The 72,089-nt window shown below is 34.2% G+C and overlaps 2 protein-coding genes, 1 long non-coding RNA gene and 2 other non-coding genes across 5 annotated transcripts; 1 reads left to right on the top strand and 4 right to left on the bottom strand.

Annotated features, from left to right (window-relative positions):
- Nucleotides 1-12,961: 12,961 nt before the first annotated feature.
- Nucleotides 12,962-14,544, bottom strand: LOC120115314 (putative receptor-like protein kinase At1g72540). Its single transcript, XM_039136046.1, has 3 exons — nt 14,392-14,544; nt 13,238-13,328; nt 12,962-13,119 (listed from the first exon to the last, which is right to left on the bottom strand). Exons 1-3 carry the CDS (start codon nt 14,542-14,544, stop codon nt 12,962-12,964), a joined length of 402 nt encoding a protein of 133 aa, XP_038991977.1.
- Nucleotides 14,545-16,683: 2,139 nt separating this feature from the next.
- On the top strand, nt 16,684-17,488 carry LOC120115302. The gene is made up of 3 exons (XR_005515467.1): nt 16,684-16,872; nt 17,083-17,222; nt 17,381-17,488. It is a non-coding gene; the product is annotated as an uncharacterized LOC120115302 (long non-coding RNA).
- A 2,615-nt stretch (nt 17,489-20,103) lies between these two features.
- On the bottom strand, nt 20,104-20,188 carry LOC120115370. The gene has a single exon (XR_005515472.1). It is a non-coding gene; the product is annotated as a small nucleolar RNA snoR53Y (small nucleolar RNA).
- A 160-nt stretch (nt 20,189-20,348) lies between these two features.
- Nucleotides 20,349-20,450, bottom strand: LOC120115369. The gene has a single exon (XR_005515471.1). It is a non-coding gene; the product is annotated as a small nucleolar RNA snoR69Y (small nucleolar RNA).
- Nucleotides 20,451-42,384: 21,934 nt separating this feature from the next.
- Nucleotides 42,385-44,212, bottom strand: LOC120115343 (probable ribosomal protein S11, mitochondrial). Its single transcript, XM_039136070.1, has 2 exons — nt 44,050-44,212; nt 42,385-43,256 (listed from the first exon to the last, which is right to left on the bottom strand). The coding sequence occupies exons 1-2, from the start codon at nt 44,165-44,167 to the stop codon at nt 42,439-42,441; spliced, it is 936 nt and encodes a 311-aa protein (XP_038992001.1). The 5' UTR covers nt 44,168-44,212; the 3' UTR covers nt 42,385-42,438.
- Nucleotides 44,213-72,089: the final 27,877 nt, after the last annotated feature.

Below are 72,089 nucleotides of genomic sequence, written 5' to 3' on the forward strand. Positions count from 1 at the left end.
GAATCTTAGGACTAATTAGTGACACTTAGTTCTAGTTATAGCAAACATAAAAAATTCCCATCAATCCCTATGGAGACGATTACTCACTTACTACTATATTACTTTCATTGATTGTGTACATTTGCACAAATTTTCTTGCCATAGCGCACATATTTACAAGCGATCAATCATCCTCAATTGTATCGTAGTGTTGCGGGCGGATTATTATATCTTAGTCGCACTTGACCTGATATTTCTTTTAGTGTGGGGTGTGTTGCTCAATACATTCATTAATCGTGTAAGTTACATTGGTTAGCTGTCAAACAAATTTCATGTTATTTGAGCGGCACTATTGATTATGGGCTGTTGTTTCGTGCTTCTGGAGGCAATTTTTTTATTCTTGTTTTCAGATGCGGATTGGGCGAGTAATTCAGATGATCGTCGATCCATTTTGGGTTATTATGTGTATATTGGTGACAATTTTGTTTCTTGGTGTTCAAAGAAACAAAGATTGGTATCTCTCTTGTCGACAAAGGTTGAATATCGAGGAATAGTTGATGTTGTGTCTTAAATCTTGTGTTTGCAAGCCCTCCTTGGCAATATGGGTATTAAGTCCAATGTCGTATCGGTTGTGTGGAGTGATAGTACAAGTGTTGTGGCAATGAGCGCTAATCCATTTTTTCATGCGAGGTCCAAGCATGTAGAGCTTGACGTCCATTTTATTCGAGAGAAGGTTGCCAATGGTTTGATTTGTATCAACTATGTTCCTGGACAATTTCAATTAGTAGATGGGTTTACCAAATCTCTTACAAGTTCATATTTCGTCGATCGAGTTGACTATGGTAAGTTTAATTTGTTTTATTTCATTTTAGTTTTAACAAAATTATAGTATTAATAATAATTATTTATGTAATTGTATTAAATAATTTATTTTCAAATTGTAGCGATAAGAACAAATCATTTGTCACCGAGGAATGACGAATGAAGAGCCAAATGAGTGGATGGTGATATATCTTTCACAATCCGGATTATATGGAACGACGTTTCTTTGCAGATTTAAGGTGATGATGGCACTGATATTGGCGTTGATTGAGCGTTGGAGGCCCGAAACGCATACGATTCATTTACCTTGTGGTGAAGTGACGATAACTTTGGAAGATATCACGTATCAACTTGGCATTTCGATTAATGATATGTTATTGGTGCTTCGCAACACTTATATGGTAAATAATATTATTTCAAATTTTTTAGGAAATGAGGCTCCAACCGATGTTATTTCAAAATTATACTCGTTGGAACTCGTCACACCGACGTGACGAGTTCCATGGCCATTAAAATATTATTTTTTAAAATTTTCTTTTAAAAAAATCGAAATAAAAAAAATATTTTTTATTGGGATTCGTCACGCCGGAGTGACGAGTCCCTCAAGAAATATTTTTTATTCCTACTGTTGGGCCCACTTGACACGACCCATTAAAAATTTATATCTCATTCGTGACGAATTCTATGGGGACTGTTCAATTTGCCGTAAATTTCAAATTAAATGTTTAGGTGCCCTAATGGGCCAAATTATTTTTCCGGTGCCCTAATGGGCCAATTTGGCCGTCAAGGGCAGCTTTTCCATAATAATAATAATAATAAAGAGAATATAAAAGTCAAACAATAAGAGATTTTACGATGCATTCCGAGAATTCTATTGATAATTTCTTACAACTTTGTTCAACTTCTTTGGACATTTACTTGATTCCTAGGAGTGGATACGTATTTTTTAATGTTAAATTGTAAACGTATGACTTGAAACCTTTGAATCACAGTCAATACTTGCTATTACAGAGGGCTTTTTATTTCCAAAAATCATCATACCTTATATAAGAAAGGTATCGTAGTATGTTTTTCTAGGTATTACGTTAATTTTGATGTTGAGCGTCGTATTTTGAAAGGGGGAAAACCCTCTACGATTGAAGTCATTTATGACTTGAGTATGTAGTTGTTTCACGAGGATGTGAGAGAAATATGAAATATTATTTACCATGAAATTATTAATGCATATAAGGGAGAAGCGAAAAGATTTTATGCATAGTTAAACCATGACTGTGTATATACTATTATCAAGATTCTACGAGTTTCATATCTCATAAAGATTTAATAAGCGTATTGCTCATGCCGTGAAATTTTTCCTTTATAAGAATAAGGACCTCATTAAAACCCCTATAACTTATAACTAAGAAAAACTTAGTAATAAATTAGAGGAAGGAGGAAAAGAGTGTTCATCAAATTTATATATAGATTCGATAAGAAAAATACAAGCCTGAAAGTAGCAAAAGTTACCAGACAGAGTACAAACCACCACTAAAGGCCAAAGGTTACCAGGCAGAGACCAAATAAAAGCTAGACCAGAAATAATTATAGAAAGGATAAAACACCGGGGAAATTTTACAGCCCAGTTCACAGCAGACAAGACATGTCAGCCTAGCCAATTCCTGCTTTTGCCAAAGTGTTAGCTTCAATGTTGAACGCACGAGACATGAAAAAAACGAGGAAGTTATAGGACTTGATTCTATAACAGATTTCGGTGATTAAACTAGCTAGAATAACATAGAGGAGAGTGTTGACAATTGTTGCATGATTTCTAGATGGCCGGTTGATCAAATTGGACGGTAATTTTTTTTCAAAGTGGGCAGCCAATATTGTTGAAATTGGCAAATGGATAATTACAAAATTGAGTCATTGTACTTTAGGGTATTTATAAGATTAGTCCTTAAGCTTCAATTATAAATACCCTAGCTCATTTAGCTTCAAAATCATCCCAAATCATTTCTTTTTCCCAATACTAAAGAGTTTAGAGAGTTCTCTTGTAAGTAGTGAGTGTTTTGTAAACATCTGTAAATTTTCTCTCTTTAATAAAATATTTGCAGTAGTTCGGAGACGTAGGCAAATTGGCTGAACTCCATTATCAATTTCGGGTATTATTTTTCCGCTTCTATTTCGCATTCTCACTAATCTGGTTATAGAGAAATTACTCGTTACTCGGTTATTTCCCAACAATTGGTAATCAGAGCTTTTAGTTGTGAATTTTGTCAATTTTTTGTGAGGTTACTATTCATTACTATTCACATGAATAGTAAAATTCGTGAATAGTAAAAATTTTGTTGGCGATACGAATTTGTCGACGGAAGTGTTCTAATACACGGTGGTTCGCAAGAATTGTCAAAAACGATCCAAACAAAGCCAGATTCAAGTGGGAGCGATGGCTACAGACGAAGGGAATGTGAAAATTGAAAAGTTCAATGGTGGGGACTTTGGCTTCTGGAAGATACAGATTGAAGATTTTCTGTACCAGAAAAATCTATATCAACCTCTCTCCGGAAAGCAACCAGAGGGCATGAAGAATGAAGATTGAGCTCTTCTTGACATACAAGCCCTCGGAGTTATCCGACTAACGTTATCCCTCAATGTTGCTTTCAACATAGCAAATGAAAAGACCACGGCGGGTCTTATGATGGCTCTCTCCAATATGTATGAGAAGCTATCGGCTTCAAACAAAGTTAATTTGATGAGGCGATTATTCAATTTGCGGATGGCGGAAGGAGCATTAGTGGCTCAACACCTAAATGAACTCAACACAATCACAGCCCAGTTGAGTTCCGTGGAAATTGAATTCGATGATGAAGTTCGTGCTTTAATTCTCTTATCATCTCTACCAGACAGTTTGAATGCTATTGTTACAGCAGTCAGCAGCTCGTCGGAAAATAGCAAATTAAAATTCGATGATGTTCGAGATCTGGTATTGAGTGCAGAAATTAGACGGAGAGAAACGGATAAAGCATCAAGCTTCTCAGCCTTGCACACGGAGTCTAGAGGGAGAACTTTAGAAAGAAATTCAAATCATGACAGTTTGAAATCCAAAAGGGGAAAATCAAGAACGGGGAAGAAAATTTTACATGTTATAATTGTTGCAAGAAGGGTGACTTTAAAAGAGATTACCGAGCACTGAAGAAAGATACCGGTGCACAAGAATCTGCCAACATGACAGAGGAGACAGTTGATGTCATGATTCTAAGCGTCAACAGTCCGATTGAATCATGGATCTTGGATTCAGGGGCATATTTCCACTCTACCCCATGCCAAGAAATCATGGAGAACTATGTCAGTGGTGATTTTGGGAAGGTTCATCTACTGATGATGAAACCTTGAAGATCGTCGGAAAAGGAGACATCCGATTAAAGTTTCCAAAACAGACCACCTGGAAGCTGACAGGAGTGAGACATATTCCTGGCCTCAAAAGAAATTTTATTTCTGTAGGACAGATTGATGGAGAAGGTTATAGTACAACCTTTTCAGGCTGTGAATGGAAGATTACCAAAGGAGCACTCGTCATTGCTCGTGGTAAGAAGATTGGTACTCTCTATGTAACCTCAAATTTAGAGAATATCATTATAGTAGCAGATGCTGATGGAAAATAAAACCTATGGCACCAAAGGCTTGGCCATATGAGCGAGAAAGGGATGAAGACACTTTTGTCAAAAGGGAAGTTGTCGGATCTAAAGAATGTAGATGTCGCACTATGCGAGGATTGCATCTTTGGCAAACAAAAGAAAGTCAGTTTTGCAAAGATTGACAAGACACCCAAGGCAGAAAAGTTAGAGTTGGTTCATATTGATATATGGGGACCATCTCCAATTCCATCTCTTGCAGGCTCACTATATTATGTCACCTTCATCGATGATTCTACAAGGAAGGTGTGGATTTATTTTCTGAAGAAGAAATCAGAAGTCTTTGATACATTCAGAAAATGGAAGGCCATGGTGGAAAATGAGACTAGTTTGAAAGCCAAGCGATTGAGGTCTAATAATGAATGAGAGTACAAAAATAATAGATTCAGAGATTTTTGCGCAAACAATGGGATCAAGATGGAGACAACAATTCCCATGGCACCGCAACATAATGGCGTAGCAGGGCGCATGAACATAACTCTGAATGAATATGCCAGAAGCATGAGGATACATGATGGATGGCCCAAATTGCTATTGGCTGAAGCTATCAACACTACAACTTACCTGATCAACCGTGGGCCCTCAGTTCCTTTGGATGGTGGAATACCAGAGGAAGTTTGGAGCAAGAAAGAAATAAACCTTTCACAGTTAAGAGTGTTTGGTTATATTTCTTATGTACACATAAATTCTGCTGAAAGAAGCAAACTTGATGTCAAGTCCAACAAATGAATCTTTGTTGGTTATGGTGGTGATGAGTTCGGTTACTGGTTTTAGGACTACAAAAATCGGAAGATCATCAGAAGCATAGATATCCTTTTCAATGAAAATGTGATGTACAAAGACATGTCAACCATAGAATCAAGTAGCTCCAATACCGAAGCTGAAACAAAGAAATTTGCTGAGTTTGAGGAGATTTCTGGAAATGATGTTCAGATCAGTCTTGAAGTAGTTCAAGAAGAACCAGGCACACCAGAACTGAGACGCTCCTCCATAATTCCTAAATCAACCCAACGTTATTCGCCTTCTATGCACTACTTGTTGTTGACTGACAATTGTGAACCAGAGTACTATGATGAAGCAATGCAGGTGGAGGATTCAGTCAAGTGGGAGTCTTCCATGAAAGATGAGATGGACTCGCTTATGTCAAATCAGACGTGAGAATTAGCTGAATTACCACCAGGCAAGAAAGCACTCCATAACAAGTGGATTTACAGGATCAAAGAAGAGCACGATGGGAGCAAACTCTACAAAGCAAGATTGGTTGTCAAAGGCTTTCAACAAAAAAATGTATTGACTACAATGAAATTTTCTCTCCAGTCATGAAACTGTATACAATTAGATTGGTGTTGAAAATTGTAGCTGCAAAGAATTTACATCTCGAGCAGTTAGATGTAAAGACAGATTTCCTTCATGGTGATTTGGAGGAAGAAATCTATATGAGGCAGCCAGAAGGCTTCATAAAGGCAGGCAATAAAAACCTGGTATGCAGGTTGAAGAAGAGCTTGTATGGTTTAAAACAAGCCCCTAGACAGTGGTACAAGAAGTTTGATAGCTTCATGGGTAGCAATAGTTTTACCAGATGCCAAGCATATCATTGTTGCTATATCAAGAAGTTCGATAACAACTTCATTATTTTATTGTTGTATGTTGATGACATGCTTGTTGCATGTTCAGACATGCAAGAGATTATAAACTTGAAGCAAAAATTGTCGAATTAGTTTGCAATGAAAGATCTGGGTGTTGCAAAGCAGATTCTTGGGATGAGGGTCAAGAGAGACACAAAGTCGGGGACTTTGATATTATCACATGCTGAGTACATCAACAAAGTACTCTCTAGGTTCAACATGCAAGATGTTAAACCAGTAAGTACACCTTTAGGTGTTCATTTTAGACTCTCCAAAGAACAGTCACCAAAGACGGAGGAAGAACGTGTACACATGGTGAAGGTGTCGTATGCCTCAGCAATTGAAAGTCTGATGTATGCCATGGTTTGTACTAGACCAGATATTGCTCAACCAATGAGAGCTGTTAGCATGTACATGAATAATCTGGGAAAGGTACACTAGGAAGCAGTCAAATGGATCCTCAGATATTTTCGGGGTACTACAAACAAAGCACTTTGTTTCAAAGGTAGAGGTACGATACTGACAGGCTATGTTGATGCTGACTTAGCCAGAAATGTTGACATAAAAAGGAGCACTACAAGGTATGGCTATACTCTAGGAGGAACCGCAGTGAGTTGGGTTTCTCAACTACAGAAGATAGTTACTCTCTCCACAACTGAAGAAGAATATGTCGCTGTTACATAAGCCATCAAGGAGATGGTTTGGCTCCAAAGTTTCTTGGAAGAGTTGGGCAAGAAACAAGAAAACAATGTCTTGTATTGTGACAGTCAAAGTGTTATCCATCTAGCAAATAATCCGTCTTTTCATTCCAGGACGAAGCACATACAATTGCGATATCATTTTATCCGGTCTCTTTTGGAAGATGAGATTTTGAAACTTGAAAAGATTAGTGGAGCTCAAAATCCGGCAGACATGTTGACAAAGACGGTGACCACGGAAAAACTGAAGTTGTGTTCAGCTTCAGTTGGCATGCTAGAGTAACAAGACTAGAAAAACTGTTGCATTGATCGAGGTGTGAAGACAAATTAAAATCAGTCTTCAAGTGGGAGATTGTTGACAATTGTTGCATGATTCTAGATGGTCGGCTGATCAAATTGGACGGCAATTTTTTTTCAAAGTGGGCAGCCAATATTGTTGAAATTGTCAAAGGGATAATTACAAAATTGAGTCATTGTACTTTAGGGTATTTATAAGATTAGTCCTTAAGCTTCAACTATAAATACCCTAGCTCATTTAGCTTCAAAATCATCCTAAATCATTTCTTTCTCCTAATACTAAAGAGTTTAGAGAGTTCTCTTGTGAGTAGTGAGTATTTTATAAACACCTGTAAATTTTCTCTCTTTAGTAAAAGATCTGCAGCAGTCCGGAGACGTAGGTAAATTGGCTAAACTCCATTATCAATTTTGGATATTATTTTTCCGTTTCTATTTCACATTCTTACTAATATGATTATAGGGAAATTACTCGTTACTCGGTTATTTCCCAACAGAGAGGAAGCTGAAATTCACAACAGACAAATTATCGCATTCAGTGATTAGTCTATAGTGACCAAACCACGAGGAATTAACAAACATAGACACAACATAATAGCGAAAGTGATAAGGGACCAAATAGAGACGGATGAACCATGTTGATGAGAATATTGCCAAGAGAGAAATGACGATTTAGGATCTTGAGATAATATAGTGGAGATGCCCCAAAAAGCATACATTCGTGCCCATAATTTCCATTAAAAGAAGCAGGAGAAGAAGTGGTCCACTAATTTCGGAACTTGAAGACACAGTGGACAAAGAGAGCAAGCAAGGTCTGGCACTTCCTTTTAGGAGTTCAATTCTGATTGGAATACGCTTCTGGAGAACAAGCCACACAAAAATTTCGACTTCTGGTGGGGCAAAAGCCAACCACATAAAATTCTTCCAACAAAACTCAGTATCCGGAGTATCCAAACACAAAGAAATAAGCGAACTAGTAGAAAGTACCCCATTAGGAAAAAAATTTCAAAGAAGCCAATCCTTGTTATTTAAGTTGCATTTAAACCTATGAAGTAGAGACCAAAGAGATCAGTCCACTGAGATAACTCCCAATCGAATAGGTTTCTTCTAAGGGGTATATTCCAGGATCATACATTATCAATCTTAGAGCCGAAATCAGCGACTTTACCTTCCTTGACAGTGGAGAGGGAAAAGATACGAGGGAAGCAGACTTTCAAGGGGACGTCACATAACCATATGTCCCCTAAAAGGAGATGAAAGCACCACCACCAACTTGTATCGAGAAATTTTGACGCAAACAGGAGCCAAGAGGATCGATCGAGAGACAGACTTGGAGATATTATTCCAAATCTATGAGCAAGATCTAAATCTTGGAGGAGGCAAGAGAACCCTACTGTCAGACTGAAGTTTTTTAACCATAACTTGCTTCCATAAGCTGTCATGCTCATTACCAAAACGCCAAAACTATTTACCAATGAGCACTCTATTTTTTTAATTCTACATCAATGACACCAAGGCCACTGTTTTGAACAGGAGAACAAATTTTAAGGTTAGTGAATTTTCTTAGAGTCCAAAAAGTTGCCCCAGAAAAAATTTGACATTAAACTGTTAAGAACACGATGGACAGAAGCCGGGATCCGAAAAAGTGATGGGAAGTAAACAAGTAAACTGGTCAGAACAGATTTAATCAATCTCCCACCCATAGATAAGATTTTGGATTTCCAACTTGTTAACCTTGAAGAAAATTTACTAATTACTGGCTCCCACAAAGCTTTGGAGTTCCTCATAGGATCGAGAAGAAGACCTACGTAGTCTGAAGGAAAAGAGCCAATGGAGCAACCTAAAGATGAAGTCCAACTAGAGAGTAGAACTACTTCGACATTAATACCAAATAGCCTGCATTCTTTTAGATTAAGGTTGAGCCCCGAGGCCAGTTCAAATATTCGTAGAACTCTCTTAATATTGGGAACTTGGCTATGGGAGGCATCGCAGAAAATGATCAAGTCGTCGGTGAATTGTAGGTGAGAGGTACAAAGAGAGAATGTGCCGTAACCAATCGAAAATCCAGAGAAAACGCCATTTTGAGCCGCTTTGTTTAACATCAAATTTAAAGCCTCACCAATAATATTAAAGAGGAGGGGCAGCCTTGGTGAAGCTCGTTCGAAATTTTGAAACTTGTTGTAGGACTCCTAATTACCATAACTAATATGGATGCTAATGTAAGGCAATTGTGAATTCACTGGCACGATTGCCGAAACCCATTTTCTTAAGAACCAAGATAAGGAACTCCCAGTTTACGGAGTCGAAAACCTTCCCGAAGTCAATCTTAAAGATAATCCCACTATGACCCTGTTTGAAGATGAAATTAATAGCTTCATTAGTTATTAACGAACAATCAAGGATCTGCCTCCCAAGAATAAATACAAACTGTGATTTACTGATGATGATATCCGCACATAAACGATGTTGGTTTGTAAGTACCTTGGCTAGAATATTATAAACCCCGCCCATCAAACTAATAGGGCGATAATCCTCAATAGCCGACGATCCTAGTTTTTTTGGAACAAGGGTGATGAAAGAGTGGAATAAACCTTCATCTAATTTATGGCAGAGATAGGAATCATCAAAGAAAATTAAGATGTCATTTTTCAGTTGGGGTCAGAATTTTTTTAAAGAAATCGATGTTGAATCCATCAGGACCTGGGGCTCGACTGCTGTCGTAGGAACAGATTGCCGACCAAACTTTCTCCTCACAGAATTTACTTTCAAGAGCAAGGTTCCTAGCAATTAGAGGTGGGTATACGGGCTACCCGCTCATTTAGTCCGCGGGTTTTGACGATGCGGGTTTAAACGGAGCAGGCTAAAAAGTCCACATTCATAAACGGTTTTGAATTTTAAGGCCTATGGCCCGTCCATTTAACCTGCGGGCTAAACAGGTTTACCCGCGGCCCGTTTAATAAAAATAATTTTAAATGTTTTAAATGTAATAAAAAATAATGTTTTAACTTACTACACCTTTAAAAATAATCGAACAACTTGAAAATGAATGTAGCACCGTCAAAATAATAAATAATTTTTAATTTTTATTTTAAATAGCCGGAAATGATTATAAAATAATATTTTTTTTAAAATTTTTAATCATTAATACATATATATATATAATGATATAATTACTTAAACTCAAATTAAAAAAAAACAATATTCACTTATATCACCAAATTGAAAAACAAATAAAACAATAACCACATTACACTTTTATAAAACAAGATTATTCAAGGCTATAATATGAAGACACAGAAGTGTCTGAATTCTGAAAGCATAAATTTAAACATAAAAATTCAACAAAGTCAAACATTATACAAATCTAACAAGAAAGTTGTCAAGTGGTCCTAATAATTGTATTTTATGGATACTTTAGAGAAAGACTAAAATATAATATGAAAATATATAAAATACTTACAGTATAAGAGTAAATTTGAAAGATACAGTTATACTAAAATTGATAAAATATAAGTCATTAATTTGTTAAAATATATTTATTTTGTAAAAGTCTTTAAAAGTTGAAAAGTATATTTTCAATTTTTTCTTTTACTTTTCTTTCTTATCTTTAATCCAAATATTACGTGTCATATGATATATTATTAGAATATCACGTGACTTTTTATAATTAAAGAACAAAATGGATAACATACTTTATGAAAAAAAATAAAGGTTAAAATTAAATAAAATAAATCTTTAAATACCAAAATGATAATGATGTATATTTAAATGAAAAAAATATCAAGCATCGGTAAAATTATGACTAACGCCCTAATAAATTTAAGAACTACAATAGTTATAAGTAACATCATATTTATAGGTAATTTATTTTTTTTCTATAAAATTCTTTAAGTTTATTTTATCTAAAATTTTATGAATTTTAAATTAAGCGGGTTTTAGCGGGTTTCGCGGGTAGCCCGCGGTTATACCCATTAAACTCGCGGGTTTAACGGTCCGGGCTAAAAAGCCCGCAATTTAAACGGTCTTCAATTTTTTAGGCTCGAAGCCCGCACGGATCGCGGGTTAAACGGTAGCCCGCGGGCCTTAACCCGTATACCCAGCTCTACTAGCAACATTAATCTTGGAGAAATTTAGAGAAAGATCAGCAACACTAATGGCAGAGGGGTTGTTATAAGAGTTCTTGAAGAAGTCAAACACAGGCTTTAATGAGGGAAGGATCTGAAATAACCATGCCGTCATTAGTAAGAGTAGTTATCGAGTTGAATTTTCTTCTAGCCAGAGTTGAGATAATATTTATTTCTATCCCCTTTATGGAACCAACGTAATTTGGATTTTTGAAGCCAAACCCTCTCCTCATTCCTATAATGACTCCAAAGAGATGCTTTGAGGGATTTTAATTCGAGTACAAGAGAAGGATTACAGTCTCCATTTATAATCATAGCTTCAACTTCACCAATCTTGCCTTCTAGGAACGAGATAGAGCTCCTAAAATCATGCTCTGTCTTTGTAGAACAATCCTTAATAGTCAACTTGGACCCTTTAAGTAATCTACCAATTTCAATCCTGGGATTTCCTTGCTTTAGATGATGAACCAAGGCCGACTTAACCGTGTCATCAAAGGTTGGATCATCATACCAGTAATCAAAACACTTAAAGGGCTTTGGACCCCAATTTAAGTTATCCTTCACGAGTATAATCACATTATGATCAGATAGGTACTTAGCAAGTAATTTCTGGAGAACAAGGGGAAAGCCTCTAAGAAACCGACGAATATAAGAAAACAATCAAGACGCACAAAATTAGGGGGAGACCTGTTACTACTCCAAGTGAAAATTCCCCTTTACATTCCAAGCAAGGAGTGGCTAAAGTTGACCAGCCTGTTTCTTGAAAAAACACCACCTTTGGATTATAAAAATGAGTCAGATTTTGGGTTGCTCTAGCTTCTTCTAACCTACCAAACCCTCTTACATTCCAAGAAATAATAGAAAGATTCATTGATCGAAGAAAAACTTAATACCAAGGAAAACCCGAAAAAAAATTCAGACCTTTGTGGAATACCTCTTCAAGTTCACAAACTTTTTGCAAAACCACACCCTTCCCCTTTTAAAGGAGACCTCAAGAATTTTGATGACTTCCCATACAACAATCGCCTCCTCCATAGAGTCAGAATGAGGGGAATGGAGTTCGAAGTGTGAGCTGGATTTACCTCATCGAAATTAAGGGAGAGAGCAAGATTTTTCTCAAGCTGATCCTTGACAAGTCTCCTAAGTAACAACACGCCTTTGAGAAGCTTGAGAGGACCTAGAGTAGTAATTGGGAAAGCGAAAGAGGAGTTTATGTGGTTGAAGTTCAACATGCAAATTAGTACTAGGGAAAATGATACCAGCACCGGACTTAGGAACATTATTAGAGAAGACATCGATATTTTCCAGAGAGTCTTGGAAAAAAATCGATTAAAAGGCCAGCTTGGGAACTATTGGCCACATTAGTAAAAGAATCCTGGACAACTAAAACATCTGAGCCACCCACAGAACGAATGCTATCAGCTAAGACGGGCTGCACTTGTGGAGATCCAGGGGGAGACAAGTTATCAGACCCATTAGAATTCATAACCAACGGACATATTGAAATCAAAGAATCCTTTGACACCTCAGCATCCTCAGAAGGGGAAATAATAAGATTGGTAGATTGACCACTTAAAAGAAGTAGAGACGAGTTGACGGCAAACCGATCCATAGCATTTAATGAACATGAATATCCCCAAGTGTCATAATGTAATGGATTTCATTATTAGTCCATCTGATCAATTATATTATGATTACTAATATTTGAGTAAATTTTGGTTTTTCCTACTGAATTGTATTCTCCCGAATTACATCAATCCCCAATTGCCATCCTTAGGACCAAAAGTTCGTCCTTCGAAATCCCGATATATGACTAGCTTTTCTTCTTCACGGAGGAAAGCTAGGCTTTTTGCAGTTCCAATAACAATTTTCTGTCTACTTAGCCAAGACAATGGTGGACCATATCCTGCATTAAAGGCAAGAATTATAAAGTTATCAGTTCTGAGAACAAGATTATATTGATTCAAATGTTAAAAAAGGTGAAGAACATAACTAAATTTTAAATAGTTGATGTTCCAAGCTACCACATTCCATGTATTCATATTCCAGAAGCCTGTGTCCATCCTCGTAGCAATATCCAATTAAGTTCACCAAGTAGGGTGCTTCAACTTCAGACTGTGAAAAAAAAATATCAGAATTAGTAATCATATTTTACTATATTCAACACGAATTCACCAAGAATAGGATGGAAATGGTAACATATAAATGCTCATCAACAGCTATTCCCTTTGTCCGTGTGCCATCCAAATTAAGGACCTTCACAGCAACAGATCGAGCCTTCAAACCAGGTATGAGATTGTCATCGATGAAGCTTTGTAAACATGTCCAAATCCACCCTCACCCCAGAGATTGCTTTTGGAGAACTAATGAGTTACCAGTTCGAGCTCCTTTTGGTTATGAATCAGAGTGTGAATGGACATAAACCAGACCAATTTCGATAACGAATGAGGCCCAATTTTCTGTTTCTTTGTTATTCAAGTAGTGCTGCTTTGAGTTTTTTTCAAATAAAATTTAATCAAATCCCTTCTCTTAGTATTGCTTTAGGGTTTTTTTTACTACTTTAATTTCGATGCACTCTAATTTGTTCGTTATTCTTTTATTTTTTTCAAACTATTTAAACTTTAATGCATCAATGGAGGAGATTGTGGTTTTTTTCGTTTTTGCTCTTTAAAAAGAAACATAGACACAGTCTTTCTAGATTTACTTCTTGTTGACATTCATATTTCCTCGGCATGGTTATTCTTAAGTTCTCGAGCTTCTTTTTTTTTTTCCGGATTGGTTGCCTTTTTCTTTTCTCTATCTTAGGTGAAAGCTGACCGGTAAACGAATTCTTGGGTAAATTTTTTTTCTTTCTTCGGCATGGTATTCTTTGCTCATTGAAGTGGAAGAACACGTCAAATTTGATTGCACTGTCAATATCTTGGGTTTCAGTGTACGAGTATGCTTGTGAAGTGTATTTGAAAGTCAGATTGACCGGAGACGGGATGATGAACAACCTATTGACGGGGGCGTGCGACGCTGATGAAGGAATGCTATGGTTTAGACAAAATGCGGCAAAATTTTCTAGATAATGGTATTGGGAAAAAGAATTTGTGAAATAATGGTTCGAAAGAATTATTTCGTGAAATGGGGATGATACTACAGTACAAGTGGTGTCGCCATCCCTTCCATGCGATACCAAAGGGTGTCGCCAAGCTTTCCAGCTGACTCCCAACGGTGTCGCCAGCCGTTCCAAGCGACTCCCAACGATGTCGCCAACACTTCCAGGCGAATCCCTCTCGTGAATGGCCAGCACGTGATTAGCTCCCTGCTGCAGGCATCTTGAATGCATGGTGAAGCATGCATGCATGCAAAAGCTGAAAAACAATTGCTGCAAAGCTTTATGGAGAGAATAAAAGAAGCTAGAGAAGGGAAAACAAAGGAGTTGGAGTTGGAGTTGGGGAAAGGGGATGGTGTTATGGTGAGGTTGGCGGAAGAGAGAAGCGACTTAAGTGGCGACATGCACAGGTCGTTCAATTTGCATGGCGACCTACATAGGTCGTTTGGACCACCTAGCGACCAAGCAGATTACTGTAGTAATAACTCATTTTAGCAAATAATTCTTCGACAGCAATATCTAAAGAATTTTTATTTCAATACATTATCTGAGGATTTTTGCCGACAAAAAATGCATTGAAGAAAAACATATTAAAAAAAGAATAAATTGAAAATTTATCCCTAAACGTTTTTAAATTTATAAAAAACTAAAATTTAATATTTTATTTGAATTTCAGGGTTAAAAGAAAATTCAATCTTTTTATTGACATGACACTTCATCAACTTAACAACATTCAACGTCTCAATGATCAAAACTAATAAAATGATAACATAAGTGACTAGAACTTAATGTTTCTTAATTTGGTGAGCAAAAATGTATAAAAGTGAAACGTATGTGATCACTCTTGTAGTTTACCCTAAAATATAGAAAATTAGGTAAATTACAAATTTACTCAATAGACTTTATTTTCTCTTCTATTTCAATCATTATATTTTTAATTTTTTCAATTTAATAATTCAACTTTATATATTAGACTTTTTTAATCATTTGTATGTTTTCTTACTAACAACCCAATGACGTAACTCATTTTATTAGTATATACGATGATACGTAATTTTATTAATATCTAATTATAACATATAATATTTAAAATAAAATTATTAAATTTTAATTATAAATTCTAATCCCAAATTACAATAGCACCCCACCCTCACCCTTCCTCCCCTCCCACCGTCTCACTCTCACCTCCCGCCAACTGCTCAAGGGCATATTGAGGTGATCAATTTTCTTGTAGAAACAGACTCGGACCTTACTAAAATTGCAAGGGACAATGGAAAAACCGTCCGCCGTTCAGCGGCAAGAATGGGGCACTTGAAAGTAGTGAAATCTTTGCTCGGCAAGGATCCAAGTACTGGCTTTAGGATTGACAAAAAGGGTCAAACTGCTCTTCATATGACAGTGAAAGGTCAAAATATGGAGATAGTGCTGGAATTGTAAAAAAATCAAACCATTCATCGCTAGATTCATGAAGTTTAAGAAATTTTTAGATTAAATGAACATTGAATTTACATTCAAGAGGACAAAACGAGTTTGGTAAAAAAATTTAGAACTTATAGTTTTTGTCAATGACGATCGACAGTGGCCGACACGATGATTAGTCGTGATGAATAATAGTAAAAATTTGAACATGTTTAAAGAAAATGAGAGAGATAAAAAAATGCAGGAAATGAAGGAAGAATTTGATTTTTTATATATATACAAAACGAAGTTGTTTTGTTAGAAATTTAATTTTTTTTTAAATGATGTCGTTTTGGTGTCATGTGTTATGTCCTAACACCTTTAATTATTTAACGGCTGAGTGATCAAGACATAAGTAACATCAAAGTTTAATGATTAAATCAATAAAATTAAAAGTATAATGAGTGAAATAGTAAAAAAGTGAGGTTCAGATTACTCTACAAAATATTTGTACTTCATCGATAGAAAATCTTTTCTCCTCGAAGAAATTCACCTCCCAAGAGGAATAAAACAAACGGAAGAAATAATCACATGTGACAGCCTTAATATACGGTTAAAAAAAGGTGTTATCGATTTTGTTATAGTTTAAATAACAAAACCGATAAAAAAATGACCAGAAACATTATTAGGCGTTATCTATTTTGTTATTATTGAGTGTTTTATCGAATTTGATAAAAATGACCAGAAATATTATTAGACTATCGATTTTATTATTGTTGGACACTTTTACCGAAAATATTAAAAAAATAATATTTTAAATAAAAATAATAATATTTTAAATAATTTTCCATCGATTTTATTATTTAAACGATAATAAAATCGACAATAATTATTTCAACCTTGTATTAAAATGCCGCACTGTCCAACAAACGGCTCTTTCCTTCTTACATCAAAACCCAAATACCTAACTAGCATCCTCCTCTTTACTCGCATCAAAACCCAAAATCAGAGCTAAAAAAATTCAAGTTTCAATTCCTTGAAATTATATTTTACTCTTTTGATTGGAAAAAAAAGAGGGTGTTTTAGAAATGGATGCCGATTCATGGGCTGTTTGTCTTTCTTCAGCTTCTAAGAGATATCAATCAGCTATTCAATCACGATCTAGTAAGCTTTAAATATCTCATCTTCTTTTTGTACATCCATTTTTCGGTTAAATACATAAATATTTTATCTTCTTTTCTCTGTGTATGGTTGAAAATGAAAGAGAATGTAGTAAATTGATTTAAATTTATTAACGGAATATTAGATTTTTATGAAGATTTTTTGCCTTTAATTAAAAATGATTTAATGTTTGAAAATGGGTCCAAAATGCAGATGTGTTTATGGGGTTTGAATAAATAGATGGAGAAGATGATATAAGAGAGGAATTTTAATGCCTTTTTGTTCAGAGTTTCGATATTGTTGGCTTTTGCTGTCACATTGATGATGAACATCCAATGGAGGCTACGAACGGGGTATTTCTCTCCTTTTTTTTGTTCAAATTCATCACTGCCTTTATATTTATTTATTTGTGTAAACAAGAAGGGTATATTGGTTTCTTATTTTTCACATGATGTTTAAGAGGGTTTATTGAATCAAAATTACGTTTGTGATGTTGTTTTTGGGTTCGCAGGTATCTCCGGTCTGCGAAATGAGGGTGGGGCTGGATATGGTTGCGCATATAGCACTACAACATGGCAATATATTTAAGATATCCTTTTTTATTGAGTTGTCATTAATGAATGGTCTTTGGAATTTTTTCTCCAAGTTTCATGATGAGTTTCGTCGATGAGTTCTTTCTTTATTGGAGTCTGCCAAACATGTAGAATTTGGTTGTTGGTTCTCTTCTTTAACCTGCAAATTTTGTTATCTTTGTTTCTTTTTCTCAGCTGCTCGGAAAGACATTTAAGTCTATAGGCAAGATGATTCCATCATTCTCTCCGCCTTTCGTGTAGTAATAGTAGCATTGCTAGCTTTCTTGGTCACCATTACCTTGTTTTAAGGATTTGCTTTATATATTTTCGTTTCTTTAACGAGTGGTTACCTGCATCACAAGAGGAAATCTAATAAACAGGGGCGGACCTCCATGAAGCCCGGGGTATCCCAGGCAACCCCTCATCCAGGGGTGGACCTCCATGGTGCCCGGGATATCCCAAGCAATCCCTCCACAAGTGTCACCCCTAATCCAAATGTCACCCCTAAAAAATGCCACCCCTGGGCTCTTACAACCCCTAACGAAGGCTTCTGGGTCCGCCTCTACTAATAAAGGTGGTTCTTGTACAGTATCTTCATCCAATTCAGCACCCGATCCATTGTTGTCTTCGTTTATTTTACCCATGGTTGATGATTTGTTAGTGGTCAACCTCTGTTTTCTACCGAAACAAACACAACTAAGAAAAGTTCAGACATGAATAAGTTGGAAAGGTAAGTTTTGCTGTGTTTTAGAATCCGATTGTCCCTTTCCTGCCCTGGTTACCTGAGGCAGGTGTTTTGAATGCATGATAGTTTTTCTGGTTATTACGTCATAGCCTTCTTGTTTGGTATTGCCATCTACAAATGTCGAGCCCCGAGTGAAAAGACCATGCAGATATTTAGCAACATTATCTATATCCTGTTGGGATTGTTGGCTTCTTTACTCACATCAAAACCCAAAATCAGAGCTAAAAAAATTCAAGTTTCAATTCCTTGAAATTATATTTTACTATTTTGATTGGAAAAAAAGAGTGGGTGTTTTAGAAATGGATGACGATTCAGGAAGAAAAGGCAAAAAGATGAAAGTTTGTTCAAGGCTGTGATTGTCAACGATTGTTGATATCTTATAAAGCTGCTGCAATTCTGAACAGCAGCCCTCCATGGTTGGGTTCACGGCGCTCGAAATATATGGTTTGTTAAGCTGTTAGTAGTGAATGTGTTGATGTATGTATTAAGCAAAATGTTGAATAAGGTGTAGTTTTTATGTTGCATGTGGACTTCTAGGTGTTAGGCCTGCCTGATCATATTTCATCTTTAATGATTATATTAGGAACATGAAAAATAATTGAAATACAAGAGTGAATAGTGTTGAAGTTGCTATTTGTCCAACACAGAAAAAAAAAACTGACCGAACTGATTACATTGAAATTATTAGAATTGCTATGTCCAATTTGTTGAACCAAAGGTATAAAAGTTGAAGACCTTATGTTGCACAGACCTCGAAATGTTATGTAGATTAAAACAAAGTTTTTTATACAATTAGAAGTCTTCAAATTTATAAAAAATTAAAATAAAGATTTATAATATAAACATACACTAAATACATAATTAAAATATTTTTTATAGCTATAAATATAAAAAAATTAGTTACTTAAAATCAAACAAAAGTCATCATACTAAGACAAGATTAAAAATTCATTAAAAAAACTCAAACAAAATATAAATATAAATAGTGATTGCATCAACAAATAAATCACAATTAGAGATCAAACTACTAAGAGATTAAAGTCAAGCATCATGAGAAAATTATCTCTAAACGTAAATCATGCATCCAAATTTCAAGGGTCAAAAATAGAAAAAATAGTAAAATAACAAATAAATATCATCTTAATCAATTAAGACAAAATCAAATTCAACTCTTAAAAATAAACAAAAAAAAGAACAATCAAATAAATGATAAAAAATATCAAAATCATACAAAATGGATAATTAAAATCAGCATAACAAAATTAATAAATAAAAAAACTATCAAACCAGTAAACAAAGCAAGAGTCAAAACTTAACAATTCACAAATATACCAAACTAACATATTGATATTATTCTTTAAAAAAAATTGAAGATCACATAATCAATACAAAAAATTAAAAAAATCAACAGTAATTCACTCCAATCATTGTGAGCTACTAAAAATTATATAAAAAGAATTAATATATTACTTGTGGACTTAAAAAATTTTACTTATTTCAACTAGTTAAGAAATTAAACTTGTGTTCAAAATCAAATTAATTTAAATCGAACAATTATCTAATTTTGATCAAGTGAGTTCAAACATAGGCTCATCAAGGATCCCTACCTATAACCGAGTAACCAATAGCGTAATTTACTTTCAAACCCCCAATTTAATCTAAATATCAAATCATATTCAATATTTCAATTCAACCAACTCAAAAAAAAAAGTAAATCTTTTTTTTCTTATTCTTAATAAAACAATTATTTTACCTAAAGATGTAAGGATAACAATATAAACATTTGCTAGGAAGATAACCAGTGATCAAATTAGTCTCTTTAATTGGTAACTAAAACTTCACAGGTTTCTCATCAATCGAATTTCATAAATAGTACAGTACTTGTTAGCAAAATATAAACAGTTAAAGAAAAATTGAAGTTCCCTCAGAAAAAAAAATCAAAATATAATCACTGGATTATCAGCATTAGCATGGTTTGAAAGTTTCAAGCATCATTGGGAACCTTCAACAAGCACAAATAAATGAATAATAATAGTAATTTGAATATAAAACAGAAAGTGTTGGGAGTTGATAGAAATAAAAACGTAAGAGGATAGCATATAATTCTTCAACAAAAGGATGTTGATTTTGGAGGTTAAAATACATAGAAAGGAGAAAATTGAAGAGAGACTCAGATAAATGTTGGATAAAGAATCAATTCCCAGACCTTACAGAAAGGTCTCATAATGAGCTGGGATAATACATTTATCATCATCGACAAATTTTCAATGATACAAAAAGGAGAAACACAAGGAAAGCCTAATTAAAAAATATATATGAAAGCTTGTTTGATAAAATTAGAAAGAACAAAAATGGTAAGAATCAAAGAGGGAAAGCAGAGTATCGCATATGAAAGTGGCGAGTGAGAAGGAGCAGCGAGGGCTTTTAAAGGAGACGATGAGAAGACCTAGGGTTTTTTACTGGCCGAATAGTTTCCCTTTTCCATAAATACCCTTCTCTTTTATTTTAATTACATTTATACCCGAAAATAACATGACAAAGGCAGGTATCAAATATTTTTTTTACATAAAGTATCTTCCGACTTTAAGATTTTATTTTTTTGAATCATTCGACTATTAAAAATTATAAAATGATTCATTGACTAATAGGATATTGCTTTATTGAGTCTCTCGACTATTAAAAGTTATAAAATGGTCAACCGACATTCATTATGTTCCAAACTTGTCTTTTTCTGTTAAAAAATTGGTAGCAGTCTGAGATGAATGTTAACCTACTGAATGTGATAAGATAAAATATAATATCAGAATCTCAAACGACTATCATATCTCATTCAATATGTTAACGTCCAACGCAAACAATTGTCATTTTTTAAAGAAAAATGACAAGTTTGAAATATAATGAGTAGTCAGGTGATCATTTTGTAACTTTTAATAGTCGAGAGACTCAATAAAGCAACATATTATAGCCAATAGATCATTTTGTAATTTTTAATAGTCGATGAACTAAATAAAGCAACATCATATAGTTAGGGGATCATTTGTGTACTTTACCCAATTTTTTTTTATATAAATTCTAAATTTAATCTTAATCTGACTTAGAAAGTATAGACACTCATTTTCGTTTATATCTTTTTATTATTTATTTATTTATATATTTTCGAAAACATTTTGAAAATATATAATATATAGCTTTTAAAACATTTTGAAAACATTTATATATTATATAATTTGTTTAAAATGTTTTTACAAAAAAATATAATATATAGTTTTCAAAACATTTTTGAAAATATATATATATTATATAGTTTTTTTAAACATTTTGAAAATAAATATATAATATATAATTTTTCAAAAAACATTTTGAAAATATATAATATATAATATATAATTTTTAAAATATTTTTGAAAATTATATGGTTTTTAAAAAATATTTTTTGAAAATTATACATTTTTTAAAAATATTTTTGGAAATTTATATCTAATTTTTAAAAGAAACGGTTTTAAAATATATATATTATAGTTTTTATATTTATTATTATTATTATTATTATTTATTATCACTATTATTATTAATATTTTATTACTTATTTTATTTTAATTTTTTTCAGGTCCAAATGGGTCAACTGTCCAGTAGTCCAAATCTGGTCCAAACAAGCCCGAGAACTAGGCCTGATCCAGCCGGTAATGTTTAGGGTCTGGAAACCCTAAAGTTACAGTGCCGCATTCAGAGATCAGGGATTACAAACCCTAAGATATCATCTGTCCAGCCAGATCTGGACCGTTAGATCTGACCCAATCCAACGGGCAGAAGCAATCTCAAACATCATCGAGAGATCAACGCAATCAACGGCCAGCGCATTTCCCGGCCGCACCAACGGGACTGAACCATCCCGAGGTGACCGGTGCAACATGCACGGGGATCTCAGTCAACCAACAACCACGATCCCGAGATCGTCGGGACTCACAACGGCCAGTGGGGGTTATAAAAACCCACGGCCAACGGAGAACAGGGGGGGCCAACTACGAACGAACCCACAATACCAACACATCAAACACGAGAAAGAACCACAAACGCAAGAACAACAAAACCAAGAACCATTTTTTGGAACGAAACATCATCAAACCAAGATACCAACAGTAAACAAAAGCCATCAACACAAGCAAGCAAAACCCCAAAAATATCACATCAACACAAACACAAAAGACCCAGCCACACATAAAATATCAAAGAACCAACCACAAAGCCGAAGAACTTGGGTAAACGAAGGGACACCGACGGTTTAAGGGTAAAAATCGAAACTTTACACCTAGATCCACGCTGGTAGGGATAAGTTTTGGTGTTTTAGGTCTCGGATTTGGGTGTACGGGGTTAAAGGGAGTATTTTACTAAGGTTCAGTTTGTCCGGCCGCCGCTCGCAGCGGCCGGGGTGTCGGGTTGCGGCCGGCCATTGGCCGAGGAAGAGCCTGAGAGTGTTTCTCTCGTTTTGAGAGATGAGATTTCTGAGAATGGGAGAAATGAACTGAACATTGGTCTTTTGGACCTTTTATATACGGGGGACCATTGTGCAATTATAGGATTGTTAAACTCTTTCCGCCATCCCTAAGAGTTTGAATCGCTTTACAATCTGGTCACTACATGCAATTTGGCCTTTGGATTTTCAAGTTATTCAATTTGGTCACTGTTTATGCTTTTTTGCATTTTGCAAATTAACCCTCTGATTTCTGGTTACTTCAATTCGATCCTTTTTTATATATTTTTGTTTTGTTTTGTTTTATTTTACTTTTGTTTGTTTTATTAATGTTATGTATATATCATTTTTCTCGTTTTTTAAGGTTCAATTTTGTTATTATGTATATATTTTATTTTTTTGTTTTATTTTACTATTTTTCATTTTGGCTTTTTTTTTATTATTTGTTCTTCTATTTTTCTTTTTGGTTTTTCCATTTGTTTTTTACATTTTTATATACATTTCTCATTTTTTTAGAATATATATATATTATCTTTACTTTTTTTTCTTTTTATCTTATTTTTGTTCACGTTTGTCTATTTTAACTCCATTACTTTTTCCTTTGTTTTTTTTTATTTTTGTTTATTATTTTTTTTATATTTTATTTTTGTTTATTTTATCATTCTATTTATTTTGTTTATTTCCCTTTACTTTATCATTTGTTTTTATTTTTTTTTAATGTTGTTTATTTATTTCGTATTTATGCATTTTCCATCTTAAGTTGATTTTGCACAACTTTACAAATCTAACAATTTCATCTTTTTAAGGGTCTTCGTTCAATCGATCAAAGGTAAGTAGTTTGAATTGGGTTTTTAAATTTCAATTTAAATTTTTAATTTTCGCCATTAAAGACAATCGGTAAATTAATTGGTACCGAAAGGGCGGTTCAAGGGTGCTAATCCTTCCTTGACCGTAATCGACTCCCGAACCCGACATATTTTTGGTACAACGCAGATCAGGTAAGATGGTGTCCGACCCACCTAAATTCGTTTTAAAGTGGTCGGTGGCGACTCCAACCCAATTATTTCAAGTCGAAGCCCAAATCCGGGGCCCAACCGAAAGACGGTTACGACAGAAAGAATAGGAAGAGGAGACTATAGGAGAAAAAATTGAAGTGTTCTTAACTAATTTAAAACACATGATTTAAAAAATCTATATAAAAGAATAAAAATGAGCAATTTGACCGATTAGTCAAATGTATTTGCTCAAATCTAAACAATAAAATTAGCCAACTATTTTACAACTAAATAAATTTTATATATTTTCATAAATTTATAATCATAAAATATATATTTATAATTTTATACTAATATAGACAAATCTTTTTCCTTTAATAATATATATGCATAACAACGTGTCAGAATTTTAGTCTACTCAAATTTTATTCAAAAATTTAAATCCTCCACTATATCCGGTCCAAATTGGGTTGAAGAGAATCTTCACTGGACCTAATATTTAAGATTAAAACTTGTACTAGTCTTGACCTAAATATATACATATATAATCTATTTTTATTAGGTAAAATAAAATTTTAATTAAAAATTTTATATAATTGAAAAAAAATTATTATAATTACCCTTAAATATATGTAAGATAATTATAATATTATATCAAATCCATTTTTCATTTTAAACTTACTTTTGACCTAACTATATTTAAAAAAAAATAAACTAATCCAATTCAATCTGAATTTTTTTTTATAAAAAAATACACTCAATCAATTCAGAAACCGTCTAATCCATATTAAATAACCAACCCTAATCATATACGATTAACTCTCCATTATATTTTTTTTGCCTTTAGCTTGGCGTTATTATATAAAAAACCATAAATTAATTTATTAGACCAATACCTCCCAAACAACAGTAGATAGAAAAATACTCCAAATTATCCACAAAAAAATTACCTCAAATTGTCCACGCAGGATTACTTCGCGCTCTACAAAAAGTGAGGCCAAACTTTGTGTTTTACAAAAAAAAATGAGTTTCATGTATTTATTACTATCTTTATCCAATATTATGAGTTTATTTGAAAAAGTTGATTCATTTCACGCCCAATAAAACATGAGGTCCAATAAAAGCGTTTTATAGGATGGGAGGTAATCTTATGTGGTGTAACACCTTAATTTAGGGGCTAAATTTTAGTAATTTTAAAGTATTGGATTTAATTGGTATTTTAAAAGAAATTAAGGATTAAATTATAAAATTTCAAAGTTAGCGGACCATTTTATAAAGTGCAGGAAATTCAGTGACCTAGTCTTGAATTTAATCATTTTTCATATATGTTGAAAAATATATCATTTCCCCGATCAGTTTCTACAGATTTTTCCCATTTTCCTTTTCCCCTCAACCCCCTTTGAACTCTGATCTACTTACCGTCCGGCCTTAGTTCGACGAACCGAAACCACCATCGTGTTCATTGTCGAAATATGAACAAAAACCCTCAAACCTTTTATCGTGTATCGTCGTCATTTTTTGTTAATTTCAATCGGAAGTATCATCGGTTTTAACTCAATTTTTGTTGGTTTTTCGTCGATTCACGTCGATCCACCCATCCATTTTCGACACCACCCACACCATCGTGTTCCTTGCATCGTTCCGAGTCTACCGATGTCCTCCGTGTCTCCGTCGTCGCCGACACGTGGAGGGGTGAGAAAGTCAAAGTTTCCAATATTTCGGAATCGAGCTCTCCACCGTTCAAAATTGTGAACCGAGCTAGGTAAGTGTCTCAAAATGCCATAAAATAATTTTTAGAAATTTTTTCGGGATTTATAGGGGCTTCGAGGACGTCGAACGGCGCATAGGGATTGTTCTGCACCGGTTAACAGGGAAAAAAACTCGGGTGCAAGTTTTGTAAATATTTTTTAAATGGTGCCTAATATGTAATTAATTTCTGTTAGGGTCATATTTGTATAAAATCGTTGAACGTTGACCGTTGTTGACTACCGTTGACCATAACTTTGACCAGCGTTGACCGTCCATTGAACGGCCGTTGACTTTTTCCGGGTATACCTATCCTGACATTTTTCGACGTCCTGAATCCAAATCCGAAGTCCGTATCACCAAATTCGAACCCGGTAAGCTGTGTTTCACTGATTTATTACCCGATTCGATCCGTTTTCGCAATTAAGCTTCGTTTCTAATGTAATTTCTGTTGATATATATCTGAGGAATTATTAGATGTTGATTTTAAGATTGTGGGCATTCAAATGGAATTTTATGGTCGATCAGTATGGAACGGAAATCGATGTAATACATTACTACCTCTTTATGCTTTATAGAACTTGTTGAAAATGGAAAAATGCATGGATGTATATGATTGGACTATTATGCCTGTTTGTCTATGGATGGATTCGAATCGAATATGTTTTAAGCGATAAATTATGAGAATACTTCGATTAGGTAAAATTACAAAAATACCCTTATATTGTAAAAAGACAAGAATTGACCATGGAAGTTGGATAAGAAGTTGTAAAGACATATTAATCTGATGAAACTGCTGATGTGCATAGAAATAATAGTTTTACTTAGGAAATTTGGATAACCAGTTTTTAACCCCAAGAGGGTTTATGCAAGATATTAGAAGTCTGTTAAGGAATCATTTCAAGATCAAAGAATGTTCGGGGAAGCAATTAACCATAGGATCTCTAAATTATAAGTATGTTCGTTAAGAGTTAATACCGAAATTATCTGGTTAAAAAATTACAAAAATGCCATTGAGAAGTAAAAATAGTCTGAGTTGACCCTGAATGAGAAAGTACTTTGAGAATTCGTACTTTAAAAATTCGTACTTAACTCGATAAATTATGGATTTAATTATTAAGAGTATATGTACAGAAAAATTCCAGATAACCTGTAAGTAACTTCTGAGAAGGCAATTGACTTGAAAATCTGCGAGTTAAGAATAAATTTTTGAGGGTGCTCTTTTTTCAAAATTGTTCGAAAGGACTAGAAAAGATTATATGTTTGAATTAAATAATAAGATCAGGAGGAAGAAAAGGATTGAAATACGTTGGATCAGTAAAATGACCAAAATACCCCTATAATGGAAATAACTGAAGAATATCGCCAAGCCCAAGATTAAATGGATATCCTCAAGCTTTGAAATGAATGGAAAAACATTGAGCACCAAAATGACCTTATAGACTAGATTAAGAAAATGTCTTGGATTAATTAAGGAATCCAAATAAACATGGGTGTTGAACTACACTTAAAAGCTAAGGAATTCAGCTTAAGTGAGTTAACCAACGCTAATGATATGTCAGTACCTGAACAACATAGATATCACTTGAATGTGTGTTTGTCTTCTCAAGTTTGGCTCGTTGATAATTTTGGAAGTATTCAGCTCAGCTCAACTCTAGATCGCATTCAATACTAAGAATTTGATATTTGTTCGATAAATCAACCACGAAGACCAAATTGAATTGAACAGAAGTACAATATGTATCTGAAATTCAGAAACGTCTGAATTACTATAGAAAATCCCGAAGTAACTGAAATAGACTTGACTGCTAAATGAACTCGGTAACCTCAAGAAATAAGGATTAAGTAAGAGATTGGAATAAGCCTGAAAACTCGGATGAACTTACTTGATGTATCAGCCCTATGGATTATGAACTACAAATCAAGCATGTCAACATTTCATAATATCGTGGAAGCATGGAAATGAAATAAAGAGCATTGGAATATCTGCTAATTTCCTTAAGATCTATTCAACGATGATTCCGAAGATGATCTATGGATAAGAATTTTTTGTATTAAAAAGTAAATACCCTGGAAGGATAATGAATTGACCAGTCAACAAGCATTAGTTTTGGGAGTTATTTATCTGGAGTTGTTCGAATAAGATATGATCCTGATAAATCATATTTTGAATAACTGATGATTCTGTCAGCTAATAAACTCTTCCAATAGTGATTCTAACTTCCGACATTCTATCGGTAAACTGAAGATCCATGTTTATCTACCTGATAAGAATATCCAGGATCTCTGAATAATATCTGTAAACATTAGTGTGTTCCCTAATTACATAAATATTTTATCTGATTTCCGACTTGAATTATGTTCTGATACATGACCTGAATTCTGTTCTGATTTCTGATCTGGATTATGTTCTGATATCTGATCTGAATTCTGTTTTGATTTCTGATATCTCCGTTATTTGACCAAAAAATATTTTATTTAGGGGTATTATTGGAGAAAGTATTTCTGCAGGTTCCTCGGCTTTGTGCTCAGGGCCTTACAGGTTGTGTGGGTTGTGTGTATGGTTCCGGGGAACCTACACAAAAAGATTCTGAAATGATGGGGGTATATATATATATATATATATGTTTTGAAAAAATATATGTATCTTTTTACTGGTTTTACGGGAACACACTAGATAACCTATTTTGATCTCCTGAACTCATACATCCGAAATATTTCTCTGAACTGAAAGCTCATTGTCCGTTACCACCTGAAATATCAGTAGGATCTCAGCTCAGCCTAAAATTCTATAGATATCTAAACCAATAAGGAAATATATATTTTATCTGTATATGCATGTTATTCAGCATCATCTGGTAGTTTTGTATTACTAAGCTTTCCGAAGCTCACTCTATTAATCACCATTGCATGTTAAAAGGATTGAACCAGTGCATCTATCGACATCAGTAAAGGAATTCTTCCGGCGTTGTTTGCAGAGTATGATACATGTGATTAGGGGGCATGTAATTGTATTTTGTTTTATATACGAGTCTGAAAATCTGTTTTATTTCGAATACTGATAACTTTTATTTTGTACTCATAAATGATTTTATGAGTTTACATGTTTTAAGAAAAGTTTTAAATTTTCCGCTATTTTTACGATGGGTCGCTCCGGTGGCCCTAATATGATACCCTGGATCGGATCGAGCTATCCGCATCGGTCTTATGAGGTTACATTTAGTGGTATCAGAGCCAGGTTGAGTCAAATTTTTTAAGATAGACCGGCTGGTCGAATTTCAAAAAGATGTCTAACCAGTACATGCCCCTAGACTACAATCGTACCTCTCTGAGCTGTAACTCTAAGATTGAGTCCCTATCTGTAACGACCAAACCTAAGTTTTTATCCGTTAAAGCTCCACATTTGCATGAAGGAATACCAATAACGTTTAGTTGAATTCTGTAAAGTACCTAACGAGCCATGTTAAAGTTACGAATCTGAGAAATTTCAATCCAACTCCAGAAATGAAATTTGGATATGTTACTACACTATGAGCCTATTCTCGAAACCAAGACTGAATTGATTCTTCAAGGAATTTTTTTGGATTCTTTTATTGGAATGAGGAAAAGTTCAGATAAGAATGTATGCTCAAATGGTTAAGGATTAGTGGAGGATCCGTACTTCTGTAAAAGCTACTCGAAGATATGGAAGAATTGATGGAATTTTCATTTCTGTAATTATATGACATGAATGAATTTCGATGACGAAATTCTTTTAAAGATGGAAGAATTGTAACACCCTAATTTAGGGGATAAATTTTAGTAATTTTAAAGTATTTAATTTAATTGGTATTTTGGAAGAAATTGAGGATTAAATTGTAAAATTTCAAACTTGGCAGACTGTTTTATAAAGTGTAGGATATTCAGTGACCTAGTCCTGAATTTAACCATTTTTTATATATGTTGAAAAATATATCATTTCCCTGATCAGTTTCTGTAGATTTTCCCATTTTCCTCTTCCCCTCAATCCCCTTTGAACTCCGATCTACTCATCGTCCGGCCTTCGTTCGACGAACCAAAACCACAATTGTGTTTGTTGTCGAAAGATGAACAAAAACCCTCAAACCTTTCGTCGTGTATCGTCGTTGTTTGTCGTTAATTTCAGTCGGAAGTATCATCGGTTTTAACTCAATTTTTGATGGTTTTTCGTCGATTCACGTCGATCCGGCCATCCGTTTTCGACACCACCCACACCATCATGTTCTTTGCATCGTTCCGAGTCCACCGATGTTCTCCATGTCTCCGTCGTCGCCAGCACGTGGAGGGGTGAGAATGTCAAAGCTTCCAACGTTTCGGAATCGAGCTCTCCACCGTTCAAAATTGTGAACCGAGATTGGTAAGTGTCTTAAAATGCCATAAAATAATATTTAGAAATTTTTCCAGGATTTATATGTGCTCCGAGGACGCGGCACGGCGCGTGGGGATTGTTTTGCACCGGTTAACAAAAAAAACTCGTCTACTAGTTTTGTAAATATTTTTAAAATGTTACCTAATATGTAATTAATTTCTATTAGGGTGATATTTGTGTAAAACTGGTGACCGTTAACCGTCTTTGACCATCGTTGACTATAACTTTGACCGACGTTGACCGGCCATTAAACGACCGTTGGCTTTTTTTGTGTATACCTATCTTGACATTTTTCGACGTCTTAAATCCAAATCCGAAGTCCGTTTCGCCAAATTCGAACCCGATAAGTTGTTTTTCACTGATTTATTACTCGATTCGATCTATTTTTTGCAATTAAGCTCCGTTTCTGATGTAATTTCTGTTGATATGTATATGAGGAATTATTGGAAGTTGATTTTAATATTGGGGCATTCGAATGAAATTTTTATGGTCGATCAGTATGGCACAAAAATCGAGGTAATACATTACTACCTCTTTATGCTTTATAGAACATGTTAAAAGTGGAAAAATGCATGGATGTATATGATTGGACTATTATACTTGTTTGTTTATGGATGGATTCGAATCGAATATGTTTTAAGCGATAAATTAGAGAATACTTCGATTAGGTAAAATTACGAAAATACCCTTATGTTGTAAAAAGACAATAATTAACCATGGAAGTTGGATAAGAAATTGTAAAGACATATTGATCTGATGAAACTACTGATGTGCATAGAAATACTAGTTTTTTTTAGGAAATTTGGATAACCAGATTTTAACCCCAAGAGGGTTTATGCAAGATATTAGAAGTCTGTTAAGGAATCATTTCAAGATCAGAGTATGTTCGGGGAAGCAATTAACCATAGGATCTCTAAATTATAAGTATGTTCGTTAAGAATTAATACCGAAATTATCTGGTTAAAAAATTACAAAAATGCCATTGAGAAGTAAAAATAGTCTGAGTTGACCCTGAATGAGAAAGTACTTTGAGAATTCGTACTTAACTCGATAAATTATGGATTTAATTATTAAGAGTATATGTACAGAAAAATTTCAGGTAACCTGTAAGTAACTTCTGAGAAGGCAATTGACTTGAAAATCTGCGAGTTAAGAATAAATTTTCGAGGGTTCTCTTTTGTCAAAATTGTTCGAAAGGACTAGAAAAGATTATACGTTTGAATTAAATAATAAGATCAGGAGGAAGGAAAGGATTGAAATACGTTGGATCAGTAAAATGACCAAAATACCCTTATAATGTGAATAACTGAAGAATATCACGAAGCCCATGAATAAATGGATATCCTCAAGCTTTAAAATGAATGGAAAAACATTGAGCACCAAAATGACCTTATGGAATATATTAAGAAAATGTCTTGGATTAATTAAGGAATCCAAATAAACATGGGTGTTGAGCTACCCTTAAAAGTTATGGAATTCAACTTAAGTGAGTTGACTAACGCTAATGATATGTCAGTACCTGAACAACATAGATATCACTGGAATGTGTGTTCGTCTTCTTAAGTTTGGCTTGATGATAATTTTGGAAGTATTTAGCTCAGCTCAACTCTAGATCGCACTCAGTACTAAGAATTGGATATTTGTTCGATAAATCAACCACGAAGACCAAATTGAATTGAACAGAAGTACAATATGTATATGAAATTCAAAAACGTCTGAATTACTCTTTAAAATCCCGAAGTAACTGAAATAGACTTGACTTCTAAATGAACTAGGTAACCTCAAGGAATGAGGATTAAGTAAGAGATTGGAATAAGCCTGAAAACTCGGATGAACTTACTTGATGTATCATCCCTATGGATTATGAACTACAAATCAATCATGTCAACATTTCATAATATCGTGGAAGCATGAAAAAACAATAAAGAGCATTGGAATATCTATTAATTTCCTTAACATCTATTCAACGATGATTCCGAAGATGATTTATGGATAAGAATTTTTGGTATTAAAAAGTAAATACCCTGGAAAGATAATGAATTGACAAGTCAACAAGCATTAGTTTTGGGAGTTATTCATCTAGAGTTGTTCGATTAACCAATTAAATCGACAAAGATTGTAAAGGATTCTGAATACCCTTATGATTACGTTAAGCTTCCGAAAAATGTTCGAAAAAGATAAGATCCTGATAAATCATATTTTGAATAACTGATGATTCCGTCAGCTAATAAACTCTTCCAACAGTGATTATAACTTCCGACATTCTATCGGTAAACTGAAGATCCATGTTTCTCTGCCTGATAAGAATATCCAGTATCTCTGAATAATATCTATAAACATTAGTGTGTTCCCTAATTACATAAATATTTTATTTGATTTCCGACTTGAATTATGTTCTGATACATGACCTGAATTCTGTTCCGATTTATGATCTAGATTATGTTCTAATATCTGATCTGAATTCTGTTTTGATTTCTGATATCTCCGTTTACTGACAAAAAATGTTTTATTTGAGGGTATTGTTGGAGGAATTATTTCTGTAGGTTCCTCGACTTTGTGCTCAGGGCCTTACAGGTTATGTAGGTTAGGTGTATGGTTTCAGGGAACCTACACAAACAGATTCTGAAAGGATGGGGGTATATATATATATATGTTTTAAAAAAATTTGTATCTTTTTACTGGTTTTACGGGAACACACTAAATAACATATTCTGATCTCCTGAACTTAGACATCTGAAATATTTCTCTGAACTGAAAGCTCATTGTCCGTTACCACCTGAAATATCAGTAGGATCTCAGCTCAGCCTACAAATCTGTAGATATTTGAACCAATAAGGAAATATATGTTTATTTGTATTTGCATGTTATTCAGCATCATCTGATAGTTCTGTATTATTGAGCTTTCCGAAGCTCACTCTGTTACTCACCATTGCAGGTTAAAAGGATTGAACCAGTGCATTTATCGAAATCAGTAAAGAAATTATTCTGGCGTTGTTTGCAGAGTATGTTACATGTGATTAGGGGGCATGTAATTGTATTTTATTTTATATACGAGTCTGAAAATCTGTTTTATTTCAAATACTGATAACTTTTATTTTGTACTCATAAATGATTTTATGAGTTTACAATTTTTAAGAAAAGTTTTAAATTTTCCGCTATTTTTACGATGGGTCGCTCCGGTGGCCTTAATGTGACACCCTGGATCGGATAGGGCTATCCGTATCAGTGTGAGGGGTTTACATTTAGTGGTATCAGAGCCAGGTTTAGTCAAATATTTTAAGATAGACTGGTCGGTCGAATTTTAAAAAGATGTTTGATCAGTACATGCCCCTAGACTACAATCGTACCTCTCTGAGCTGGAACTCTAAGATTGAGTCCCTATCTGTAACGACCAAACCTAAGTTTTTATCCGTTAAGGCTCCACCTTTGCATGAAGAAATACCAATAACGTTTATCTGACTTCTGTAAAGTACCTTACGAGTCATGTTAAAGTTACGAATCTAAGAAATTCCGATCCAACTCCAGAAATGAAATTAGGATATGTTACTGCACTATAAGCCTATTCTCATAACCAAGACTGAATTGATTCTTCAAGGAATTTAAGTTCAGATTCTTTTATTGGAATGAGGAAAAGTTCAGATAAGAATGTATGCTCAAATGGTTATGGATTAGTGGAGGATTCGTACTTCTGTAAAAGCTACTTGAAGATATGGAAGAATTGATGGAATTTTCATTTCTGCAATTATGTGACATGAATGAATTTCGAGGACGAAATTCTTTTAAAGAGGGGAGAATTGTAACACCCAAATTTAGAGGCTAAATTTTAGTAATTTTAAAGTATTGGATTTAATTGGTATTTTGAAAGAAATTAAGGATTAAATTGTAAAATTTCAAAGTTGGCAGACCGTTTTATAAAGTGCAGGAAATTCAGTGACCTAGTCCTGAATTTAACCATTTTTCATATATGTTGAAAATGTATATCATTTCCCCGATTAGTTTCTGCAGATTTTTTCCATTTTCCTCTTCCCTTTTGAACTCCGATCTACTCACCGTCCGGCCTTCGTTTGACGAATCGAAACCACCATCGTGTTCGTTATCGAAAGATGAACAAAACCCTCAAACCTTTCATCGTTTGTCGTCGTCGTTTGTCGTTAATTTCAGTCGGAAGTATTGTCAGTTTTAACTCAATTTTTGTTGGTTTTCCGTTGATTCACGTCGATACGCCCATCCGTTTTCGACAGCACCCACACCATCGTGTTCATTGCATCGTTCCGAGTTCACTGGTATCCTCCGTGTCTCCGTCGTCGCCGACACGTGGAGGGGTGAGAAAGTCAAAGTTTCCAACGTTTCGGAATCGAGCACTCCACTGTTCAAAATTGTGAACCGAGCTTGGTAAGTGTTTCAAAATGCCATAAAATAATTTTTAAAAAAATTTTCGGGATTTATAGGGGCTCCGAGGACGCTACACGACGCGCGGTGATTGTTCTGCACCGGTTAACAAGGAAAAAAACTCAGGTGCTAGTTTTGTAAATATTTTTTAAATAGTGCCTAATATGTAATTAATTTCTGTTAGGGTCATATTTGTATAAAACCGTTGACCGTCGTTGACTACCTTTGACCATAACTTTGACCGGCGTTGATCTGCCATTAAACGGCCGTTGACTTTTTCCATGTATACTTATCCTGAAGTTTTTTGATGTCCTGAATCCAAATATTAAGTTCGTATCGCCAATTCGAACCCGGTAACCTGTGTTTCACTGATTTATTACCCGATTCGATTCGTTTTCGCAATTAAGCTCTGTTTCTGATGTAATTTCTGTTGATATGTATATGAGGAATTATTGGAAGTTGATTTTAAAATTGGGACATTCGAATGAAATTTTTATGGTCGATCAGTATGGTACGGAAATCGAGATAATACATTACTACATCTTTATGCTTTATAGAACATGTTGAAAATTGAAAAATGCATTGATGTATATGATTGGACTATTATACATGTTTGTTTATGGATGGATTCAAATCGAATATGTTTTAAGCGATAAATTAGAGAATACTTCGATTACGTAAAATTACGAAAATACCCTTATGTTGTAAAAAGACAAGAATTGACCATGGAAGTTGGATAAGAAGTTGTAAAGACATATTGATCTGATGAAACTACTGACGTGCATAGAAATACTAGTTTTGCTTAGGAAATTTGGATAACCGGTTTTTAACCCCAAGAGGGTTTATGGAAGATATTAGAAGTCGGTTAAGGAATCATTTCAAGATCAGAGAATGTTCGGAGAAGTAATTAACCATATGATCTCTAAATTATAAGTATGTTCGTTAAAAGTTAATACCGAAATTATCTGGTTAAAAAATTACGAAAATGCCATTGAGAGGTAAAAATAGTCCGAGTTGACCCTGAATGAGAAAATACTTTGAGAATTCGTACATAACTCGATAAATTATGGATTTAATTATTAAGAATCTGTCTTTGTACAAAAAAGTTCCAGATAACCTGTAAGTAACTTGTGAAAAGGCAATTGACTTGAAAATTTGCGCGTTAAGAATAAATTTTCGAGAGTGCTCTTTTGTCAAAATTGTTCGAAATGACTAGAAAAGATGATACGTTTGAATTAAGTAATAAGATTAAGATGAAGGAAATGATTGAAATACGTTGGATCAGAAAAATGACCAAAATACCCCTATAATGGAAATAACTGAAGAATATCACCAAGCCCAAGAATAAATGGATATCCTCAAGCTTTGAAATAAATAGAAAAACATTGAGCACCAAAATAATCAAAATGACCTTATGGACTAGATTAAGAAAATGTCTTGGATTAATTAAGGAATCCAAAAAAACATGGGTGTTGAACTACCCTTAAAACTTATTGAATTCAGCTTAAGTGAGTTGACCAACGCTAATGATATGTTGGTACCTGAACAACATAGATATCACTTGAATGTGTGTTCGTCTTCTCAGCTCAGCTCAACTCTAGATCGCACTCAGTACTAAGAATTGGATATTTGTTCGATAAATCAACCACGAAGACCAAATTGAATTGAACAGAAGTACAATATGTATATGAAATTCAGAAACGTCTGAATTACTTTGGAAAATCAAGAAGTAACAGAAATAGACTTGACTGCTAAATGAACTAGGTAACCTCAAGGAATGAGAATTAAGTAAGAGATTGGAATAAGCCTGAAAACTCGGATAAACTTACTTGATGTATCATCCCTGTGGAATATGAACTACAAATCAATCATGTCAACATTTCATAATATCGTGGAAGCATGAAAAAACAATAAAGAGCATTGGAATATCTATTAATTTCCTTAACATCTATTCAACGATGATTCCGAAGATGATTTATGGATAAGAATTTTTGGTATTAAAAAGTAAATACCCTGGAAAGATAATGAATTGACAAGTCAACAAGCATTAGTTTTGGGAGTTATTCATCTAGAGTTGTTCGATAATCCAATTAAATCGACAAAGATTGTAAATGATTCTGAATACCCTTATGATTACGTTAAGCTTCCGAAAAATGTTCGAAAAAGATAAGATCCTGATAAATCATATTTTGAATAACTGATGATTCCGTCAGCTAATAAACTCTTCCAACAGTGATTATAACTTCCGACATTCTATCGGTAAACTGAAGATCCATGTTTCTCTGCCTGATAAGAATATTCAGTATCTCTGAATAATATCTGTAAACATTAGTGTGTTCCCTAATTACATAAATATTTTATTTGATTTCCTACTTGAATTATGTTCTGATACATGACCTGAATTCTGTTCCGATTTCTGATCTAGATTATGTTCTAATATCTTATCTGAATTCTGTTTTGATTTCTGATATCTCCGTTTACTGACGAAAAAATGTTTTATTTAAGGGTATTGTTGGAGGAAGTATTTCTGTAGGTTCCTCGACTTTGTGCTCAGGGCCTTACAGGTTATGTAGGTTAGGTGTATGGTTTCGGGGAACCTACACAAACAGATTCTGAAAGGATGGGGGTATATATATATATATATATATATATATATATATATATATATGTGTGTGTGTGTTTTAAAAAAAATTGTATCTTTTTACTGGTTTTACGGGAACACACTAAATAACCTATTCTGATCTCCTGAACTTAGACATCCGAAATATTTCTCTGAACTGAAAGCTCATTGTCCGTTACCACCTGAAATATCAGTAGGATCTCAGCTCAGCCTACAAATCTGTAGATATTTGAACCAATAAGGAAATATATGTTTATTTGTATTTGCATGTTATTCAGCATCATCTGATAGTTCTGTATTATTGAGCTTTCCGAAGCTCACTCTGTTACTCACCATTGTAGGTTAAAAGGATTGAACCAGTGCATTTATCGAAATTAGTATAGAAATTATTCTGGCGTTGTTTGCAGAGTATGTTACATGTGATTAGGGGGCATGTAATTGTATTTTATTTTATATACGAGTCTGAAAATCTGTTTTATTTCGAATATTGATAACTTTTATTTTGTACTCATAAATGATTTTATGAGTTTACAATTTTTAAGAAAAGTTTTAAATTTTCCGCTATTTTTACGATGGGTCGCTCCGGTGGCCCTAATGTGACACCCTGGATCGGATAGGGCTATCCGTATCAGTGTGAGGGGTTTACATTTAGTGGTATCAGAGCCAAGTTTAGTCAAATATTTTAAGATAGACTGGTCGGTCGAATTTTAAAAAGATGTTTGATCAGTACATGCCCCTAGACTACAATCGTACCTCTCTGAGCTGGAACTCTAAGATTGAGTCCCTATCTGTAACGACCAAACCTAAGTTTTTATCCGTTAAGGCTCCACCTTTGCATTAAGGAATACCAATAACGTTTATCTGACTTCTGTAAAGTACCTCACGAGTCATGTTAAAGTAACGAATCTAAGAAATTCCGATCCAACTCCAGAAATGAAATTAGGATATGTTACTGCACTATAAGCCTATTCTCATAACCAAGACTGAATTGATTATTCAAGGAATTTAAGTTCAGATTCTTTTATTGGAATGAGGAAAAGTTCAGATAAGAATGTATGCTCAAATGGTTATGGATTAGTGGAGGATTCGTACTTCTGTAAAAGCTACTTGAAGATATGGAAGAATTGATGGAATTTTCATTTCTGCAATTATGTGACATGAATGAATTTCGAGGACGAAATTCTTTTAAAGAGGGGAGAATTGTAACACCCAAATTTAGAGGCTAAATTTTAGTAATTTTAAAGTATTGGATTTAATTGGTATTTTGAAAGAAATTAAGGATTAAATTGTAAAATTTCAAAGTTGGCAGACCGTTTTATAAAGTGCAGGAAATTCAGTGACCTAGTCCTGAATTTAACCATTTTTCATATATGTTGAAAATGTATATCATTTCCCCGATCAGTTTCTGCAGATTTTTTCCATTTTCCTCTTCTCCTTTGAACTCCGATCTACTCACCGTCCGGCCTTCGTTCGACGAATCGAAACCACCATCGTCTTCGTTATCGAAAGATGAACAAAAACCCTCAAACCTTTCGTCATGTTTCGTCGTCGTTTGTCGTTAATTTCAGTCAGAAGTATTGTCAGTTTTAACTCAATTTTTGTTGGTTTTCCGTCGATTCACGTCGATACTCCCATCCGTTTTCGACACCACCCACACCATCGTGTTCCTTGCATCGTTCCGAGTCCACTGGTGTCCTCCGTGTCTCCGTCGTCGTCGACACGTGGAGGGGTGAGAAAGTTAAAGTTTCCAACGTTTCAGAATCGAGCTCTCCACTGTTCAAAATTGTGAACCGAGCTTGGTAAGCGTCTCAAAATGCCATAAAATAATTTTTAGAAATTTTTTCGGGATTTATAGGGGCTCCGAGGACGCTGCACGGCACGCGGGGATTGTTCTGCACCGGTTAACAAGGAAAAAAACTCAGGTGCTAGTTTTGTAAATATTTTTTTAAATAGTGCCTAATATGTAATTAATTTCTGTTAGGGTCATATTTGTATAAAACCGTTGACCGTCGTTGACTACCTTTGACCATAACTTTGACCGGCGTTGATCGGCCATTAAACGGCCGTTGACTTTTTCCAGGTATACTTATCCTGATGTTTTTTGATGTCCTGAATCCAAATATTAAGTTCGTATCGCCAATTCGAACCCGGTAACCTGTGTTTCACTGATTTATTACCCGATTCGATCCGTTTTCGCAATTAAGCTCTGTTTCTGATGTAATTTCTGTTGATATGTATCTGAGGAATTATTGGAAGTTGATTTTAATATTGGGACATTCGAATGATTTTTTTATGGTCGATCAGTATGGCACGGAAATCGAGATAATACATTACTACATCTTTATGCTTTATAGAACATGTTGAAAATTGAAAAATGCATTGATGTATATGATTGGACTATTATACATGTTTGTTTATGGATGGATTCAAATTGAATATGTTTTAAGCGATAAATTAGAGAATACTTCGATTAGGTAAAATTACGAAAATACCCTTATGTTGTAAAAAGATAAGAATTGACCATGGAAGTTGGATAAGAAGTTGTAAAGACATATTGATCTGATGAAACTACTGACGTGCATAGAAATACTAGTTTTGCTTAGGAAATTTGGATAACCGGTTTTTAACCCCAATAGGGTTTATGCAAGATATTAGAAGTCTGTTAATGAATCATTTCAAGATCAGAGAATGTTCGGGGAAGTAATTAACCATATGATCTCTAAATTATAAGTATGTTCGTTAAAAGTTAATACCGAAATTATCTGGTTAAAAAATTACGAAAATGCCATTGAGAGGTAAAAATAGTCCGAGTTGACCCTGAATGAGAAAGTACTTTGAGAATTCGTACGTAACTCGATAAATTATGGATTTAATTATTAAGAATCTGTCTTTGTACAGAAAAGTTCCAGATAACCTGTAAGTAACTTGTGAAAAGGCAATTGACTTGAAAATGTGCGCGTTAAGAATAAATTTTCGAGAGTGCTCTTTTGTCAAAATTGTTCGAAATGACTAGAAAAGATGATACGTTTGAATTAAGTAATAAGATCAAGATGAAAGAAAGGATTGAAATACGTTGGATCAGAAAAATGACCAAAATACCCCTATAATGGAAATAACTGAAGAATATCACCAAGCCCAAGAATAAATGGATATCCTCAAGCTTTGAAATAAATGGAAAAACATTGAGCACCAAAATAATCAAAATGACCTTATGGACTAGATTAAGAAAATGTCTTGGATTAATTAAGGAATCCAAAAAAACATGGGTGTTGAACTACCCTTAAAACTTATTGAATTCAGATTAAGTGAGTTGACCAACGCTAATGATATGTCAGTACCTGAACAATATAGATATCACTTGAATGTGTGTTCGTCTTCTCAGTTCAGCTCAACTCTAGATCGCACCCAGTACTAAGAATTGGATATTTGTTCGATAAATCAACCACGAAGACCAAATTGAATTGAACAGAAGTACAATATGTATATGAAATTCAGAAACGTCTGAATTACTTTGGAAAATCCCGAAGTAACAGAAATAGACTTGACTGCTAAATGAACTAGGTAACCTCAAGGAATGAGAATTAAGTAAGAGATTGGAATAAGCCTGAAAACTCGGATAAACTTACTTGATGTATCATCCCTATGGATTATGAACTACAAATCAAGCATGTCAACATTTCATAATATCGTGGAAACGTGAAAATAAAATAAAGAGCATTGAAATATCTGTTAATTTCCTTAAGATCTATTCAGCGATGATTCCGAAGATAATCTATGGATAAGAATTTTTTGTATTAAAAAGTAAATATCCTGGAAGAATAATGAATTGACCAGTCAACAAGCATTAGTTTTGGGAGTTATTCATCTGGAGTTGTTCGATAATCCAATTAAATCGACAAAGATTGTAAAGGATTATGAATACCCTTATGATTACGTTAAGCTTCCGAAAAATGTCTGAATAAGATATGATCCTGATAAATCATATTTTGAATAACTGATTATTCCGTCAGCTAATAAACTCTTCCAACAATGATTCTAACTTCCGACATTCTATCGGTAAACTGAAGATACATGTTTCTCTGCCTGATAAGAATATCTAGTATCTCTTAATAATATCTGTAAACATTAGTGTGTTACCTAATTACATAAATTTTTTATCTGATTTTCGACTTGAATTCTGTTCTGGATTCTGTTATGATATCTGATCTGAATTCTGTTTTGATTTCTGATATCTCTGTTTACTGACGGAAAAATGTTTTATTTGGGGGGTATTGTTGGAGGAAGTATTTCTGCAGGTTCCTCGGCTTTGTGCTCAGGGCCTTACAAGTTGTGTGAGTTGGGTGTATGGTTCCGGGGAACCTACACAAACATATTCTGAAATGATGGAGGTATATATATATATGTTTTAAAAAATATATGTATCTTTTTACTAGTTTTACGGGAACACACTAAATAACTTATTCTGATCTCCTGAACTCAGACATCCGAAATATTTCTCTGAACTGAAAGCTCATTGTCCGTTTCCACCTGAATTATCAGTAGGATCTCAGCTCAACCTAAAAATCTGTAGATATCTGAACCAATTATATGTTTATTTGTATCTGCATGTTCTTCAGCATCATCTGATAGTTTTGTATTACTGAGCTTTCCGAAGCTCACTCTATTACTCACCATTGCAGGTTAAAAGACTGAACCAGTGCATCTATCGACATTAGTAAATGAATTCTTCCGGCGTTGTTTACAGAGTATAATACATGTGATTAGGGGGCATGTAATTGTATTTTGTTTTATATACGAGTCTGAAAATCTGTTTTATTTCGAATACTGATAACTTTTATTTTGTACTCATAAATGATTTAATGAGTTTACAAGTTTTAAGAAAAATTTTAAATTTTCCGCTATTTTTACAGTGGGTCGCTCCGATGGCCCTATTGTGACACCCTGGATCGGATCGGATTATCCGTATCGGTCTAAGGGGTTACACGTGAAAAGTTTGAGGTATATTTTTCTAGCCAATACTGTTCGAGAAGTATTAATCCAATAAATATATTTTTTTGGTTTTTTTCCCATATAATAACCACCTTCAGCTTTTTAGCAAATATTCTTCCTCATCTATAGTCTTATTTCCTCGAGGTCAGTCAATTCACCTCAATGTCAAGCTTTAAATTAAGTTGGTGTTGACTATAACATTAGCATTTTTTTATTATCTTTGAATAAAGACTTATTTGGCAAAAATAAAAATGTTAAAACTTATTTGCATGCAATAAAATATAGATCAAACTTAAGAAAATTTAGAAAGAAAAAAAAAACAAAGCCGAGGCCAATTTTGTATTTTAAAGACCCAAAAATGATTCAACAAAATCATAAACAAGACAGAAAGAACATGTACTCTTCCGCATATGAAGAAAAATTAACCCATTTTGTATGATATGAAGCAAGAGATATAATCTCAACAGCTACTAAATCAAAATCAGATAACAAATACAGTCTATCAGGCACGCCAGAAAATTTATGGAGAACTACCGAAGGAACCGAAAATCGAAAAACATGAAAGAATTCGAGTTGACATAACGGAGTACCTTGCCAACAGAAACCAACATACTTTCACAATCTCAATCAAGCCCTCATGATAAAGAAAGCGAGGAAGTTAAATACGCCTCTTCTTCGGAAGCCGGCATCCATTATGTGGATGACGTGTGACATCCTCGATGAAGACAATAGGATTCTTAAATCCCTCACGAAAGCTAAGAATTGCTTGTTTTTTCCTCTTAAAATGGGTAAAACCTTTCACTCTTACCACAACCGACTTTATCCCCATTCTCCTTGCCTTCCGTCCTGCATATTCCGCCACTGCTTCGGCAGCATACTTGGACACTTTCGAGGCTCCTAAAAGTCCAGGAACTCCAGCCGAGGCTCCACATTTTTTATTCCCATTGGAATCTGTCACAGTGACAAACGTATTGTTGCGCATCAGCTTTATGTGCGCAAAATGTTCATTCTGCACGACATTGTCTGACAGAAATTGTGAACCCCTATAGTTTGCCATTGTATCTCCAGTTATTGCTTCCCTCACAAAATCCATGGACCTAGGATTCCTGCCCGACCTGAAGTCTGTCTGACCTAAAGGACGAGTACTATTCCGGAAAGCCGAAGCATACCTCACAGAGATATTCTCCTTCTCTGTTTGTTGACCAAAACTCCTCTCCAGATTTCCATAATTCCCAGGAAATTGTGAACCCCTATAGTTTGCCATTGTATCTCCATTTATTGCTTCCCTCACAGAATCCATGGGCCTGAGATTCCCGCCCGACCTGAAGTCTTTCTGACCTAAAGGACGAATATTATTCCGGAAATCCGAAGTATACGTAGCAGAGATATTCTCCTTCTCTGTTTGTTGACCAAAACTCTTCTCCGGATTTCCTTCATTCCCAGGAAATGCACCAGCACTGTAACTCTTTAAACAACCTATAAAATAAAATCTGTTATACAAATTGGAAGATTATTACATAATATTTTCAGCTATGAAGCCTTTCACTGATTGCAAACCAAGTACGTATACAGTACTTTATCCTAATTTCACAATCAATGTACAGATCACATTCACAGACCATTTCATCCCAAGTTTACTCAAAGTTGCTTAACTTATTCTAATAGTTATATCAGTCTCTTTTCACTCGTCAAACGATTCTAAAAAGGTATAAAACTAAAAAGAGCATTACACGAACCAATCCTGCCTCCCGCTCTCTATATATATATAACAGTGACACTATGTTTAGTTGAAACAAGAAATTATATTCCTTTGAATTAATTTCAACCCATGCGAAAATTCAACTCCATTTCCAAAACTATATTTAGATTCATTAAAGTGATACAGTAACTATGTTAATAAAAATACATATTTGTAGAATATTTAGATTCACTAAAGTGATACAGTAACTATGTAAATAAAAATACATATTTTTAGATTATGCCCAACAACTGTTTGCAGAAATTACTCAATGAGAATTCCAAAGTTTGCAGAGATTAGTTTCTAACATCCATTGAATTATATTACTACCCATATGGAATAAGAAAGGCAGAACTTAAACATTCAAATTGTTGCAGAATTTCCCACCAAAGTCAGCCAGAACTCTATCTTGTTAAGCCAAAGAAAGAGTCGTTTTCTTTCCAATTGCTGCAGAACTTAAACATTCAAATTGTTGCAGAATCTCCCACCTCGTGTATCAAAAACGTGATTGAAAGAAAGCGAGTAACTTACCAAGAAAACCATAGCGGTTGGATGAAGATTGAGAGACCCAGTTGAAGCTGCTAAAGCGTTGAATCAAAGCTGAAGAAGAGAAAAGGCGAGCTTGTCGAATTGAAGAGAAAAGGCGCATTTTTCTTCGATGGGTTTTTACTTGGGTTTCACACTGTGTTCGGTGAAGATTGGTCCGTAGAATAAGAATGAAAAAAAATAAAATAAAGGGTAAACTACCATTTAGTATATCAATTATAACTTTTATTCTGGTTTGGTCAATCAATTATTTTATTTATCAAAATCATTCTTAATGCTTAATTTTTGTTTCAATCTGGTCACCCATTATTAAAAAATTAACTGTGATATTAACATGTCACCATAAGATAATGTCATATCATGTAAAAAAAAAAGAATGTCAGCAATTTTATTAATTTTTTAATAGTGGGTGATTACAATGAAATCAAAATGTAATTTTCGGTATGGTTTTGAAAAAATAATAGAATGACCATAATGGAATAAAAGAAATAGTTGAAGTACTAAATGTGTAGTTTTTTCTAACATAAAATGCAGGGTTTTGAAATTAAGGCCTTTTAAGCTGCCTTCAATTTCAAATTTCTAAAGTAGCATGAAGCCCAAACAAAGCCTTACATCTTACCAAATGAAGCCAAAACGAAGCCTTACATCTTACCAAATGAAACCCAAACAAGGTCTAAATAAACAAACATTCAATTTATTTTTGGAGCCATTATCAAATTTTATAATTTTAGGTTGCGTTTTGGTTTCGTAATGATCTAAATTAAATTTGGGTTTCAAGCTATATAAAATTTTATTTTCCTATTGGTATGGGTTATAGAATTTGGGTTTGAATGCTTCGGTAAATTAGTTGTAAAAAACGTTGTTTTTTACGAGTTCTATGTTTAAATAGTTGAGTTTATAAGATATGTGCGTGTTGTTAATAAATAAAAGAGATTATAAATAAATATTATTTTATAATCACTCAGATTATTTTAAAAAATTAATTGTAAGAATTTATATTTCTTAATATTTATAATTGACCAATAAATTATTAAAATAATTTCAAGAGAATTCACAATACAAAAATTCAAGTCTAGTTATTCTATTATTAATATCTTAGAGTCCTTGTTATATATATATTTTTGCTATCATAACAATAGCAATAAGAAAAATAAAGAAGAATAAAGTGAAGCAGAAAATTTTCGGTAAATAACATTAAATCCTTAGAAGAAAGTAATTACAATATAAGATTTTATAAAATATTATATCAAGAAACAAATGTAAGATTTTATGATATGAGACAAATATATAACTTTTTTTGAAAGGACAAATTTACAAAATTTGTTGAACCTATATTTTGATATAACAATTTAAGGATAAAATGTTTTTGGTTTTGATTGAATTCGTACAAAGTTTTTAAAAATAATTCAAAGTCCATAAAATTTGAATTTGAACACAAAACAATTTTCTAGGTAAGTAGTATTGATATTGTGTTGCATATATAATACTGATACTATTCTTGCTGACATTAACTACTAGTTTATTTAAATATTATAAATGAAGTACCAATACTCCAAAAGGAAGTACTGATATTCCTTGTTTTGGTCAGCTTTGATTTTGTAGAAAATTAAGTCCCTAACGGCTAGAAACAATCACAAACAAATTTCAACTTATAAAACAAACACAAGAACACTTGAAGAAGGTTACCACAACACATATCCAAGCAATCTAGATCAAGAGGAAATCACTTTCACTCTTTATTTATCATTTTTATCTTATACTTAAATGTTTGAGCTCATTGCAAATCTTTTAATTATTTTTCTTGAGAGTTTTAATTTGTCAACACCTACCCTATGAGATTTTCTTGTTGACTTCTTTTATCCTTTTGTGAAAAGGAGATTGGTTCTATCTTAACCTTCGAAAAGATAGAGATTTGTAAATGTTACTCTTTAACATATAAAAAGAAAGAATAAATTAGTGGTTTTGTTAGAAATCCTTAGTGTGGAACTAAGGTAGTGATCATTAACAACTAGTTTATTTAAGTATTATAAAGAAAGTACCAATACTCTAAAAGGAAGAGCAATACCAATACTTCAAAAAGGAAGTATTGATATTTCATGTGCTGTAAGTTTTATTTTGTAAAAAATTAAGTCCCCAAATACTTGAAACGACCATAAACATATTTTAACTTATAAAAAACAACACAAGAACACTTGAGTAATGTTACAACAATACATATTCAAGCAATCTAGATCAAGAGAAAAGCCCTCACTCTTTAATTACCCTTTTTCTTTTATACATAATTGTTTTAGCTTATTGCAAATCTTTTAATTATTTTTCTTGAGAGTTTAAATTGGTAAACACCTACCCTATGAGGTTTTTTGTTTATTTCTTTTATTCTTCTGTAAAAAAGGGAGTGGTTCTATCTTAGCATTTGAAAATATAGAGATTTGTAAATGTTACTCTTGAGCTTAAAAAGGAAAGAATAAATTAGTGATTTTGTTAGAAATCCTTAATCTGGAACTAAGGTAGTGAACGTAGATTTCATTGAGAAAATTGAACTACTATAAATCATTGTACAAATTTTATTATCTTTTTACTTTCACACCCAAAATTTTTGAAAAGAGCAATTCACTTCCTCTTATCACTTTTTCGATTGTTCATATAACCTAAAAAATCCTAACAAATGTTTAGGAGTGAAAACATATTGTCAAAAAAAATACAAAAAATACCTAAAATATAATAGAATTAAAAAATTTAGGGGGTGACTGCGCTCACCCACCCCTTCGATCTATCTCTGATCATATCCATATTCCTATATCATCATAATTTATTCATACTAATATTTCTGAAATATAATTAAAATAAAATCTTACTAAGTGATTCAATTATATATTTAAATGATCCTTTATTGGCATACTTTTTTGGTTGGCTTCCCGATTCTAGGATTTCGTTCTGACTAATCTGGATCGACTCGCATTGCACACCTGATTTTGGTAGGTGCATCTCTCAGCGAGGATTTTCTGTATACACAAAGACTCGAACTAGAAACTTAAACGATATCAAGTTGTTTATCACTTAAACCAACCTCGTTAGTTCTATTGGCATAATTTTTCATACCCTTATTTGATTCTTGGTTCATAACATTACCTCATCTCTGTTATAGTTTCACTATAGCATTTGACAGTCACAAGGAAGAGCAAACTAAAAGAAACGAGAAGAAAACATGAAACAAGATTATAGAACTTGATTCATCTCACAAAAAATCATTTTCTCTCAATTGAAGAGAGCTACATTTATACACCAGATAAGAGCAATTCTAGAAGCTCTGACAGTTACAATAGCTCACAACAACCTTAACTGACTCTAATAAATCTAACTGTGAGAAGCCAGTTAAGCAAACAACTTACTCCAGGTTATGCACACTAACATTCCCCCTACAGTAAAAACCTCATTGTTTAAGACCACCAACTTACGTGAAATCGAGGTGTACACAACACCATGCATCTACACTCCCCCTACTGCAGACTCCTCTTAGTTTAAAACACCAACTCCACGTGAAAACCCGAAGAGCATGCAAACTCGTGCACTAACATTCCCCGGACTGCAACTTCTACCTTGCTTAGGCTTTACTCATTCTTCAACCCGCGAGTCAACAAATTTGTCTGGGATTTGAGACACGAGCAGCTGCAGTCTATGTTTAAGAAACATAGGGGCAGACAACGACTTAGTTAGAAAATCATCCACTTGCTGAAAAGCAGGAACCTCCTGAACAAAGAGTTTTCCAGCAGCCACCATCTCCCTAACAAATAAGAAATCAAGCTCAACATGTTTAAACTTTGAATGAAGTATTGAATTCGCACAGACTGCAACAGCGCTAGAGTTATCACACCACAAAACATATTTTCCATGAACAATCACACGTAGTTCACTTAAAAGAGACTCAAGCCACTCTATCTCAGCAACAACACATGCAACACTCCTACACTCAGCCTCTGCAGTGGAGCGAGCAACCACCCGTGTTTGCGAGAGCCCAAAGAAACTAAATTTCTAGTAAAATAGATGCAGTAGCCCGAGTTTGAACGTCTGTCATCTGCATCTGACCCTCAGTTTGCATTAGCAAACCCTGTCAAGGATAGCGAGACGATGCTGAAAATCGAAGACCAAAGTCGACAGTGGCCTGTAAGTACCTTAGTATGCGTTTCACTGCCTGAAGGTGAACATGGCAAGAAGACTGCATAAACTGGCACACCCAATTCACAACAAAAACAATGTTTGGATGTGTGATAGCAACGTACTACAATGCACCAACAACACTCCGATAGTGAGTAGCATCCTTAACCGGTGTCCCATTGTCAACAGTTAACTTGCAACTAGTAGCCATAGGTGTGGGAAGTCCTTTAGCATCTTCCAGACCACTCTTGCACAAAAGATAATATATGTAATTTTGCTGACTTAGGATAATTTCATCACTTGATCCACATACCTCAATTCCCAAAAAAAAATCAAACACCCTAGATCCTTCAAAGCAAACTGACTATTGAGTTTGTTAATCACACCCTGAACTTCTTTTTCACAGCTTCTAGTCACAATGATGTCATCTACATATACAAGCAAGTATATAATATTACCAGCAGTTTTCTTAACAAAAAACAAGGCATTGGACCTTGACAGTACAAACTGTTGATTCTTCAAATACTCTTAGAGCTTCTCGAACCATGCTCGAGGGGCCTGCTTCAAGCCATAAATGACTTTGTTGAGTTTACAAACCAAGCTACCATCACCCTCCTCATAGTCTGGCGGTTGCATCATATACACCTCCTCAGCTAAGACTCCATTCAGAAAGACGTTGTTGCATCAACTTGCTTTAATGACCACCATTTCAATAATGCAAGTGACAGAACGACACACACAGTTGATGGTTTGACCACAGGGCTAAAAACTTCATGATAGTCAATTCCAGGCTGATGTAAAAAACCCTTCACCACAAGTCGGGCTTTATGCCTCGCTATAGACCTATCAGCATTCCTTTTGATTTTAAAAATCCACTTACAACTTTCTGGTTTCCTACTACTCGGCAGTAAAACAAGTGTCCACGTGTTGTTTTTCATTAGTGCATCATATTTGGCTTGAGCTGCTGCCTTCCATTATGAGCTTTTCATGGCTTCTCGAATCGTCCTTGGTTCTTTATCTGAACAAGCTAATTGAAAAAATTTTGGTTTCTGAATTTCACTCTTGCTTCGAGTTACCATATGATGAATGTTGCATTATCCTAACTCATCTTCAACTGTATTACCGTTTAAGTTAGTTGATGCATGAGACACATGCTCTCCTGGATCAGCTTCCTCATCAAGTGTTATTAAACCATTACCTGCACATACATTGTCCTCTACAGCAACAACTGCGTGTGGCGCATCAGGAAGATGTGTGCCAGGGTTCTACCGATAGTCACAAGTTAAATTTGGTACTTCTCTAGCAATCTGTCTTAACCCCCAAGTCGACTGTATTATAGGTAGAACATTAACCGAGGAACCAGTGTCACCATAACTTCGACCAACTGTCTTTCCCTCAGAATAAGGGAATACTTCTTCATCGAATACAATATGCCGTGAAATAAAAATCCTCCCATTTTCATCTAAACACTTGTACCCTTTGTATGAAGGGCTATAATCAATAAACACACACTGTTTCGACCTGAAATCCAGCTTGTGCTGATTAAACAGTCTCAAAAGAGGAAAACACACATATCCAAATACTTTTAGCATGGAATAATCAGGAACTTGTTGGTAAAGAACCTCAAAAGGCTATTTGTCATTCAACACTTCATTTGGCAACTGATTTATCAAGTGTACTGCTGACATAGAGGCATGACTCCAGAACTTCAAGGGTAGTGCAGCCTCGGCTAGCAAAACTAAACCCATTTCAACAACATGTTTGTGCTTTCTTTTTGCTTTCCCATTCTACTCAGAGGTACTCGGACACGAGACCCTTTGTTGAACACCATTCGCAAGAAACCAACCTTTGAGAGCTTGATACTCTTCACCTCCATCTGTCTGTAGAATTTTGATTTTAGAATCAAATTGAACTTCAACCATCTTGAAGAAGTTAAGGAAACATTGCATAACCTCAAACTATCTTTTAAGCAGGTAAACCCAGGTGTGCCTACTATAAACATCTATGAACGAAACATAATATACAAAACCATTAGCAGAAATAATTGGTGCTGGACCCCATACATATGAGATAACCAACTAAAAGGGTATCTTGTATTCAGTTAAAGATGTACAAAATGGTAGTTTAAGAGCTTTGCTTTGTAAGCATGTTGTACAAACATGAGACAACTTATTTTCATTAGAAAAAAATTTTACACGTCTTCATTACAGCTCGAACAATAGCTATCGAGAAATGGCCAAGACGTTTGTGCCACAAATCCAGTGAGCTGGATGCTTTCGAGACATGATTCAACTGCCAGTTTGAGCCTTTTTAGTGTGTAAAAACAACTGATATAGTTCATCATGCGTGAGCCTCCCTTTTAACATAACCTCTTGCGTCTGTGTGTACTTCACAAAACACTCAAACGGGTGAAATTCGATAAATACCTTGTTGTCACGAGTGAAATGTGACACATACAACAAATTCTTCTTTATACTCGGCACATGGAGCATATTTTGTAATAACAAGGGTTTTGAGTTACTTAACAAACAAGATTGTTCTATATGGGAGATCTTAACACCCTCTCCATTTCCCATAAGCAGTGTATTTTTACTTATGTAAGTAGCACCCGAGTTAAAAAGAGACAAATCATTGGTGACATGATGTGTTGCTCCTGTGTCAGGATACCAAACCGTATCAGCAGTGTTGGTTGAGACATTGCCAGCAGGTACTATAGAGATAAACGTTGTTGGTGAGGAAGGCATTGAAGGGCCAAAGGGATTCTTCCCAATCTTAGAACCAAGCGACGAATCACCAGAAACTGCACCTATAGGAAGCATTGACATCAGATACGGGACTTGGGGAGTGAATAAGTGGCCACCTTGATAGTAAGGCACTGATCCAAACAACTGTATTCTACGAAAAACTGAGTTATCAACCGGGTGATAGAAGAACATAAGGGACCGAGCAAAACCAAGACTCATCGAGTGTCCATATGCCTGCATGCTAACAGTAGGTTCCTACTTATCACTCGAGACACTGGGAGACTGTTTCAACCCATCATTACTTGACACAGAAAAGTCAGCCACCTTAGAATACTCGCGATCAAACCTGTGATAGCACTTCTGAACAACATGGCCAAATTTTCCACACAATTGACACTGAGGTCGATTAGAGTTATTGAAACGACCACGACCTCTACCACGAAAGTTGTCACCTTGTTGATTCCTTGCTGAGTTGAACTGTGACTGGGATGAAGCATTTCCAGCAACGGACTTTGAATCTTGGCAATCTTTGTCACCAGAATGAGTTGCCACATTAGCATAAGCACTCTCACACAGAAAAAGTTTCTGTCGAGCTTCACAGTCAAGAAACATTTCAGTTAGAACATCTAACGACAAAGAATCACGAGAGGCTATAGCAATGATAGACTCAAATTTCATGGATAACCCAGCCAAAAGAACACGAACATGTTCTTGTTCAGTTACTAAACTTCTTGCAGCATTCAACATGTCACAAATGGATTTTACCTTTGCAGATATTCACTTACTGTCAACCCAGCCTTCCTTTACGAATGAAGACTATTTTTAAGAGCAGACACTTTCGCATTGGACCTTGCAACAAAAAGTCTTGAGATGGCACTTCAAATGGTGAGCGTGGATGTCATACCAGTGAGGTGAGGAAGGACTTATGTAGTTACTGTGGTTAAGAGCCAAGACGCCAATAACTTATCTTGTTGTCTATAAACCACAAAGAAAGGATTCTCTTCCTCTTGTCCTGATTCATTCACAACAGACTCACTAGGAGCAGAAGCATCATTAGACATATACTTCAACAACTCATACCCATCAATGATCAACATTACTTAATGTTTCCTCAAGAGATAAGTGCTCTCAGATAGTTTCACAATATCATGCTTAGGAATGTGTTGAACTGTCAAATTAACCGTAGAGTAGGCCATAGGGAAGATAACAAGCAAGTAAATCAACAAGAAGTTGAGTAAAAACACACCTTACCACCTACTTACAATACTTCAAGAATTTGCAACTACCTCCAGTATATTTCGCGACCAGCAAACGTAGCTATTGAGAGATACGAATCTTCCATGCATCATGTAAAGAAAAATTTAAGAAATATCGAGCAGCGGATAGTAAGATACTCTAGATTTTGGCGAATGATAACTGTCGTAACCGGGTTTCGTCTGGGCACGAATTTTTACTTGGCGGGAAAAATAATGTGGATAATTAAAAAATGTTTTGGGAGTCGCCATCGGCCTTTTGGGTCAGGTAGGTCGAATACCTAAAAATTACCTTTTAAAAGAGTTTTTTTTAGAAAACATCAGTTAAAAGATAAACTGATCTACGTTTAACCAAAAATTCTTTCTTTTTAGAAATAAAAAGGGATTCGTGGTCGGTTACGTTTAGGGAATGATTAGCACCCATATAACGCCCAAAATTGGTATTTATTAATTATAAATTGTCTCTATTATTGGAAATTTAAAAGTTCAAAAATATATTTAATTCATAATTCTGTTAAGTTTATTAATATAATTTTAAGATAATATATTAATGTATATATTTTATTAAACACGATATTTATTTATTTAGAAATATCAGAAAATGGCTTATAGGTGCTTTAAGACAACTCTTTTCTTAATATATAAAAAATAAATAAATATTGATAATATATTTATCTAAAAATAATAAAAAATTTAGATTAATATATAAAATTGATAAAAGTAAAATATTTATTTAAATATATCAGAAAATGGGCATCCAGTTGCTTTAAGACTACCCTTTCTTAATATTTAAATATTAAAAATAATAATTTTTTCTAATAAAATAAAACAATATGTGTTTTCTGGTTTTTATAAGTAAGATATTTATTTATTTTTAAAATATCAGAATAGAACATCTAGTTGCTTTAAGACTGTCCTTTTCTTTGATATTAAAAATAAATAAATAATATTAAACCAATATATATATATATATATATATATATATATATATATATATATATATATATATATATATATATAATAAAATAATAATGAAAGTAATAATTTACATATATATATTAAAAGTAATAATAAAATAATATTGCAAATAAATAAATAAATGAAAAACATTCTATAGTATTAAAATATAAATTATCTAAATTAATGAACATAACTTGAAATATAATTAATAATAGTAATTTAACCCTTAATTATTAATCAATGATTAAAATATCAATTATTAAAATTAAAAGCTCCAATTCGAAATATTATAAAACATAAATATTAACAATGTAATTTAACCTATATAATTATACATGATTAAAATAAATATTAATTAAATAATAAGGGACTAAATGAGTTATTTACCCTAAAGTATGTAATTATACTGGAAAGGACTAAAATAATATAAAATAAAATTACGAGACTAAATTAAAATATATGGAAATTTATTGTAGTGACTAAATTATAATAAACACAAAATTTAAATAACGAATTAAAAGGCATAAAAGTCAATTTCAGTGACTAAAATGAATTGTTTACAAAACCTGAAGAGTCGCGGAAATGGTTTGTCCAGTGGTGAAATTATAGACATACCCCTCCCCCAAAATGACGTCGTTCGGGGAGGGGTTTTTAAGCCAAAAAATCGGCCCTTCGGGCCATTCTCCTCATTCTCTTCTTTCCCTCCTATCTCTCTAAAATGAGAGAACCATAGTTCTCTCTGGCTTCTCTCTACATTCTCCCGCCGGAGAGAACTCAGTCCCGACCGGCCACCTTGTTTAGGCACTAATTGCCCCACCGGCCACCATCTATTATGGCCGGAAAATGCCAAAATACATCAAAACGAAGGTCGTGCTCTCTTAAACCCGAATATGACCTCCCTTTGTTCTAATGAAACCTCAAATTCCGCAGATCTAAATTTTTACCTTCAGATTTCGGTGGTTTCCGACGACATTTGGGGTACTCCGAAGGTAAGTTACTCTTTTTATCTTCCTTTTTATTTATTATTGACTGAGATCGTTGATAGTTTGCTGTTGTTGTTGGTGTTGGGTCTTGCTGGGTTCTGTATTGGTCTGTTGCTCCTCTGTTTTCCTCGTATGTTCGTATCTCTCTTCTTTTTTCATGGTTGTTCGTCTCTTCCTCTCCGTTTCTTCTTTTACAGGATTCGATGGCTTTTATAGCCACCATGATGTTCTGTTTAGACCGGTCCCAAGAGGAAAACCTCGGTGAGTCACCAAAGCTAGGCTGGTGACTCATCGTAGGGATGGTTGTGGGCTGTCATCTGGCATTCTGGAGCCTTCATTGAGGCGGCGGCGTGGCAATAAGGCGTCGGCAGCAGCTGGTTGGACCATCTGGCTTGGGAGGCGTCGGCAGCAGCTGGAGGAGGCACCTGGCAGAAACTTCTGGAAGCAGCGGCGGCTGAAGTACTAGGGTTTAAAAACCCTAGCTAAAACCCCAAATGTTTAGGGTTTCCTTTTGGTCTGGGCCAGTAGTAAACGGGCCTTGTAAATGGGTTTAGGGTTTTGGATTTGTAATTATTTATTTAATAATAATAATAATAATAATAATAATAATAATAATAATAATATAATAATAATAATAATAATAATAATAATAATAATAATAATAATAATACATGAAAGTGAAAAATTAGTGTCTACAGCTGCCCCTCTTTGTTCATTCTTGTGTTAACAAGAATAGAGCAAAGATGAAAAAGGCAATAATTTTTCATTTGGCTTCTTTTGAGTAGGATGGAAATGTTAAAAACATCATGCACTGAAGGGCTTACAGATGACTCTAAGGTTTTGAAAATATCAAAAAGCTCCCAAAGGCTTTTTGAAAACATCATGCACTGTAGGACTTACAGATGACCCTAAGGTTTTGAAAATATCAAAAAGCTACCGAAGGCTTTTTGGAAACATCATGCATTGTAGGACTTACAGATGACCCTAAGGCTTTGAAAACATCAAAAAGCTCCTGAAGGCTTTTTGGAAACATCATGCACTGTAGGACTTACAGATGACCCTAAGGCTTTGAAAACATCAAAAAGCTCCCTAAAATTTTTTGGAAACATCATGCACTGTAGGACTTACAGATAACCCTAAGGCTTTGAAAACATCAAAAAACTCCCGAAGGCTTTTTGGAAACATCATGCACTGTAGGACTTACAGATGACCCTAAGGCTTTGAAAACATCAAAAAGCTCCCGAAGGCTTTTTGGAAAACATCATACACTGTAGGACTTACAGATGACCCTAAGGCTTTGAAAACATCAAAAAGCTCCCGAAGGCTTTTTTGGAAACATCATGCACTGTAGGATTTACAGATGACCCTAAGGTTTTGAAAACATCAAAAACTCTCGAAGGCTTTTGGGAAACATCATGCACTATAGGACTTACAGATGACCCTAAGGCTTTGAAAACATCAAAAAGCTCCCGAAGGCTTTTTGGAAAACATCATGCACTGTAGGACTTACGGATGACCCTAAGGCTTTGAAAACATCAAAAAGCTCCCGAAGGCTTTTTGGAAACATCATGCACTGTAGGACTTACAGATGTGGAAAATAGTTTACTAAGTAAGAAACTATGAAAATCGTTTTCTTACTTTTCAACAATTTCATTTTTAGAAAAGATTGAATGAGAAGCTATGGAAATCGTTTTCTCATTATTTTTCAAAATAACATGTTGATTGGGTAACATGACCCAATCTCAAGATAATGTTCATTCTTGTGGATTGCGTCTATCTATTCTTCAGATGTTGGCGTGATTTCTGCATTCGAGGTTTTTAATTCTACCTTCTTCTTGTAAGGTATTGTTCATCATGAATCTTCTTTTTCATATGAAGATCTGCAAAACCTTATGTTTGAATGCAATCATATGTATCAATGTAATGCATTGCCTATTGTGTAAATGATATTCTTATGAATGCATGAATATTGATGCAATATTCATTTGACTTCAAAGTGGTTAACTAGGTCTTCCTTCACTTCATCATTTATTTCCAGGGCCACCTCTGGATATCAGTGTAGCAACTTATGCAATCAAGCTTGCATTTCTGTAGAATCATCTGATCAATCTGTATCTTTGTGTCTTCTTTGCTTCATTTAAGTCTCAAAAGAAATGTTTCATTTGTGGAACTCTTGCTGTAGTCAGAACTATGACTTTGATGCCCCATTTTGTCTTTGGTAACACCGACTTTCTTTGTCTGGACTTGTGTGGAAATCCAATAAAGCTTTCATCTTTGAAAAGAGAATCTATCATCTTTAAAAAGAGAATCTACCATCTTTGAAAAGAGAATCTATCATCTTTAAAGAGTGTAGATGTATATATGCCTGACTCAGTAGGGATTAATTAGGAGAGTAGAGTCTGTTCTAATTTAACTCTTGAAACACATCACAAGGAAGATTTATTCCAATTCCTTTCATGTATCCACATATAATCAGATCTCGAATAAGGCAACTTGGACCATATCATGTCGAGATGCTTAACAACAACCTGTCGTTCAACCTTAGTTGGCGCCACTAGTTTCTTGTTTAAAATTTCAGTTCTCCTTCTGTGGAAAGAAATCTTCATCATATCTCATTTCTAATCTTGGGGTTGAAGAAGACAAAATTTATTTTGGATTAATAAAGGAAAACCATATGATAACAACATTGGTTTAGCATCGAAATAACTGGTTCGTAAAACATTTGACAACACATTCATCATTTCTTGTGGTTTCTACTTAGATGTAAAACATTTGACAACACATTCATCTTTTCCTGTGGCTTCTGCCTAGATTTCTGGTCAATGAAGCTTTTGGCACAGTGTTCAAAGCTTTTGTATGATGTCACAAGGCCACTTGAGAACAAAACTCAATGGGAATACAAGTGAAATGTTGGTGTGCTTCATGACCAAAACTTGATCAAATTCATAAAATATGCTAGTATCGAAATGAATAAGAGACACTAACTGATCTTGATATCATATCGGGCAAAGGCAAAAGTGATATTGATCACGCTTTCTTCTGTAATGAGCTTTGTAAGAAGTAGAAACACACCCACTATAAGAGCCATGTATGGAAAAGATCCGTAGAATTCTTGACGCTGGGGATGAAACGCACATGATAAAACCCAAAATAGATAAAAAAATTCAGTTCAGTCTGGCTGGCAATGATAACCCCAATAACAGCGGGAATAACAGTAATGTAAGTGAGTCAAGTCTCCCTTTCCAATGTCATCGATTAAGCGAAAACTATTATGAAAAACAGCTTCGTAATCCCAACAGTATGGTTGTAACTAACTGCCAGGAATCTCAAAGAAATATTTCCAATCATCACCGACACACAGAATACAAAATTCAAAGCTGAGATCTTGAGGAACTGAACCCTGGATCGAGTAGTCTGCCTGGGGACCATCTTTATCTATAATGTAGTTTAACAAAGAACACAATGTCATGTGACACATGGTTTAAGAAGATTGGGTATTTGAAACCATACTTGCTGAGTAGATATTTGTTCAATAACAAGATTCTAATGCAACTGCCTAATGAACGAAGCAATTATGTATAGTCAGCTCGACTGTCACTGTTTCACAATTTTTATTTTTCATACCTTTCTGTCTCATTGGAAATATTTTCTCAAATCAATGATCTTTAACACGTGATGATATGGGCCTTCAGCATGTCCCAGCATTGCTGATACGAACGTTCAAAAATACATCAACAGTCCTAATTCTGATTGAAATGGGCTTTCAGCATGCCCCGATATTTGCTTCTTGTTAATCTGAGCCTTCAAAATGCCCCACATGGATATGTCTGAAGGAACCTTTAAAATGCCCCAACATTTGCTGATACAGATGTTAAAAGTGTACTCAACATTACTTCTTGTTGAGATGAGCCTCCAAGAATGCCCAAATATTCATATTGTTGTGAGCCTTCAAAATGCCCCAATATTCTATTTCTGGTTGAAATGGGCCCTCAAGATGTCCCTCTAGATCTGTCTGATTCACTCTCAATGTCTGTTTGACTGAAATGTCATGATCCCCACGAGGTCCAATTTTGACAATGAACTGTTGTAGGTACTTGTAGCTTTATTCGTGCCCCAAATCTGTTTATCTTGAATACTCTCATTCTGGTGTCACTAAACAGTAGTATTGTCAAGTAACTGGAGAAATTCTCTTCATGTTGTCACAAACTTAAGAAGTACTCAATCATTCTGACAGAAACGTCTGAGATATGTGTCTTCTGAATGAGGTGACCATTTTCTGTATCTGGAGGGATTTAGTCAGACATAGCAGTATAAATAGCTTGGTAATCCGTTCCAGGCTGACACAGTGGCTTATCATCTTTCAGTGAAGGCCATCTCTGAAATATACTTTTCTGTGGAAAAGAAACCAATTTATGCGAACAGTAATCTGATGCAATAGCAAGACTACATATACAGTGGTACAAGCTCATCAAAAATCCACACCCATGCAACCTGTTGATTCTGATAACAACTCATCTGATTATGAAGCGATCTTTCAGGATGATTTCAAAGATATTGATAGTTCTCCTGATACCGAGAAAATCCTGAATTCTGATTCTGATAAGGAGAATAAACTGTTATACTTGACGAAAATGGGATTCTCAGAGGCTGAGGCTTCAATAATCATGGAGAGATGTGATCTGGATTCATCGATGGCAGAGTTGACAGATTTTATATGTGTTGCTCAAATGGCTAAGGCTGCTGACGCACTTCTTTCAATAGAAGATAGGAAACAATTATGCAATGACCCCAATTACAAGCAAAGACGAAACTCGGGCTATGATTTTTGGAAAAGGAAGAAACAGAGGAAGCTTGAAAAGAAGCTTCTTAATGAAGACGATCATACAGTTAATCTTCCTAATCCAATGATTGGTTTTGGATTTCCTACCGAACCAGATTAGATAACTCAAAGAACATTTCCAGAAGATGCTATTGTGCCTCTTTATTTCTACTACAAGAAAGTGGCACTTGCTCTAGTTGGTGCTTGGACTGAAATGTCTCGGTACTTATATGATGTAGAGCCAGAATTTGTATATTCGAAGTATTTTTGTGATACTGCACGGAAAAGGGCTATACTCATAATCTGCCAATTGAGAACAAATTTCCTCTTGTTCTGTTTCCTTCACGCACCATACATGATGTTTTTCTATTGACAAAGAAAATGGTGGCCTTCTTGGGATCCATGAACAAAATTGAACTGTTTACAAACATGTACAGGAAGTGCCAAATTGACAGAGATGATCTGTAAGGCTCTTGAAGCTTATGACGATGAGCCACCATTGAGTGTCCAGAAGTATGTTCTTAATGAGTGCCGAAAATGGAATCTGGTATGGGTTAGAAGAAAAAAAGTTGTTCCACTTGATCCTGATGAGGTGGAAATGCTTCTAGGTTTCCCTAAAAACCATACACAAGGAGGAGGATTTGCTAGAGACATGTTCCCCGTTGTATCAATGTCCTGTCTCTTTTCTCTGGAATCAGTGATGCAGAGGTTGCTTTCTACTGTCTTTGTATACCTTTGAAAATAGATGTGCAAGAACTGAATGGTGATCAGTTGGAGTAATTGATGAGTAGATTCGGCAAATTCGACCTTGTCATCGATGACATCCAGTGTAACAACCTTACTGGAACAAATAAACATCATCAGGATGAACCAGAATATTTTTCTTGGTGTCTTTTCTTGCAATGACTGTTACAACGACTGTCTCTTCTGTTGCTTCAAGATACCATTTCAATAATCTACTTTTCCCGAGTCATGAAAAGGTTTAGTAGACGGTAAGACTGGTTATCTCAACGTTTGGAATCCTGTAGCCAATGTTCACCCATATGAAAGGCCTACAAGTGTATAATCTGTTCCCATATCTTATTTTGTGCCATAATTTCTCAAATTCAAGTTCAGCAATCTTCTGAAGGACATAATGGATATAATCCTGACAAAGAAAATGATCGGTATGGAAGAAATAGTAATGATGTATCAAGACTTGAGCCGGTATCATAGTATAACCAGAGTGCAAGTAGTGACTTGTTCATTCCCATAATACACCTTAATGGTACTTATAGCTCTGTGATGTAATCTTCTAGAGAATGTGGATTGATGGCTGGGGGGAAATAATTTGTCTGGTGATTCTTATCGACCTCAGCATGAGATAAGTGATAATCTTTCTTGATGGATTGCTAATGATATCACAGGAGAGCGTTAAAAGTTCAATTCTCCAGACTTTCTGGCTTCTTGGTCCACTTGCTTCCAAGAAAGTGAAATGCTTCATCATTCTGGCCTCATTCATTCTTTTTCTACAACAGAGGTAGAATAAGCAGCAATTGCTTCAAAGACCTTCCTCATTTGAGACTGTCCTGTTTGAAAATGTTTTTTTCTCCTTTCTTTATCGAAGAATGAAAGAATTTTGCAAAGTAATGCCCTTCTCAGGTTCACAATAGAATCAAATCATAAACAATGAGTTTAATGAATATCAAATAATTCAACTACATTTTTAAATCATTCAAAAATCATAGTCCTATGGCAAGTGTCAAAATTATTGACTGTTTTAAGGTATAGGTTGATTCATGTAAAGTAAGATCTATGAGGTTAATCCAACATATATGTCTTTTTGGGCTTCCATTATCTTGAAGAAATGGTTGTTATGCTCATCTTGTAGAGATACTTCTTGATTCCAGACTCTCAGGAACATCTTTGGGATGTGTGGTGCTGCATTAAGAGCTTAAGATCATCTCTTATGTCATTGTTGCACCATTCATTATTCGAGTCACCTTTTTAGGTTTTCAACTCGAATCCTCCTTTGGTTTCAAGATGTTATTTAAAAATTTACATCTTGAACCCCCCCTTTATCATTTTTCATATCATGCATTAAAGATTTTAAAAACCAATTTTTGCAAATAAAAATCAATTTTGAGAGGCGGGATGAATTCTGAAGATATTCTCTTTAGATGCCTTCAATCTTGCTTTGCTTGACTTGGATCTGCCTTGCTGGGAATTTTTTCATCATCTGGATCCCTCTAGATTGCCAAATTTTGGGTTCATTTTCGTTTTCTCATATCTTCATCATTTCTTGCTTTTCTTATTGAATATGAATCTTTGAATTAATTGTACTTGATTCATCTTGTAACTTGAGGCTCCATGGGTCACCCATCTTGATTCAATTTCTCCTCTTTTTTCTTTTTCTTTTTCCCTTTCTTTTTCTTTTTTCTCATTTTTCCTTTTTCATCTTTTTTTCCATCTTCATCTTTTTTTCTTCTTTCTTTACTGGATGAGTATAATACTTCAATTGCTTTGAACGCCTCCTTTTCCTTTTATCATTTTTCTCTTAAGCATAATATCTCTTGACAGAATCTGAGTTTATTTGGTTTCTCAGAACTTTCCTATCCATTTCTGCCAAGATCAACGCTTCTCCGGAAAAGGTCTCTATTTCCCACGAAAATCTTTATGTAATAGCAATACTAGATCACACTCTTAGAACTCTCTCGGATGTACTTTCTGTTCGTGACCTTTCATCATCCATTTCTTATACATCTACCCATGGCAAATAGCTTTCAATTGGTTCTTATCAATAAGGTTTAATTGATCAAATCGAGCTTGGATACATTCAGTCTTCTCCAATTTTACCTCCTTCAAGATACAAAGTGATGGGATCTCAACTTCAATCGGTAATACTGTTTCCATTCCATAGACTAAACAATAAGGTGTTGCCCCAGTAGATGTTCACACAGTAATTCAATATGCATATAAGGCAAAAGGTGGTTTCTCGTGCCAATCTTTGTAAGCTTCAGTGGTCTTTGCAATAATCCTCTTAATATTCTTATTTGCTCTTGCAAATACCCCATTCATCTTTGGGCGATATGTAACTGAGTTGGCATGCTTGATCTGTGCGCGAAGTTTAGTCATCTCATACATAGAAGTCCTTGTAAAAAGAGGTATATCCAGGGGGATAAATATTCAAGATTAACTTTATTTACATGAAAAAAATGTAATTAATGCATGATATATTTATTTCAATCAATCACTTTTTCCTTCTTCTTTGAGTATACCCAAATCACTCGAAATCATCTTCAATAAGTTGATTCATGATGCCTCATATCGTCTCTTTTTGCAGGAAGATTCCCGGATAATTGAAAGTTTGGTTCTTTTGAGGTCTTTTGGTTTATGATGGTTTTGTGTTTGGAAGGGTAAATATGTGACTTTTAAAGTCATGTATATGGTGGAAGGTAGTATCATCTATCAACTCTACCCGAAAAGGTAAACATCTAGAGTTGGTATCTCAAAAACAGGTAGAGACATTTCTTCAAAGTCTCAGATAATTGTAGTGTCAAGATTTGGTTTTAGTAAGGGTCAAGTAATTGGCGTTGGATGGGATATGGAAGATATAATTTTATCACTTTCCAAATATTTATAACTCTTGAAAAATTAAAATAATATTTAATCTACTTGATATTCAAGAATCTCAAGGTTAAAACTTGATTCCTTGCTTATAACCATAAAAGCAACACACATTTATTTATTGCACAAAAAGTGGAGAAATGAACAAAAAAACAAGTTCAAACAAGATGCTGAAAATAGAAAGTACTACAGTGGTAGATAACACTTCCACTTGTTTATGCATCATTACTCCTCTACTGTTGGCTGTGTAATCGGCCTAGGATTTTCATCCTTATTTGCTCTCCATTTCTTGATCATCTCTTGTGTCAAGACCCCCTTGTTAACAAGCGTCTCTATTTCTTTTAACAGTGGCCAACAACTCCCTGTTGAATGCCCCTTCACCCCCAAGTGAAAATTACAGAAGCTATTTTGATCATAGCAATAGGCAGAAGGGGTTGGTCTTGGTGTAATGTATTGACCTTTAACCAAATGAGGATACAAGTCTGAAATGGAAGTTTGGAACACTTCCAAAAATTTTCTTGATCGTATGACTTTCTTTGGTTGATCCGAACAACTACTTGCTCTTTTCCTTTTGCAATTACGGGGACTATGAATGCTACATTCATTCACATCATCAGCTTTCACTTTCTGATCCTTCGGGCTCTTGGATGTGACTTTTGCGTTTTCTTCGCTAATTACATTCTCAATTAATTCTCCACTTGTCACAAGATTCTCGAATTCCTTCGTCGGATTTGCCTGCATTAACTCGAAGAAATGAGCGGGAAGGAAATCACGGAACATACATGATATCTCTTTTTCTAACATGGGAGGTTGAACTTGTGCTTCCACTCCTCTCCATCTTAAAACATACTCTTGAAATCTTTCATTCCCAAAAATGCATCAGCTAGATCAACCCATCTCTTGATCTGTTCTTGGGTCAACTGATTATACCAGACTACTGTTGGCCCGACAAGACTATCATGAAAAGAGTGAATTAATAGATCATCAGAACTTAAATATCCTTCCATTTTTCTGCAAAACATTCTCAGGTGGATTAGGGGACAATTGGTACCATCATATTTCTCAAAATCAGGCATTTTGAATTCATGGGGAATAACCAAATCTGGAACCAAGCTAAGCTCTCTTGCCTCTAATTCTTTGTGAGAGGCATTAACACCTTTCATATTTCTGATTGCTTCATCCATCCTCTTGAGTCTCTCCTCATATTGTGAATAATTAATGAAGTTATTCCTTGGGTTCGAGTGGGATGCCCCAGGGTTCGTTATCATTCTCGACTCATTAATCTGATAGCATGGTTGCTCTTTATCAGTTATCTCTTCTTTATCAGATGTCATCCCCTGAATAATTTGATTTAGTCCATCTGGTATTGAATCTGAAGCTTCTTTCCTAATATCCTGAGGTAACCCTGTCAATTGTTCTAGCCACTGATCTTGTAGTCCCTCATAAGATTGCTTCATTGTTTTCACGATGATGGTAAAGTAAAATGAATGAATGACCTTGGTTTTACTGTTACAAAACCTTTCATTAATTATTTACATGTTTTTATATTTAATGTATATAACAATATTTAAAATAACAAATGTAACGTAAATGTGAAAATGCATAAATGTAAAAATAAGAATGCAAACTGTGCAATGCCAATGCAAACACAAAAGTATAAATGCAAGATAAAAATGCAAATATGTGAAATGTAAATGTATGTATGAAAAGATGTTACTCAAGAGTGATCATCTTAGAACAGATTTCATTGAACACAAAAGTTTCCGTGCACTAAACAAAACTTTTACATATAGGGGATGACTTTTACTCCTAATTTCTCTATTTCCCTTAAAAGCCAAACTAACTTCCACTCATGCTCAGGTGTGGAGTTATCAATCTGCTTTAATTCTCTTATGAAGCTAGCTATGTCCACCAGCTTATGAGCCACATTGTTTGCTTGAGCAGCATCTTCATTCATGATATTATCTTTTTCCTTCATCCTTTGTGTCAACTCTCGAAGTTATAAACAATGTTGTTCATTTTTCTTTGTGAGAAAGTCTTTGTGCTCAATAAGTTCTCGTACAAGATCTTCATAATCCTCTAAACATTTCTTTAATTTCTTGTTCTTGTCGATAGTGGCTTTTAATTCAGTATCAATCTCATGCTGATGGATCTGATATGATGCTTCCATGTTAGTCATAGTTCTATTCAACACTTGATTTTTGACTTGACATCTTTTCAATTCACTGATAGATGCATTGCGTCTTTCTTCTGCAACTCGTAATGATAAAACTTCTTGGCTCGGCCTTCATATATGTTACAGTTCTTTTTTAGTTTGGTGACCTCTTTTATCCACTCTTCTGGGGGTGTTTCCTATGCCAGTATTTTGAAAGGCTTGACTGACCTTTTGGAAATCTTCCTGTATACTTTCTATTTCGGTGCTCAATTTATCGTTTTGATCATTCAAATGCCGTATTTGAGCTTCGAACCTCAGCAAATCTTCTTCCTTTTGGATGTCCCTACTGATGCCCTTACCTTTGAATACATTTGGTGTTGATCTGGCAGGATCTTCAATTACCAAACTAGGTTGATCATTTATCATAAACTGTAAGGCTTCCTGATCCAAAAGTCTTTGGACTCGATGTTTGAAAGCAAGAAAGTTGTCGATGGTATGTCCTTGAGCTCCGACATGATATTCACAATAAACGTTGATGTCATACCAATTCGGATACGGAGTTTGGAACGGTTTTATGCAGTATGGAGCCACTTTTCGTGCTTCAAGTAGCTTCTCATATAACTCTTTATATGATATAGGGATAACATCAAAATGAGAACCGCCTTTTGTCTTGGATTGAACCTGAGTTTTAGACGTCGGGAGCAGACTAAACTTAGTTGATTTCAGATTATATGATTTCTTCTCATCTCTGGGAGCTTTTACAGTTGTCACCATTTTCTGAATATCTCCAGACAACTTGTGAATACAAATAATGATTGTCTGCAACTTCTCAAATTGGTTAGGATCAGATGTCCCTTGCATATCTGAAATTGCAGGATTATCTTCATTAAGCTTTCTCTCTTTCTGTGCAGGAATCTCTTCTCCTTTGGCCAAAACAGATATTCTATCCATCATCTTGGACATCTGCTCTCTTATTTCTCGTATCTCCTCTTTCTCCTTAATGGACACATGATCTTTAGGTGCATAACTCTCCTCTATCTTCGAAGTTCCCTCAGGATGTCATTCCATTGTTGCGTCATATTTTGTTCGGTCATAAAACTTTTTGTCCATTTATGATTTCTTTCCAATTTGATGAACAGTTTTTCAAGTCAACACCTTTTGGTTATGCTATTATCATGCAATGCAAACGAAAGAAATTAATATAAAAATGTTGAAGCAAAACAAAATGTATGAAAAAATGGGAAGAGAAAAAATAAATTGGTTAGTACCAAGAAAGATTCTATATATCAAGGTATATAATGTATCCTAACCTCATGCTTTCTAGTTCCATGCTTTGTTTGGAAAAATTAACCTAACTGCATGATTACTAGTTCGCATGCATTTATTCAGAGAGAAAAATAATAAATAATTAAAAGCTAAAGCTTATTTCTCCTTTGTGTACACTTACGGACAGAGGTTCAGTATTGTCTTAGATCAGGAGAATTTCTAGGGTTTATTATATGCAAGGTTTCAGTTCTAAGAGTAAAGGTACTCGAACTGTCCTTGTTGATGCCCCATTGGACTGCCAACCCTCAATCCTAGTCCATCACAGACTTAAGCGGACCGAGTTCAATTCGAGGGGACACATTTCTTTATGCCTGACACGGAGAATAAATTCTCACGAAGATATAGAGCATATGAACCCCGAAAGCTACTTGCTAGGTCTGACACGGAGAATAAATTCTCATGAAGATGTCGCTTTCACTCCCACTTAAAAGGGACAAACCTCAGTTATAGAGATTATGCTTATGCAATGCAAGTATTGTGTGTGAGGAGAAATATTCAGACTTCTAACAAACAATTAAATAAAAATGAAATTTAACACCTTTAAATAAAATAAAAACAATCATAAAGAAGAATATATAAAATATTACAAAAATAATAAGTATATGTATAAAAAAATTGAAAGGAAAGAATTATAAATTAAATATATGAATTTTTAATTTCTAGAGACAATTTATAATTAATTTCAAATCTTGAAAAATCCCCAGCGGAGTCGCCAAGCTGTCGTAACCGATTTTCGTCCGGGCACGAATTTTTACTTGGCGGGAAAAATAATGTGGATAATTAAAAAATGTTTTGGGAGTCGCCATCGGCCTTTTGGGTCAGGTAGGTTGAATACCTAAAAACTACCTTTTAAAAGAGTTTGTTTTTAGAAAACATCAGTTAAAAGATAAACTGATATGCGTTTAACCAAAAATTCGTTCTTTTTAGAAATAAAAAAGGATTCGTGGTCGGTTACGTTTGAAGGATTAGCACCCCTACAACGCCCAAAATTGGTACTTATTAATTATAAATTGTCTCTATTATTGGAAATTTAATAGTTTAAAAATATATTTAATTCATAATTCTGTTAAGTTTATTAATATAATTTTAATGTATATATTTTATTAAACACAATATTTATTTATTTAGAAATATCAGAAAAGAGCTTCTAGGTGCTTTAAGACAACTATTTTCTTAATATATAAAAAATAAATAAATATTGATAATATATTTATCTAAAAATAATAAAAAATTAGATTAATATATAAAATTGATAAAAGTAAAATATTTATTTAAAAATATCAGAAAATGGACATCCAATTGCTTTAAGATTGCCCTTTCTTAATATTTAAATATTAAAAATAATAATTTTTTTCTAATAAAATAAAACAATATGTATTTTCTGGTTTTTATAAGTAAGATATTTATTTATTTTTAAAATATCAGAATAGGACATCTAGTTGTTTTAAGACTGTCCTTTTCTTTGATATTAAAAATAAATAAATATTATTATTTAAACCGATATATATATATATATATAATAAAAATAATAATGAAAGTAATAATTTACATATATATATTAAAAGTAATAATAAAATAATATTGCAAATAAATAAATAAATGAAAAAAATCCTATAGTATTAAAATATAAATTATCTAAATTAATGAACATAACTTGAAATATAATTAATAATAGTAACTTAACCCTTAATTATTAATCAATGATTAAAATATCAATTATTAAAATTAAAAGCTCCAATTCGAAATATTATAAAACATAAATATTAACAATGTAATTTAACCTATATAATTATACATGATTAAAATAAATATTAATTAAATAATAAGGGACTAAATCGGTTATTTACCCTAAAGTATGTAATTATACTGGAAAGGACTAAAATAATATAAAATAAAATTACGAGACTAAATTAAAATATATGGAAATTTATTGTAGTGTCTAAATTATAATAAACACAAAATTTAAATAACGAATTAAAAGGCATAAAAGTCAAATTCAGTGACTAAAATGAATTGTTTACAAAACCTGAAGGGCCGCGGAAATGATTTGTCCAGTGGTGAAATTACAGACATACCCTTCCCCCAAAACGACGTCGTTCGGGGAGGGGTTTTTAAGCCAAAAAATCGGCCCTTCGGGCCATTCTCCTAATTCTCTTCTTTCCCTCCTATCTCTCTGAAATGAGAGAACCAGAGTTCTCTCTGGCTTCTCTCTACATTCTCCCGCCGGAGAGAACTCAGTCCCGACCGACCACCTTGTTTAGGCACTAATTGCCCCGCCGGCCACCATCCATTGTGGCTGGAAAATGCCAAAATACATCAAAACGAAGGTCGTGCTCTCCTAAACCCGAATATGACCTCCCCTTGTTCTAAAGAAACCTCAAATTCCACAGATCTAAATTTTTTCCTTCAAATTTCGGTGGTTTCCGACGACGTTTGGGGTACTCCGAAGGTAAGTTGCTCTTTTTATCTTCCTTTTTATTTATTGTTGACTGAGATCGTTGATAGTTTGCTATTGTTGTTGGTGTTGGGTCTTGCTGGGTTCTGTATTGGTCTGTTGCTCCTCTGTTTTCCTCGTATGTTAGTATCTCTCTTCTTTTTTCGTGGCTGTTCGTCTCTTCCTCTCCGTTTCTTCTTTTACAGGTTTCGATGGCTTTTATAGCCACCATGATGTTCTGTTTGGACCGGTCCCGAGAGGAAAACCTCGGTGAGTCACCAAAGCTAGGCTGGTGACTCATCGTAGGGATGGTTGTGGGCTGTTATCTGGCATTCTGGAGCCTTTATTGAGGCGACGGCGTGGCAACAAGGCGTCGGCAGCAGCTGGTTGGACCATCTAGCTTGGGAGGCGTCGGCAGCAGCTGGAGGAGGCACCTGGCAGAAACTTCTGGAAGCAGCGGCGGCTGAAGTGCTAGGGTTTAGAAACCCTAGCTAAAACCCCAAATGTTTAGGGTTTCCTTTTGGTCTGGGACAGCAGTAAACGGGCCTTGTAAATGGGTTTAGGGTTTTGGATTTGTAATTATTTATTTAATAATAATAATAATATATTAATAATAATAATAATAATAATATATGAAAGTGAAAAATTAGTGTCTACAATACCATGTTATAGTTTCACTATAGCATTTGACAGTTACAAGGAAGAGCAAACTAAAAGAAGCGAGAAGAAAACGTGAAGCAAGATTATAGAACTTGATTCATCTCACAAAAAAATCGTTTTCTCTCAATCGAAGAGAGCTACATTTATACACCAGATAAGAGCAATTCTAGAAGCTCTGACAGTTACAACAACTCACAACAACCTTAACTGACTCTAACAAATCTAACTGTGAGAAGCCAGCTAAGCAAACAGCTTACTCCAGGTTATACACGCTAACAATCTCTGAACATAACATTGTCCTTAAGATTCAGCATGGGATTTTCTTTGGTGATTGCTTCACATGCTGCTTTAAACATGTCGTGCAGCACATTAAATTGTATAACATTAGCCGCTACTTCACTAGAAAACAAAACATCCCTGCAAAAGATTTGTTTTCCATCTTTCCACGATCCAACTATGCATGACTCAAAATCAATATCTACAATGCCAGCAAGAGCATAAGCAACGAAAGAGGACAAGCAAGGTGGCTAGCCCTTGTCAAAGGATGTACACGTCCTCAAAAATCCATGTTTCCTGGTAATACAACTACCGTATCATTTTCAGAGACATCTGATGCCACATATTCATCAATACATGTAGGGCATCCATACCTAACATTATCAAATTTTAACCGTAACACTTTAAAACATACCTATATGTTATGATTAAATCTAAGATGTCGCAGAAAATAAAACTGATTATCGCTTTCAAAATTAAGTTTTTAAAGTTCAAAGTAAGTCTTAGAAGTCCGATAAGATATTCAAGAAATCACAACTGAAAATAAGATACAATACTTAAAAAACAGAAATAGTTTAAACATGATCATCTTCATTTAATGTCGAGTCTAAGATTTGATGTACCAAATCAATCTGGAAGGAAGGAAAACACTAAATGAGCTATAAAGCTGAGTCTGATGAGTAAATGCACTAATGGTCATGCTTATTATATAAAATGTTACATACAAGAATTATCTCACAGATCAAACAAGCATGAAAAATGCATACACATGTTAATAAACCTCTAACTATTCACCCATCTACTAATCACCAAATAGATAGAGTTTTATTTATTTAAATAGTGGAGTCGAAGAATAAAATAAGAGTTGAAGTTGAAGATATTGTGAGTCAAAGCTCAAAACATCACGAAGTAGTATAATGCATAATAAAAAATTAATAACTTGCTCTTTACAAATTAGTCTATTGCGTAATGCAATATTTCATACAATTATATTCAAAATCATAAAAAACTCATAAAGGCATACACAAGGATGCATAACCATATAGACTAAACAGATAACCCTGTCAGTGTACAATCAATTAAATTTGATTCAAGCATGCAAAAGTATTTTATAATAATATTATAAAATCAGATTCATGACGGGACCACCTCTAGTTCAAACCATTGACAGCGGGATGTAAATGCTACTTAACCGTTTGAACAATGAGATTATTATTTAATTTAATTGTTTTTTTTAATTTTTATTTAAACTTTAAATGATTTAACTGCATAGCTATATCTTTTTACACACTGTTGCCTCAAGGTTTTAAAGTAGAAATTCTTTAACTGACTAATCTATCTGAAACCAATTACAAGTGCAAGGCCAATTCAGTGATTTGATTGTTTTTTAAATGGATAGTGTAGACACTCATTTTCGTTCATATATTTTTTATATTTTATTTTATACATATATATCTATATATTATATGGTTTGTAAACAGTTTTTGAAAATACGTATATAATATATAGTTTTTTAAAAACATTTTGAAAATATATAATATATAGTTTTTAAAACATTTTTGAAAACTATATAATATATAGTTTTTAAAACATTTTAGAAAATATATATAATATATAGTTTTTAAAATCATTTTGAAAACTTATATAATATATAGTTTTGAAAACATTTTGAAAACTTATATAACATATAATTTTGAAAACATTTATATATTATATAGTTTTTAAAAACATTTTGAAAATATATATAATATATAGTTTTTTTAAAACATATTTGAAAATATATATATATATTATATAATTTTTTTAAAACATTTTTGAAAACATATATAATATATAGTTTTAAAACATTTTGGAAATTTATATATTATATGTTTTTGAAAATATTTATATATATAATATATTATTATTATTATTATTATTATTATTTATTTCTTATTTTTATTTTTCGTTTGTTTTCTGTCCAAGGTTCAGGTCCAAAAATACAGTCCAAAAGTCAGTTAACAGCGCCGCACAGTAAAGAGACCAAGGGTTATGCGAACGGTCGGCCAAAGCGTCCGACCGAAGATCCCGGGACTAACCCATCTCGAGATTTCGGCTAGTTAACAACAAACCCCAAATGAGAGAAACCAGCCCCACTAAAACCGGAAACAACCTCATCAAGGAGGTTGTATAAATAACTTATAGGCGAACAACAGAGGCGACATCAACACTGCGAACAACGAGCAAAACATATCGAAATCATCGATCAAACCAACAGAAAGACTGAGCATCATCATCGAACCAACAAACGACAAAAACGCATCAACGAAAACACCAACAAGGCACAACCACAAACCAAACACAAAAAACAAAACCATATATATCGAACGACCAACAGTCAAACCAACCAAAACAGAGATACAAGACATTAAAGAAATCAAAGCAAGCCGGGGAGAAGAGCGGTCACCGAAAAACGAGCGGTCTCGCGAAAAAAGGTAAAAAAAACCTGAAGTTTGTTTCCTAGATCTACATCGGAGGAGGCGTTTGTAGGGGATTTGGGGCTCGGTTTTAGTTTAAGGGTGTTGAGGAGAACGTTTTAGGGGGATTTGAATTTTTCGGCCGTTGGAGGCGGTGGCCAGATATTGCCTGGGTGAGAGAACATTGAGAGAACTGAGAGA

This window comes from Hibiscus syriacus, unplaced genomic scaffold, assembly GCF_006381635.1.
Source record: "Hibiscus syriacus cultivar Baekdansim isolate YM2019G1 unplaced genomic scaffold, ASM638163v2 tig00110263_pilon, whole genome shotgun sequence".
Lineage (NCBI taxonomy): Eukaryota > Viridiplantae > Streptophyta > Magnoliopsida > Malvales > Malvaceae > Hibiscus > Hibiscus syriacus.

What these genes read in the sequence shown, in the direction of transcription:
- LOC120115314 (XM_039136046.1), bottom strand. Translation starts at nt 14,544, where the DNA reads ATGCATTCAAGATGCCTGCAGCAGGGAGCTAATCACGTGCTGGCCATT. An exon ending in AAGCTTGGCGACACCCTTTG is followed by an intron (nt 13,329 to 14,391) that starts GTATCGCATGGA and finishes TTTTTTTCACAG; the next exon opens with TCTGAAGTTGAAGCACCCTA. An exon ending in ATATGAATACATGGAATGTG is followed by an intron (nt 13,120 to 13,237) that starts GTAGCTTGGAAC and finishes CCTTTAATGCAG; the next exon opens with GATATGGTCCACCATTGTCT.
- LOC120115343 (XM_039136070.1), bottom strand. Translation starts at nt 44,167, where the DNA reads ATGCGCCTTTTCTCTTCAATTCGACAAGCTCGCCTTTTCTCTTCTTCA. An exon ending in CAACCGCTATGGTTTTCTTG is followed by an intron (nt 43,257 to 44,049) that starts GTAAGTTACTCG and finishes TTTATTTTATAG; the next exon opens with GTTGTTTAAAGAGTTACAGT.